The sequence below is a fragment of the Gossypium arboreum genome, chromosome 12, assembly GCF_025698485.1.
Source record: "Gossypium arboreum isolate Shixiya-1 chromosome 12, ASM2569848v2, whole genome shotgun sequence".
Taxonomy (NCBI): Eukaryota; Viridiplantae; Streptophyta; class Magnoliopsida; order Malvales; family Malvaceae; genus Gossypium; species Gossypium arboreum.
Genome location: NC_069081.1, coordinates 87,909,968 through 87,979,614, shown reverse-complemented (window position 1 = coordinate 87,979,614; position 69,647 = coordinate 87,909,968). Strand labels below are relative to the sequence as shown.

The 69,647-nt window shown below is 34.6% G+C and overlaps 2 protein-coding genes, 3 long non-coding RNA genes and 1 pseudogene across 6 annotated transcripts; 1 reads left to right on the top strand and 5 right to left on the bottom strand.

The window, feature by feature from the left end:
- Window positions 1-10,968: 10,968 nt before the first annotated feature.
- Window positions 10,969-20,060, top strand: LOC108479720 (protein transport protein SEC31 homolog B-like). The gene is made up of 22 exons (XM_017782468.2): window positions 10,969-11,803; window positions 13,029-13,083; window positions 13,200-13,322; window positions 13,538-13,634; window positions 13,714-13,750; window positions 13,867-13,972; window positions 14,053-14,110; window positions 14,333-14,430; window positions 14,574-14,693; window positions 15,000-15,042; window positions 15,406-15,524; window positions 15,625-15,752; window positions 15,867-16,425; window positions 16,572-16,664; window positions 16,766-16,951; window positions 17,032-17,245; window positions 17,387-17,469; window positions 17,592-17,750; window positions 18,466-18,594; window positions 18,681-18,963; window positions 19,272-19,510; window positions 19,615-20,060. The coding sequence occupies exons 1-22, from the start codon at window positions 11,487-11,489 to the stop codon at window positions 19,702-19,704; spliced, it is 3,336 nt and encodes a 1,111-aa protein (XP_017637957.1). The 5' UTR covers window positions 10,969-11,486; the 3' UTR covers window positions 19,705-20,060.
- A 1,106-nt stretch (window positions 20,061-21,166) lies between these two features.
- LOC128285123 (uncharacterized) lies at window positions 21,167-21,855 on the bottom strand. The gene is made up of 2 exons (XR_008275539.1): window positions 21,652-21,855; window positions 21,167-21,401 (listed from the first exon to the last, which is right to left on the bottom strand). It is a non-coding gene; the product is annotated as an uncharacterized LOC128285123 (long non-coding RNA).
- Window positions 21,856-22,763: 908 nt separating this feature from the next.
- Window positions 22,764-24,644, bottom strand: LOC108476998 (uncharacterized). 2 transcript variants are annotated; one of them, XR_008275538.1, is made up of 2 exons: window positions 24,365-24,644; window positions 22,764-24,220 (listed from the first exon to the last, which is right to left on the bottom strand). It is a non-coding gene; the product is annotated as an uncharacterized LOC108476998 (long non-coding RNA). The 2 variants fall into 2 exon arrangements; XR_001870179.2 differs by having other exon boundaries at window positions 23,921-24,232.
- Window positions 24,645-26,319: 1,675 nt separating this feature from the next.
- Window positions 26,320-31,939, bottom strand: LOC108477422 (pheophytinase, chloroplastic-like; annotated as a pseudogene).
- LOC108478081 (cation/H(+) antiporter 15-like) lies at window positions 31,897-35,682 on the bottom strand. Its single transcript, XM_017780511.2, has 3 exons — window positions 35,122-35,682; window positions 34,045-35,037; window positions 31,897-33,931 (listed from the first exon to the last, which is right to left on the bottom strand). The coding sequence occupies exons 1-3, from the start codon at window positions 35,365-35,367 to the stop codon at window positions 32,648-32,650; spliced, it is 2,523 nt and encodes an 840-aa protein (XP_017636000.2). The 5' UTR covers window positions 35,368-35,682; the 3' UTR covers window positions 31,897-32,647.
- A 7,721-nt stretch (window positions 35,683-43,403) lies between these two features.
- LOC128285176 (uncharacterized) lies at window positions 43,404-44,316 on the bottom strand. The gene is made up of 2 exons (XR_008275616.1): window positions 44,135-44,316; window positions 43,404-43,778 (listed from the first exon to the last, which is right to left on the bottom strand). It is a non-coding gene; the product is annotated as an uncharacterized LOC128285176 (long non-coding RNA).
- Between the last annotated feature and the right edge of the window lie 25,331 nt (window positions 44,317-69,647).

Genomic DNA, 69,647 nt, shown 5'->3' with positions numbered 1-69,647 from the left:
GTCGGTCCGGTGGCATATCGCTTGATTTTGCCCCGAACTCAAAAAGGTTCACGATGTCTTCCACGTGTCGATGCTTCGACGTTATAGATCCGATCCATCGCACGTAATTAGTCCATCAGAAATTGAAATTCAAGCTAATATGAGTTATGAGGAAGAACCAATTCGTATCCTATCACGAGAAGTGAAAGAGTTGCGAAACAAGCGGGTTCCGCTAGTGAAAGTGTTATGGCTCAAGCACGGGATAGAAGAAGCTACTTGGGAGACCGAGAACTCTATGAGAGAGCGATATTCGAACCTATTTACCGGTAAGCTTTTCGGGGACGAAAATCTCTTGAGTGGGGGAGAGTTGTGACACCCCGAATGTGACCCTAGTCGGAGAGTGGTTTCGGGACCACGAAACCGAAGTCACAAGAATAATTAAGTGTTATATTCCGTACTTATTGAATGTGGAATTGGTATGCGTAAATATTTCGTGTCTCGATTTTTATTAATTAGGTGCTAATTTATAAGAAAGGACTTAGTAGTAAACTTTGAAAGTACGATTGGGAAATATGTGATGACTAATTAAAGCATGCATGCAAAATAATGGACTTGCATGTCAAATTCTTTTACAAGTAATGGCCGGCCATGACAAAGAATATGGGTTAAACATGTCATGAAACATGTTTTGTTGGGCATTAGGGAGAAAATCATAAACAAATAAGCATGGGTGAGAAAAGAATGAAAAAAAATGTGTGAGAGAGTAGCATTCCCCCATTGCCGCAGCAACCAAGAGGAGAAAACAAAAAACTTGTTCATCCTTTCTCATCTTTTTAGCCGAAAATACTAAGAGGAAGAAGGGATTTTGCTTCATTTCCTTTGTTTAGAAGAGATCTAGAAGGTGATTTGGCTAAATTTGCATCAAGATTAAGGTATGTATGGGGTTGTGTTGGGAGTTTCATGCATGTTTTGGTTGCTAACTTGATGTGCATGTTAGCCATGGCTCAAATCTTTGGTATGCCATGGAAATGGTATTTGGCCAAAGTTGTTATAGTGATAAAGCCATTGCATGCTAAGTGTGAAGCTTGATGATGATGCATGCAATGATGGATTTTCTACTCATGAGTAAGATTTTGAGTTTTCTTTGTTTTATCATGATTAAAGTTGAAAAGGAGCATGATTGTCATACTTGGCCATGATGCATTCTTGAGCATGATTCATGCTTCTTGCATGTTAGTTAAAAGTTTGTGTTTTGGATGGCTATGGACACCTTGAAAATTCGCCATGCTCATATATGCATATATATGATTGCACATTTTGTTTGGTTATGAACTAAGTGATGAATATATTGATTTAAAGAAGAAAATGTGGAAGAATGCTTGTGAAATTGCAAGCACAATTCGCCTAGCACACATATAAGTGCTTGATGCTATATTATAAGTTTTGGGCCACAATGTGCAAGCATTAATTAGTAGATTGCATGCTGTTTTTGTGAGGTATTATGCAAATTTTGACCTCAACATGTACATGAATATTCGCCTTGGGTAGCCCATTGAAGGCCTTAGCATTTCCTTGATGTTCAAACAAATTGTATTGAATTGCTTGATGTAGTATAAAATGTGCATGACCATTGTGTATTCAAGCTAAAGAGTGGCCATATGACCATCTAAAATCCTTGTCATATTCGCCATAAGCAAGCACAATGAGGTTTTAATAAATTGAATTTGTTTGAATTAGCTCAAGAGCCAAGAGGGCCACAATTGGACAAGGGAAGGAAAAGGTGATCGAATAGCCGAAAAAGCCGCTCGACAACATCCGAGGTAAGTCCTCAAGAAGTGACCTTACTTGAATTATGTGAGATGAAATATGGATGTGTATGATTATTGATTAGGTGTGTATGAGTATTTGAATTCCACCCGGCTAAGTCCCGGCTAATATGCTAATGATATTAATTGTGTTTGAGCCTTAGTAACGAAAATGAAATATGTATGTCCAATGATTATTGATGTATGTGTGCATGAGAAATTGAATGATATCCGGCTAAGCCCAAGACAATTATGCTGGAAATTATATCCGGTTAAGACCAAGGCAATTGTGCTAGTGGCTACATCCGGCTAAGACCAAGGCATTCGTATGAAGTTATTCTATCCGGCTAAGACCAAGGCATTTGTGCACTTGATTATATCCGTTATATTCAAGAATCTTGGGCTGGAGGTGAGTGTTGGTTGCTGAAATGAATTTAATTAGTACACTCGGACAGCTCAAAGGATAAGGTACGTTATATGTGCATTGGAAAGTCGACGTGTTTGAGCAACATTCGCTCAATCGACTAATGAATTTCAGTTATTGAATTGATTGATGCTTTGCGAACTTATATAATGATGAAGTATGAAGTAAGAATGTGTATTAATGAAATGATGCATTTGGCTATGTGAATGTATTGCTGTAAATTATAGTTCATTATATTCCTTGAGACTTACTAAGCATAAAAATGCTTACCCCGCTGCTTTGGCTCTTAGTTTTCTAGATTTCGCCGAGGCAATCGGATTTGGGATCGTTGAAGTCAAGTCATCCACACTATCAAGCCTCCATTTTGGTATAAATTTTTGTTTGAACTTGAGATGGCATGTATAGGACTACCCCTTGTTTGTTAAATATGTTGTAATGTAAGTATGTACGGCCGTGCGTAAAATGGCTCAAAAGGGAAGTATGAACTTAGACTAATTGTGGGTTGTATGTATATATTTTGTGTCATGATGTGGCTATGGCTTGAAATGAGAATGTTGGTCATATGATCAGCCATTGGCACGGTTAAAATGATCATATATGAACCTATGTATGGTAAGGCTAGTTGAATCATGGAGACCACCAAATAGGTGAGTCCTATCTTAAAACAGATGCTGCCAGCTGCAGTGGCGTGAATGTGAAAAATCACCAAAATTCATAGGAATGGAATTAGATAGTGAATAAGCTATGTAAATGAACCTTGATGAGTCTATTTTCATATGGAAGAAATGAAACGGTCATAGGAGTTACAGGTTAAGAGATATTAAAGCTATTGTGAGACAGGGCCAGAATGGTTTCTGGGTTCCCTGTCGCAACTTTAAAAATTCACTATAAATTATCCAAAAGAATTAGGAGATATATCTTATATGTACAGATTCCATTTTGAGTCTAGTTTCATTAGAAACAAACGACACCAGAATTAAAGCCCTGTACAGAGAGATATTCAAGTTATACCGCGCGAAGGTCGGAGCAGTCGATCCCTGTAACAGGGGTAACTTTAACTAATAAACTGTACCAATTGGCCCGACCAAAATCCTAGAAATAAATCCATGGATGGATATATGAGTCTAAATTCAGGGAAAATTTACGAAACCAGTTTCCGAGTTTTGAAACTCGAGATATGATTTTTAAGGCGACAGTGACGCAGTTTTCCAGCCTGACTGGAAATGTCAAATTGGTGGGCAAAAACATGTGAACTTGGTTTGTTAACCCTCGGGTCCGACACCGGCGATGGTCTCGGGTTTTGGGGTGTTACAGATTAGGTTTTTAAATTAGATATTATTGCAATTTAATTACGTCGTGTTGTTGTTGTATTTACTTATGTATTTTAGTTTGAAATTTTTTAGTTAAGTAAGTTGCCATTATCTGTAAATCATATAAGTAAATTAAACTTGTGTCTGTATTTGTGTGGTAATACCTAAGATACAGATTTGGTTAATCAGATCGGATTGAGGGTATTACAAGACGAACCTAAACATGTCCTTAGTCTAAATGGAAATGAGCAAATTGGTTGAAAGACTAATTTGTCGTCTATCAAGTCCAATTTGGAAGATGCCTTGTCTAGGGCATCGAAGCGGATGACTCCTAGAAGATAGAGGCATAAATGTGATTGATTAGACTGACAATACATCGGATTCAACCTAAGAAAAATATATCCTAAATCTGTTTTATGGATTTATTCACTTGTGACGTTCAAAGTGTGGCATACCATAATCTTGAGTAGTTGATGGACTATGTATGCGTGACTCGAATACTTTAATGTAAGTAAAAACCTGAGTTCAAATAGATAAGGAACCAAAAGCTGGTGCGTTGGGTATACAACTTTTGTAGTATGTAGCATCATTCACAATGGTAGAATTCATAGCCCAAGACACGGGTAGACGATATACTCTCATTGACATTACATTATAGATGAAAGTAAATGTGGTCACGGATTGTTCATCTTTGTGATGAATAACTTGATTGTTATTTGATGGTAATTAACTTTTCATTAAGAAAAATGTAATGATTATCATGAGGTAAAATATGATCATATTAGGAGAATGAATTTATCCTAAAGAAATTAAAGATATCCTATGAGGGTAACACACTTATGACAAGGTAATTAGACGAACACTAAACGAATTGCTTTCGTAATGATATGCCATTAGTAAGAGCTCAGTCACAAAACTAGAGTGAAATAACTTCGTGACTAAATGAGTTTACAACTAATTGGAAAAAACTTGGAATTTAATTATAAATAATTTGAGCATTAATCACATATGTCCAATGTAACAACTTGATTTTGGGTCTAGTCGGAGCAGTAGTTTTAGGACCACAAATCCGACATAAAAAATTTATTTTTATTATATTTTTAAGGTCTAAAATTTTATGAAATGATTTCTTGAAAATCTTGTTCGAAAATTTTAACGTTTGGGCATTCAATTTAGTCAAAAGGACTAAATTATAAAAAGTGCAAAACTTGAGTTCTACATGCTAGAGTTGTCTAATTGCTATGTAATTTTAAATTGGAAGTCTTTAAATGGTAATTAAACCATTGGTTAAGTTTTTGGACAAAAATGGACATGGTTAAGTATGTTTCTAAAGTTTTTCATTAAGGGCATTTTAGTAATTTGGTAATTAAATGAACTAAAAAGCCCAATTAAAAAGCCAATTTTTGTTCATCTTCCTTCCATGGCCGAAATTCATAAGAGGAAACCATGACTAGGGTTTTTCAAGCTTCCAAGCTCGATTGTAAGTCCGTTCTAGCACCGTTTTTAGTGATTTTTATGTTTTTAAAATCCTCGTAACATGATCTATCTATTTCTACCACTAATTTAAGAAATAATCAAGGTCTAAAATTTTACCCATGATGGATATTTGTGTATTTTGATGTTTAATGGTAGGAAATGTATGTTTGGTGTACAATAAACAACTTTTACTAAGTGATTTTCGATGAAAATGCCTAAAATGACCTATTTGTAAAAAGTTGTAAAATGGGTATTAAAATGCGAATAAAAGAAAAATGTGGGCTGCTATAAGCATGTATAAGGTTCGGCTAGGCATGAGTATTGAATAAATTGAGTACATTTCATTTTAGGAGCCTAGGGACTAAAATGTAAAAATGTCAAACTTTAGGGGTAAAAATGTAATTTTTGCCATAATGTGATTTTGGGATGATTTGAATAGTATAATGATTAAATAAGTTAAATGTGATATTATAGATCAAGAAAAATGAAGTTCGAAATTAGAATGGAGGAAAAACGAGTATTTGACGGTTGGGTCCTTTTCGCCATTTTTATGTCGAGATAAGTTTGTATGTTTGATAAGCATTAAATTATATATGTATAAATGCTTAATTGATATGATTTTGGTAAATTTTATATTATTGAAATAAAATGTGAATGCTATTGAGTACGATACTACGGAGATAACCGACAGAGATTCGATACAACGAAAGTCCCAGTTGAACCTTAGGAATAGATAGGATACAAATGTCATGACGTTAGGGTTACTGAGATTACGTGTAAGACCACATCTGGGATATAGCATCGATATGAGACTTTCTGTAAGACCATAGCTGGGCTATTGGCATCGATACGAGATTACATGTAAGACCATATCTGGGATATGGCATTAGTACGGTATTGTGTGTACGAGATTCCCAAGTATCCTTTAGTATTTCAAGTGATTCAACAGGTAATTTAATGGGTATGTCAAAGAAGAGAAAGAGCATGTAAGTATTACGAATTTGTACAGGTATGTACATAAAGTTTATAAGCATTGATTTCATGATATTGTGAGTTCATGGTTTCCATAAGAATGTTTTTGTGAAAGACTTATGATTATTGATCTATACCTGTGATGTACGAAATGTATGGTAAATTCGGTTGACGATCGTGTAGTTAGATTTCGGGCTAAATTGAGTTATGATCTAGCATGTTTGATTCACACAAATTATGGTTTATCGGATATGAGAAAAAGGAAAGATTGGCATAATTGCCTATTAAAATGATTATGAGAAGATATGAGCTTTAAACAATTGAAAGATGTTAGAATATATGCTTGAAAAGTGAACACTCATAATTAATTTGCATGTTTATTATGAGGTTTGAAATAATTGGTTGATTGTGGTAAACGGTTATAATGGAGAGATTTCGGTTATTAAACTAATGTCAAGACATGTTAACTTATGCTTGCAAATTGATACAGCAAATAATGTGACTGAATAAGTTATAACTGTGAGTTTTAATGTAATTTATATTATCTTGTGTTTATATTATTGGATTTGGTAAATGATTGGTAAGAGTTGCTTATTATGTTCATACGGACTTACTAAGCTATATAGCTTACCCTCTTCTTTTCCCATGTTTTATAATGCCGTCAAGCTAGCTAGGGTTGGAGATCGTCGGAGATCCTATCACACTATCAAGCTATCATTTTGGGTATTGATGAATTCAAGTATTTTGAGTTTATGGCATGTATACGGACTTGGTCTTTTGGTCATATGTGTTGGCTTATAATGGTTCATGGTTCATTCTGTATATAGCCTTGGAAGTTGGTTAATGTTGGTTATGAGTATATTTATATTAATGTCATTTGTGAGTGCGGAAACTTGCATAATTTTATGTGGAAATGTTGATGTTTTAAGCATGATTAATAATGGCATGAGAAAGACAGGTTATTGTCTTAGTTGTGGTTTTTTGGTTGCTCTTGCATGCTTGAATTTGTGCCATGTGATATTGTGTAGATATGTGCAAGTCAGGGTGGCAAAATGGCTTGGTAAATAGCTTTGTTTTTGTCCACACGGGTAAACACACGGGCATGTGTCTAGGTGGTGTGTGACACACGGTCAGCCCTATGGGCGTGTGATTTGGCCGTGTTTCTCCTGCACCTAAATTTTTGCAAAACAGAATGCTCAGTATCGTGCACACAGGCATGAGACACGGTCGTGTGTCTCAGTCGTATGAAGGACACAGCCCCGGGACATTGGCATGTGCCCTGGCCATGTGATTTCAATTTGTCCTTGGGTGACAAACAGAGAGTTACACGGGTTCGAGACACGGGCGTGTGTGACTACATGAGCGTATGACCTCTGTTTAGGCAAAAATTTACCAAGTGTTGTAAAATTTTCTATGGTTCTCGGTTTAGTCCCGAACCACTTCTAAAGCACGTTTTAGGCCTCGTAGGCTTGTGTTAGGGACTTTATCCTCGATTTCAAAAAGTTTTAATTTGGACGAAAATTTATGACTCGAAAATGTATGTTTGCTTGTGTTTAAGTCCAGTAATGTCTCGCATCCTGTTTTGACATCGAATACGAGTAAGGGGTGTTACATCTAATCAGTCCCTCCGCTAGCTCGTTGGAACAAGAAATGAATTGCATGTTGAATTAAATGAACATAAATGGTAAATTTGGAGAAATGAGAAACATTTGGAAATGAATGTGGTTTTCTTACTAAATGAAAATGACCTAGAAAATTAATTTATGGTTTTTGGAATTATTAATTAATTATTTGAAGTTCAAAAATGTAATTAAATTAATTGGTCATTGTGAAATTCGTTGAGCGTAGAAATTAAATGTATTTTTCATAGATTCTTTTATGGTAAAGTTGTCATGATTTTAACGAAATTAGATTTGGTTGAGAAAATTATTTAATTTAAGTTAATTTAATCAATAATGTCCGTTTTGAGAAATAGAAAAACATGTACTCGTTCGGATTAAATTATAAAGTGTTGGGTTAAAAGTTCAGGAATAACAGTTTGAGATATTGTTATTCCATCCGAAAATAGTGAGAATTTAATTTTAAGTATAAAATTTATTTTCTAGGAATAATGGTTCTATTGATTTGTTCAAGCCCACACTTGAAGCAGTTCATAGTATGAGAATAGCAGAGAAGGTCATTCAGTTGAAAGTTAGGAATGACAATGATCCGTCTAACGCAAAACACGGGTACAATTTTGGAAAAAATTGTTTATTAATATAAATATCACAAACCAGCTCAGTTTTCAAAATCTTATTTTTCCGTTGTGCAAAAAAATTGTTTTCGAACCTAATATTTTCCAAAAATTTCTTAAGTTGCTCTTTTCTTGGGTCCAACCCTGTGGTGCGTCCTTCAATTATCTCGAGTATTTCCTTCACATCCCTTATGGATTTCTCAAGCTTGACCACTTTAATTTCTAAAGTTGATAGCATATCTCTTGATCTGCTAACTTTCCTGCCCCCACCACAGGTTTTCCTAGGCTCAATCTGCTCACTTACTCCTTTCGTCATCTCGATCGGTGCCTTTGAACCTTAGCTTTGATACCAACTGTCACAGGGCTAGAACTTTAGATTTGCAAATTGTGCGGCCTTAGGCGATTCCTTAACTTCAAGTCTACCTAAGTCAACTTTACTTTCGAAAGTGAGAATTCACAAAGGAAATAAAGCGAAAACGAACACAAAAAACAAAGGAGCACGAATTGAACAAAAAAGCCACAAAAAAGCAATGCACACAAGGTGTTTAAGTAAATGCTCTTAAATATATTTAATAACTATAAATGTGATGATTACAAATAAAGGGGAATGCCTCTATTTATATTTGAGCTCCCCAAGATCCAATAATACAATTTAAATTACATTGATGGTCAAGATTAAAGTCTATCTAGAAGATGAGAATCCTAAAAAATTTAAACTCTATACAATCTTATCCTTGAGGATTATGAATATTAACCATGGTAAAATATAAGTTACTTTACATATTCACCAGGCTAAGTAGATGGACTTTCAAGCTATTCAAGCAACGGGCCAATCCTGTTTGGCCAAATGAACCCTTGTAAACAATATGAATCATCCAAATGTACCTTAATCACAGGCTCTCTTATGCGACCTGTAACATAAGGGGTCCTGTTATATTTGGATTTACTCAACTTTAATAGTGTATGAAAAGATTCAAAATGAGTTAAAGACCCCTTTATGTGGTGAAGGTTAATTGAATTCTTCAACCAAAGGAGGGGGTTAACTTTAATTGATTTGTAATATGGTTAAGACAATTTTTGACATTATTGCTGCTACTACTGACAAGTTTGCATGGTTGAGGGAAACAAGTTTGCTACAAAGGAATCAATTGGATTTTGTTGTTATCTTTTTGTTTATTTATTTGTTTGTTTAGGTTGTTACTTTAAGCACTTATTGTTTTCCCATTGACTAGTTTTCTTTCTATTTGTGTTTATATTGTTACTGCTTTGGCTTATATGTATAATTGATAATCTTTTGGTTATTTGAAATAAAATCTTTTTGATTTTTTCTAGAAAAATCAATTTACTTATTAAAATTCATGTAAAAAATAAATAAAATTTAGTTAAAAGGATAAAATTAAAAATTTAAGATTCATTATGTTTTATGTTTAAATATCATCATATGTAATTTTATTACCTTATAAAAATATAAAAGCATAAAAACTATTTTTAAACTTATTTTATAAGATGAATGATTTTTAAATAAGTTTTCAACTCTTTAATGGCCAAGAGTTTAAAATATAAGTATAGATAAATATTTATCACACATGTTTGTCTCAAATAATAGTAAAAGAAAAAAAAAGGCCAAATGTTCAAATAAGGGTCAAATATTTCAAAATGGTTATATAAGGACTTAACCTTTACAAAAGTGCTCAAATAAAAGATTTTTATACACGTCAATATAGTTTGTAATAAAAATGATGAATGTTGTCTTTAGAATAAAATATATAATAATTGAATCATATATTGCTTGAAAAGAAAATCAAATAATAAAAACATTAATTGAAACCTAATATACAACATTTGAAAAACTTTTATTTGAACACTTTTGAAAATATTTGGACATTATTTGATAATTTTGAAATGTTTAACCTTCATTTGAGAACTTTTTTTTTTATTATAAATTCTGGGCCTTTATATAACTATTTTGAAAGAATAGTACTGACCCTTAAAATGTTATGTTAGCGTAATAAGGCTGTGTTTAGCAATGCTATGAAGAAACATTTTTAGCTTGAAAAATACTTTTGAAAGAAAAGTTGTGCTAAACAATTAACTTTTGACTTTTCAAAATCATTTTTAACTAAATGGAAAAATTAAAATTTTTAATTTTTCTTCGCCCAAAAGTACTTTTGAGTGCTGAATTATTTTTTCATCCCTTATCCTTTTCTCTTTTTTTTATTTGTTGCAGAGAAGGAAAAACTCATTATTTTGCAATATTATTTTTAAAATAATACAAATGTGTTAATATATAATTACAAATATTTAATGGGTATATTTAAATATTTAAAGTATAGTTTATATATTTTAATTAAATTTTATAAATAATTAATATTAATTGAGTAAAAATTTTAGAATTTATATTTCATATACTAAAATATTAACAACAAGTAATAATAAATTATTTTTATATTCATATTCAAATATCATAATTTAATTACTTTAAATATTATTTAAATTCATATTTATTATTTTATAATACATGTCTAAAATAGATATTTTATTTCTCAAAAGTACTTTTTGATAATAATACTAAATATTTAAATTTTAAATAAACTTTTAAAAATACTTTTCTATTGTATTATTTTTAAAGCATTTTCCAAAAACAATGTTAAATTAGCCGTAAAATTAAAAGCACTTTTAAATTTTCGTTGTCAATTGGATTGGACACTATCCATGGGTGCATTTGGATGATTTCATTAAGCCCACTTTTGTTGTGGTAGATTTATTGCCCAAATCAAATAAGGATGCGTTTCCCTCACATTAACGGTTTACAAAATGAAGGGTCTTTCTAAGTTGGTTGGTTCTTGGATCCACTTGTCATATTTTGATTCGATGTGCTGATAAAACTCCCAGTCTTTCTTCATTGAAAAACAAAACATAAAATAAAATTACTGGTTTACCACTCTCCTGTCTCCTCCTCCATCGCCAGCAGAAAAATAAGAGAGGAAGAAAAAAAAGCCCTCACTCCACTGTGTTTCGAACACAAAATCTTCCTCTGTTTGGCCCGTTGATCGAGGTCTTTCTTTTTGTTTCTTCCATTAATAATTTCCCGAAATTAGATCAAGCCTAATTGTCCAAATTATCACCATTTTAATCCAAACCAGATCTGTCGTTGGAGTTCTTCTGTATCAATTCATATATCCGCCGAAACTTACTATCACTCTTTGTTTGTTTTTCTACTAGAACCGACAGATAAACCAATAGGCATTTTTGGGATAAGGAAACGTAAAAAATTTGCCTTTAATCAAATGGCGTGTATAAAAGGGGTGAATAGGTCGGCGTCAGTGGCATTGGCTCCGGACGCGCCATATATGGCAGCGGGGACCATGGCTGGAGCAGTGGATCTATCATTCAGCTCATCGGCGAATCTAGAGATCTTTAAGCTTGATTTCCAGAATGACGATCGTGAGCTTACCGTCGTAGGTGAGTATCCCAGCTCAGAGCGCTTTAACCGCCTTGCTTGGGCCAAGAACGGATCCGCTTCCGATGAATTTTCACTCGGGCTCATTGCTGGTGGCCTCGTTGATGGCAACATCGATCTTTGGAATCCCTTAACCCTGATTGGGTAAATTGGATTTTTATAAGCTCTCTCTATAATATGCATCTAGTTTGCTTTATCTAATTCACCTTAATTTTCAGTTGAATTGGAAATGTGGTAAATTGCAAGGCATTTTTCTTAATCTTTAAGGTAAATGGGTATATTGCGGCTTTTAATTGTATATGATGTCTGTGTAAAAGGGTGACTGCCTTCTAGCAAGTTGCTATATACTATGGAGTTATTTATTGCGCATTGATACATTTTCTATCTCAGCTTTCTATACTTATTGGTACTTATTTACATTGAATTGCCTGGTTCTTTGGAGTGGATCAATTGGGTACCGAAGGGAATTTAGTGTTTCATATGGTCTATAAAAAGTGGTATTTAAGCTGTTGAGCTTGTTTAATTTAAGGCTAGAATTTTTATGATTTGATATAGTAATAATGTGCCCACAATTTATAAGCTTTAGATTATTTATTATAACATTATCTGATGAATGGTTGGATGGAATTAATTCTGGCTGAAATATTTTGAAATTCAGTTCCCAAGTAAATTTCTATTGCCTGGTTTGTGTTGAGCTGGAATAAGTTAAATGAATGTTAGTTTGCCGTGTCTGATCTTTGCACCGTCTTTGAGTAGTCAAGAGGAGTGGTTTGCATTTGGTCTGATTTGTCAATGGTACTATTTTGCTGTTAGGAATTAGTAGCGAGAGTGAATGAAACTTGGAGGTTCATTGTTCAGTATTTGAATCGTAAGTCAGGCTGGTTCTTTTGTGCCAGGTTATGACTGGATGATTTATAGATAAATAAAGAATATTGTTAAATCGCTGGAAATTTTTTGTCCCTGATCTTGCTGGTTACAATGTGTCATGTTGCATTTATCAAAAAATTAAACGAATATCTTCATCTTTTGGGATTTCTTTTTTCCTAAAATGGTTCTTGATTGGGACCCTTTGTTTGGGAAGAGTAACCTTTTGACTTCTTCATCTCCTCGCTTATGGTCTTTGTTTTCTAGATTATTGGATTTGATAACTTTCACGTTTCACTTTTAAGATTTTTTTGCTTTTATTTTTGTTAATAAGTACTAGTATTTTTTTGCTACTGTGGTTTCTTTAACAATTTTATCATGTCTTGGGACATTGATTTCATTATTAGCTTTGTTTTTTCACGGTTTGAAAACAATTGACATCATCTTAGATATTTTACTATATATGATAACGTTATAGTAATTTGTTCTTGCTTTCTTTCCCCAGCTCCGAGACAAGTGAACAAGCTCTGATTGGACATCTTTCAAGGCACAAAGGGCCTGTGAGTTTCCCTTTTCTCCAATAAATGTTTGATATCTTTTTACATATTTGATACTTCCATCAAGCATTTGAAGATTGCATAGTCTGTTTACTTCATTTTGTTTTGCCATATTTTAGGTTCGTGGTCTTGAGTTCAATGCCTTTGCTCCAAACTTACTAGCGTCTGGGGCAGATGATGGTGAAATCTGCATCTGGGATTTGGCAACACCTGCACAACCCTCTCATTTTCCGCCTCTTAGGGTATGCACCAATCATCCATAACTTTTTGAATTGGAAACAATGTCATAAGTCTATTGTGCTGCCAGTGTTCTACTAAATGCATTTTCCTTCCATGTATCTGCCTTATCATTAAAATGGGAAGCTTGCTTTTTCCATATATATATTTTTGTGGTTCATTTAGGAAACATTCTATAAAAAAAACCCGATTTTACACAGTTCTTGTGGTCATGGTGCAGGGTAGCGGTTCTGCTGTTCAAGGTGAAATTTCATTTCTCTCTTGGAATAGCAAGGTTCAACATATATTGGCATCAACTTCATATAATGGAACGACTGGTGAGGAAATGAACTTGTCTATTTGTCTTGTCATTTAAGTTTATCTGGGAAGGTAATATGTATGCTTTTATTTATCCAGTTGTTTGGGACTTGAAGAAGCAAAAACCAGTGATAAGGTAAATTCATGTTATCTACCTAGTGAATATTTTGTCAGCATGTTATCTGCATTATGACCTTGACACTTCATTTGATCTAATCTCTCTCTTTTTTTTTTTTTCTTTTTAATTGACAGCTTTGCAGATTCAGTTAGAAGAAGAAGTTCTGTTTTGCAGTGGCATCCTGATGTTGCCACTCAACTTATTGTTGCATCTGATGAAGATGGTTCCCCTGCACTTAGGGTAATGATCTTGTTAATAGGGCTTCTATTTAGGTTACTATATGTTCAGAATTTGTTGAGTTCTGGTAATTCTGTGAGCAGCTTTGGGACATGCGGAACATAATGTCACCAGTGAAGGAGTTTGTAGGGCACACAAAAGGTAACCATGCTTGATGTGTTGCTTAGGCTTGCAAATAATTACCTCTTTACTTTTGGGTCTCTTTCTTGGTATAGTTCTTCTGTTGTTTAATTTTTCTGATAGTTATCCCTCCCCTATTCATATATAGGTTTATGCATTATTTTTCTAGGTAGGTTTTTTTCGTATGTTAAATCACAGTTGTTTTATTTAAGCTCTTATATTTGACTGCATGTATTGTTGCAGGTGTAATTGCAATGGCATGGTGTCCCTCTGATAGCTCTTATTTGCTCACGTGTGCCAAAGATAATAGGACTATTTGTTGGGATACAGTTACTGGAGAGGTGGGGGAATGAGTTAATTATTGACTTGGTTCAGGTTTTTTTATTATTTTATTATTTATTATTTTTAATTTTTTTTGGCTATTCCTTATCAAAAAAAGTTATTTCTAGAATATGAGTTTTCTTTTAATTTTTTTTGGACATAGATTGTCTGTGAACTGCCTGCTGGTACGAACTGGAACTTTGATGTTCACTGGTATCCAAAGATACCTGGAGTGATATCAGCATCTTCCTTTGATGGCAAGATTGGAATGTACAAAATTGAGGTGCAACCTTGCTCTGTTTATCTTTCTTATCACTGTTAATGTTAAGAAATTTCTGAGAAATTTAACATTTATATGACCGATCAATTGCTTTCTGCCTATGATTATCATTTATTTGTTTATGGATGGGATTTTATGTATCTTTTTGAGAGAAGTGTTTATTTTGTAGTTTAGTCTGGCAAATGTTTGAAGCCTATTATTATTGCTTGTTTGTCTAAGAAAATGATACTTGTCAGATTTCCTCAGCTTTCCTCCTTGAACCTTAGGTTTAGCACTTCTTTTGGGTAATTTTTTACCTTTATTCTGCAGGGTTGCTGCATATATGGTGTTGGGGAGGGTGATTTTGGTGCAGGTAACTCCTGAAACATAATTATATATTCGAACACAGCGGTTGGTTTGGTTGCCTTCAATTTGCTTCTGGTAGAAGTAGATGTTCTCCATGTATTATTGTAGATTGGGTTGGATAGGCTTGGATTGAGCTTGGGCTATCTTTCCCCCCTCCTTTGTCATAATTTGAAGTTAGTAGTACTAAGCTTTGGCATTCAAGGAGATATGGTTTATGACTGCCAATATAAGTTGGGGAAGATAGACAGGCATGGACCAACTCTGCTTAAACAGTCTATACCATTTATCTCTGTTAAACCAAGATTCTGGGACAATATTTGTTCTCATTGGTACTACTTTTTCTAATTAGTTTTGATGTCCTTTTGTTTAGTGTCTTTGAGAGCTCCAAAATGGTATAAACGTCCTGTTGGGGCTTCTTTTGGTTTTGGAGGAAAAATGGTCTCTTTTTGCCCTCGGGCATCTGGTGTAGGTACTTCTGCATCATCAGAGGTAATATATCAGCAAGGTTATTTATTTTTTCTTCTCTTTTATTTAAATGCCACCAACATTCTTCTTATTGGGATCTTCTGGTCCTATGTATTATTTTTAGGTTTTCGTGCATTACTTAGTTACCGAAGAAAGCCTGGTCAGCCGTTCATCTGAATTTGAATCTGCGATACAGAATGGGGAGAGGTCTTCACTAAGGGTTTTATGCGAAAAGAAATCTCAAGAGTCTGAGTATGTTGTTTGAATTAAGAAATTGTAGTTACTTTCTTTCATTTCCTTCAAATAATTTGTTCTACTTCCTCCAATGAATACTTTTGATGGTTCTTTTGAAAAAATCATCTGCAGATCTCAGGATGATCGTGAAACATGGGGCTTCTTGAAGGTGATGTTTGAAGATGATGGAACAGCTAGGACAAAGTTGCTTATGCATCTTGGCTTTAGTCTACCTGCAGAAGAAAAAGATACTGTACAAGATGACCTCTCGCGGAGTCTGAATGATATTACACTTGAGGATAAAGTTGCAGAAAAAGTAGGCCATGAAGTTGAGAAAGAAGCTACTCTCTTTGCAGCTGATAATGGAGAAAATTTCTTCAATAATCTTCCAAGTCCCAAAACTGATACGCCTGTTTCTCCATCTGGTGATAATTTTGCCATTGAGAGTGGAGTTCCTAGCGAAGAGTTAATACCTCAAGAATCAGATGGACTGGAGGAAAGTGTAGATCAATCATTTAATGATGCTGTTCAACGCGCTTTGGTGGTGGGTGACTATAAAGGGGCTGTTGCTCAGTGCATTGCAGCAAATAAAATGTCTGATGCTTTAGTTATTGCTCATGTTGGTGGTGCTTCATTATGGGAGAGCACATGTGACCAGTATCTAAAGATTAGCCATTCACCATACCTGAAGGTGAATTAAGTTTATATACTTGCTTACTGAAGGATTTTATCACATATCTTGATAAAAAGGGAACTAAGATATGAACTATTTCTGCTGATTATATTCTATTAACTCCATGTTCTTCTTAGTGTATTGAATATTCTGTTTGTCTTTAGGTTATCTCTGCAATGGTGAACAATGACCTCATGAGCCTTGTCAAGACCAGACCTTTGAAATTCTGGAAAGAAACATTAGCTCTCTTCTGTACAGTAAGTTTCTATTTGTTAGTGGATGTGTAGTGGTGTAGCAACAAAATATTTAAGTTGTTTTTGCTATTATTATGGACTTATTTATCATATTTGATGAGCAGTTTGCCCAGAGAGAGGAGTGGACAGTACTTTGTGATTCGCTTGCTTCAAAACTAATTGCCTCTGGTAATACTCTGGCAGCAACTCTTTGTTATATATGCGCTGGAAACATTGATAAAACAGTAGAGATTTGGTCAAGGTGCCTGACGACTGAACATGATGGGAAATCTTACATTGATCTTCTCCAGGTTAGTTAGCAATTTGAAGAACCAATGCATTTCAAAATTAAGTTTGTCTAGTAATTTGACAGTAAATTTTTGTTTTCTAGGATATGATGGAAAAGACCATTGTCTTGGCTCTGGCAACTGGACATAAACAATTTAGTGCATCTCTATGCAAGCTTGTTGAGAAATATGCTGAAATTTTGGCTAGTCAGGGGCTTCTAATGGTAGCAATGGAGTACCTGAAACTCTTGGGGTCTTATGAGCTGTCACCCGAACTCGAGATCTTAAAAGATTGTATAGCACACTCTATGGAACCTGGTATGTTACTGCTATAGTGCTGGTACATTTGCATTTTTTATCTACCACTGCTAATTTATATTTATGCAAATAGTTCATATGAAAAAGGTCATGCTGGTAAGTAATATGTATTTATATTTATATGTACTTTTACTATTGCAGAGAAAGAAACTAAATCTGCTAGTTTTGGTAATTCTCATCCAACAAGTGGACCAGTCTTTGACCCTTCGCAACATTTATATCCGGTGCTTTTTCTTGTCCTTTTCTTTTATATAATGCGTCTTTGATATCTGTTTTGCTTCTAGATAATCTATTTTGGTGCTGTGAATGATTTTCCTATTTTTGTTTACTTTCTCTCATTGCTTAGGAGTCAGCCACATCGCAAATTCAGCCAAATGTTCCTACTACTTATGATGAAAGTTATCAGTGTTCTTTTCCATCATATGGAGGATATGCTCCTCCTGCCTCGTATCAAGCTCCTGCCAATATCTTTGTTCCAACCCCTGCTCCTCCTCATGCATCCCAGGTATGTTGTATTGAGTTTCTTTTTGGTGCATGGCATTCTATTTGATGGTAGACTTTAAGCAATTTCTAAGTTCTGATGATACTTTTCTTCTGATTTTATTTTTATCCTGATATATGTGTGATCTCAACACCTGTAGATATTTTGGTTCAAATGGATATTTTGGGTTGTTCTCTGTGTCATACCATCCAATTGTATGTTTCCTGAGGAAAAAGGGAATTTTGTTTAGAGATTTTTGGAGTCAAAGGTTGCATTTAACTAGGACACCATGGGATTGGTATGTCATGGAATATTGGGGGTTTTAGTTTTCAATTGGAATTCATTATCCTGACTGTTTTCAACTTACAAAGAGCCTTTAGTTGCTGCTTTCTGAAATTGGTTTTGACTAGTTTTCTCTGAGACCCACTAGGAGAGGAGAAAACTAGACAAAATGAAATCCGAACTAAGCCAGCTTCATCTGTTTGCTTGGATTTAATTTTATCCATACGTTGGTTTGATCAACGACCCAAGCAGCAGCACAAACAAATTTAGAAAAAAGATAAGACATTTGGTAGACGAAGCTCTCTGCTGTCCAAATGAGCACTCTGTTTTGACTTTCTAATTTCATATGTGCATGATGTTCTTTGCATTTATTATCTGCTTCATGCTTGACTAAATAGTTCTTTACATTTATATATCTGCTTCATGCTTGACTAAATAGTTTATGCTGTCCTTCCAGGCAAATTTCGCTCCTTCAACTGGCACCACTCAGCCTGCTGTTAGACCGTTTATTCCTTCTAATCCTCCTGTTCTACGAAATGCAGATCAATACCAGCAGCCAAGTACCTTGGCTTCTCAGTTATATCCTGTCTGTATAACTACATTTAGTTTCATGTTTAATACCAGTTATTTTTCTGAGACTGGTATAATGAATTATTTTTGCTTGCCTTCCAGGGTAGTGCCAACCCTACTTATCCTGCACCCCTTGCTTCTGGTTCACTTGCATCTGTCCCATCACAAATGGAATCAGTTCCTGGCCCCAAAATGCCCCAAGTTGTTGCTTCCCCCCCAGCATCTACAGGATTTATGCCAGTAACTAATACATCTGTTGTTCAAAGACCTGGGATGAGCCCAATGCAACCATCCAGTTCTACACAGCCAGCATTACTACAACCAGCTGCAGCACCTGCTGCTGCTCCACCAACCATGCAGACTGTTGATACGTCAAATGTCCCTGGTATTTGCTAGTTTTTTAGTTGCTAATGTTAATATCATACTTCATACATTTTTATTGGTTTATCAAATACTCTGCTAGTCATGTGATCCATCCACCACATTATATAGGTTATTGAAGACTGAGGATTTTACTATCCAAACAATTGAGTAATGATGACTTTACATAATTAACCTTCAGAAGAAGAATAACTAAGAAATATAATAAATATCAATTCATGGTTGGCAGCAACTTTTTGATGAAGATATATTCACACATATTTGTGCTGATACAAAGTGCTGTTGGTAATGACTACCTTGTTTGCTTTTCAGCACACCAGAGACCTGTAATCACAACCTTAACCAGACTTTTCAATGAAACATCTCAAGCACTGGGAGGCTTACGAGCAAACCCAGCTAAGAAGCGTGAAATGGAAGACAATTCAAGAAAAATCGGTGCCTTGTTTGCCAAACTCAACAGTGGAGACATTTCAAAAAATGCTTCCGATAAGCTTATTCAACTCTGCCAGGCTTTGGACAATGATGATTTTGATACAGCTGTACAAATCCAGGTATGGTTGGGAAAAGAATATTATGCTGATTTCCTCATGATTGTTGGCAATTAAAAGTGCTTCAAAATATATATATATATTTTTTTACCTCTTCCTTGGAATAGGTTCTTCTTACTACTAGTGAGTGGGATGAGTGCAACTTTTGGCTTGCAATCCTAAAGCGGATGATTAAGACAAGGCAGAATGTAAGGTAAGTTATAAAAAGGCAAAAAATCTCCAAGTATGGAATCCCGAGTCTGCTTATGTTTTCCTTTTCTGGTGACACACTGGAGAAACTGATGCACCCTTTGATGTACACAAGAATGGTTTCCTCCTGATTGATGCTGCAGGACTTCAGTTCTTTCGGTCCTTTTACATCCGTCCTGCTAAATATTGACTTGCCTGACACATTATTTTGGTAGTATTGAAATAGTTTTCAGGATACTGTTGATTATATTCATTAGCATTTTGGTAGTATTGAAAAGCAGAGTTTGCTTAGTTCAGTTTTCAGTTTTTTCCCCCTTTTTTTCGGAGCCAAAAATTCCATTTATGAGTGAATTGGATTTGACTTCCTGTTGTTGTTGCTATTTTTTTTTTTTTTTGGGGGTGGTGGTTTGGGGTGGGTGGGTGGTCTCTGCATGGCCATTAGTTGTACAACCTATATGCTCTTTTTCCTCTTTTTTTTTAATCATTAATACGCAAAACAGAGTTTTAATATCTTACAATTTCATTGAAAGTTTTTTTTTTTTTCGAAAATTTTAAGGGTAAATTTGGATCACTGTAATAGAATAAGACTGTAATTGAATAAAATTGTAATTGAATAGAGTTGTAATGTAATAGAGCTGTAATCAGTAATTCAATTATTTGATTGAATGGAATAGAATAGAACTGTAATAGTATTCTTGTGTTTGGTTGAATAGAATGATGTTGTAAAAGAATAAGAAAAAAACAAATGATCGTAATACCTTTAATGTAATTTTTTTATAAGTAGATGATTATTGTTATTGTTATTAAATTTTAATAAGATTATTATTAAAATAATTTAATAAAATAATAAATAATTTAACTATATTTTAACATAATTATTATTAAATATAATTTAATAAAATAATATATAATTTAATAAAATTATTAATAAAATTATTATTATATGAATTAAAAATCATAATATATAATACTATAAAATAATATATAATCTACTTTATTATTTTTAAACTGCACTACATATTTAATGTGCTAAAATATCATTATCGAAACAAATAATTTAATTATTCTACATTATAAAAAATATTAAAATATACATATATTATATGAAACATTTTAATTTACCTTTTCAAAATTCGATCTTTAATTTACCTTTAATTTGATCTTTAAAAGTTGATTGTTGACTAATTTTTATATCTATCAAAATTATATTATTTTTGTCTTAATTTTATAATAACATTATATTTATAAAATATAATTATTGTTTTATTATTGTATATAAAAATAAAACTATTATAAGTAATAGAAAAGAGGTATTAAGTTATTATTATAAAAGTTAAATACATCCATTTTCTTTTTCCTTCCAAAAAAAAAGTGATGGTGCCATTGCCTTTTTGTCAAGTTTTACGAGGAATTTTCCACGTTATATGAACCACTACTATTTATGATGTTTTTTTTATAGAGTGAGTAAGATTTTTCTTTATTGAAATTTTCTTGTCATTCACGTGCTTTTCCTACATTACATTACATTATAAAGTGAGTAAGATTGGGGAAAACACTGCCTAGATATATCTCTTGGATTGGGAAATAATTGGAAATACATCTCCATAACAAATTAGCCTCTCAGCGTTACCAATTGCCTGTTAAATTTAGTCGTGATTGGATGAGTAGATATCCAACTTCAGTAGGTCTGGACTAATATCATCACCTGATCATGATAGCAAAAAGGAATCGAGCCTATAAAAAATTTGAAAATAATTATTTAACAAAGTGGCAAACATCTAAAATGAATTTAAATAACTAAGATGCATCATCAAACTGCAGGTCAAAACCTACAGCTAAAAATGCAAAAAAATATAACACAAACAATATTTTGCAAGAGAACAAAAAAGATACATGACAAATGCACTTAAATGGGGGCATGCATACCCATGTCACGCCACTGCATGAAAACTTACCTAAACAATGCCCAGAACATCAATAAGCCTACACCTTGCAGAGGAAACAACAAATGCAAGGAAAGATTATAGCTCTACAATGGAATTTTATCCACCAATGAAGATGGTTATTTCAAGCAAACAAATGGCTCTTGAGTTTTAATTGATTTGTGCATTCATGAAGCTAAGAAGAAGAGCACATATGAATTTCTCGATGGACATCTCCCCTGCAAAGAGATCACAATGAGTTACATATCAAGAAACTACCATTATAGAGAAATGCCAGTACAGAGATCATAAGCAACCTCTAACACCCAATAATACTCAAAATGAAATATTTTATATCAAGTGTATGCCTCATCAAATGTATGCCTCACTAGCTTTGCTGGTGAAGAATTGAATAAATATATAATCTTGGGGAAAAAAAAGTAGTCTGGAAAAGAGACTCTCGCCAGATTACTTTTGCAGTAAAACCTGTTTTAGCATTTACTAAATCCAACCGGAGATTTTCATAATATTTTTACCTTATTAATACGCATAGAAATGAGCTGCTTAAGACTGCAAAATTTATGTTAGAGAAAGTGAATAAACCGACAGCTGACTTTGTCAATACTGTATGAACATAGATCTCATAAGATGATGACTGTTTAGATCTAATAAAAACTGGAAGACTTTGAACTTTTGTTTTTATTAAAACATGGTATTATACTTGTGCTGGAAAGGCTACACTCTGGCATTTGGCAATCCCTTCCTTTGTCTTTATTTTATTTTTTTATAACTCATAATAATAATCTACTTAGAATTCAGACTGACTTTGCATCACTGGTTTTAGGCATCGTTTACCCTATATCAAATCAACAAATTAAGCTATTACTACCATTTTCAAGGAACCAGCTTAACTAATCTCAAAGGTTCTAACAAACTCAATTTACAGAAGCTGCAAATAACAAGTATAGCTTAAATTAAGTTGTCCTACTATTTTCCAATTTGATAACTGCAAAAACATGATTTCTGCTAAGAGTAATCAACAGACAGTATAGAAAATAAAGAAAAGATCCGGTTGTAAAGTAATCCTTTATGTTGAAAGATCAAAAACAGATAATCCAGAAATGGACAAGAATGAAAGGACGTGCCTGGGCTTGGAAATGCCGGTTTTGTTACCGATTTAATACGCATAGAAATGAGCTGCTTAAGACTGCAAAATTTAGGTTAGAGAAAATGAATAAACCGACAGCTGACTTTGTCAATACAGAATAAACTCAATTTCATTTGTTTAATCTTTTTTTCCAATAACACAAATTTGAAATTAAACTAATAAGATGACATAATAAAAAATCTTTCTAAAAAAAGTGCTCTATAGATCTACTTATCAGTAATCATGCAGCAAATGGCTATCAAATCAAAGCTTGTTATTTTGTTTTTCTGTATATAAACAAATTAAGCATGCTTCCACATTTTCGTTTTGTTCCCATAGATTTTTTTGGCTAGGTAGATAAAAGAAATAGCTTTTCTTTCTTTTTGGCCTAGGGATAATGAAACAAGTTATGGAGGCTTAGAATTAAACCCAGGGGTAAAATGTCTAAATATAAAAGAAACTGGAAATTAAACAAAAGAGTACTTTTACTACTATATGAGTGAATTATTACTAAGATGCATAACAAAATCAATGTGAAATCTAATATAAAAGTTTATGCAAAATATATTTTTAATTTTATTCATGCTACTTGAGTCCATAACTAGTATCTATATTTCCTTTTTCTCTTTTATCACCTAAGGTTTTTGTTTTTTATCTATGGATTTTCTGTAACCAAGATCCATGGTTATTTAAGAGAAGATGATATGAAAGGTTATATAGTCCACCAACAACAATAAGAAGTTTTGGAAGAGAATATGTCTAAATTGACTTGTGCATCTGGTGAAGCCAGTGTTTCTTCAGCTGCTGGTGGAACCGACTATTCTCAACAGTACTTTAGTAACCCACCAGCTCAAGCTCAACCAGTTAAGAGAAAGAGGAACCAACCAGGCAATCTATGTTTGTTTGGGTTCAAACTTCACAACCCTTATCTTAAAACACCGTTACTTTTATTACTTTTATTTTTTTATTTGTTTTCTTAACTAAGACTTTTGTTTTGAATCAGACCCAGATGCAGAAGTGATAGCTTTGTCACCTAAAACACTAATGGCTAGAAATAGATTTGTGTGTGAGATCTGCAACAAAGGGTTTCAAAGAGACCAAAACCTTCAGCTTCAAATTAAGCTATTACTACCAAAATCAGCAAATCAACAAAAATGAAAATAACAAGGAACCAGCTTAACTAATCTCAAAGGTTCTAACAAACCCAATTTACAGAAGCTGCAAATAACAAACCCAATTTACAGAAGCTGCAAAACATGATTTCTGCTAAGAGTAAGCAACAAACAGTATAGAAAATAAAGAAAAGAGCCGGTTGTAAAGTAATCATTTATGTTGAAAGATCAAAAACAGATAATCCAGAAATGGACAAGAATGAAGGGACGCGCCTGGGCTTGGAAACGCCGATTTTTTACCAGTTTTAGTGAGAACGTCGAGATACTCTGCTTCTTCAAGGCTCTGCCATTGTTTCTTTTGAAGAATCAGTAAGAAACACACCCGTTTAACCATAAAACAAAAATGAAAAGGCAAAAGACAAAGTTCAAGTTAAGATGATGAAGGAAGATGATGTGAAGGAAGTAGAAGCAAAAATGTTTCCCTGACCTTGGATGAAGGGGAGGAATGCCGGAGTCGAAGACTACGGGAAATGGTTGCCGATTGAGAGTGTTTTTGAGGTGAAATTTTGGTAAGGGTAAAAGAGGATTATTTAAGTAATGAATAGAAATCCTCAAAAATCTCTGCTTGGCATAATCATTACCTTCAACTAAACATGCTGTAAGTATTTCTATAGTGTCATTCCTTTTTTTGAGCTGTATTTAAGTACTCTCTTATGCATTTTCTTTTGTGGCATTTGTCTTTAAGCCTTAGAGTGCTTGCTCGTGGGAAAGACAAAAATTATGTTGCATTTTTATTGGAGTGTTCAAATGGTTAACCAATTTAATCGAATTAAATTAGTATTAATAGAATTGATCGAATTTTTTAATTTTTTAATTGTTAACCGAATAAAAATTATTTCAAAAAAATTTAACCGAACTGAAATAATTCGATTAATTCGATCGGTTAACTGAATTAATTGAAATTTATATGTTTTGTGTTTTCTTTGTTAAAACAAGTATAAAGCATATAAAAGAAAATTTAAAATGTTCATTTGATCGAACTAATCGAATTAACTGAACTAGTAATAGTCTAATACAAATAATATATAATATTATTTATTAAGTTTAGTTAATTATTTGATTTCGAACTGAATTAACCGTTAACCGATATTTTAACAAATTTTTAACTAACCTCCTATTGAACTAGATTAGTTCATGACCGATTAATCGAATTAGATTGATTTAGTCGGTTAATTTAATTTTAACTGAAGTTTGAATACCCTTACATATTAAATCCATTTATCACCTACAAATGGTATTCAAACTAAATAAACATGCACTGGTATAAGTAATAATTTTGCTTTTCTGCTTTAAGACAAATACACACTATTCTTACGTTATTATTATTATTATTATTATTATTATTATTATTATTATTATTATTTATGACCTCTTTTTAACCTGGTAGGTTCTTTACTTTTGGTAGTTGGTTTCTCCCGGACTATTTGCCCCCATTTGTAGAGAAAGAGTGTTGAAAAGGTATAAAAAAGAGGAGGAAATAATGGGAAAGTTCAACCTAAAACTTTATACTATTTTTGGCCATTTAATTTTTTGCTAGGAACCAAACGGCCAAAGCCTTTGGCCAGAGAACTCATTGGTGGCAGCTTCTTTTGGATCTTAATGAAGGGATAACATTAGCAACACACGTGTTTATCTTCTCAAGTACGTCATCTTCCGAAAGCCTTTGCTGCAATTCTTTTCCGATTGCCATGAAACTTGAAGTAAACCGTGATTTGTTATATTTTCAAGCCCGTGCACACACACACAGGGAACCCAAAATCCGTATACAGGGTTCATTTGGAACCCATCATATATGAAATCATACATACAACCACGTTAGAATGTATATGAAATTTACATGATCTCATGGATAAAAGTAAAAGAGAGAGAAACAGAATGTACTAGTCTGTTATTACTATTTGGTTTCCAACTTGGCAAAGCGAGATGTAAAGTAGGATTACAACCTGTTCCAAAGTGAGAAGCTAGATCCCATAAATTGCACAATCACAAATTTGTTTGATCCTTGCCTCACAAATTCCAAGTCTATAACGCCCCAGACCCGAGACCGTCGCCAGAGTCGAGCACGAGGTGTTAACGGACTTAATTCATTAATTAAACAGCTCAAATAATTTATTTTAGAACTTCTAGACAAGCTGACTAACTGCGTCACAGTCGCTTAAAAATTTATATCTCGAGTTACGAAACTCAAAATCCAATTCAGTAAATTTTTCCTGAAACTAGACTCATATATCTATCAACTAAATTTTTTCTAGAATTTTTGGTCGGGCCAACTAGTACAGTTTATTAGTTAAAGTCTCCCCTGTTTCAGGGTTCGACTACTCTAAATCTATTTCTACCATTTTTAGTGATTTTTCAAATTCACGTCATTATTGCTGTCCGATATTGTTTTAAAGCTAATTTCACCTTTTTCATAATTTCCATGGAATAACTAGCATTTAGACATACATAACACCAAACATGTCCTTGATTAGCCATTCTAACAGCTAATCATTATCAAGCATTTACATACCATTTATCAACCATATCATAAGATCATACACACAAAATGGCTAGATGCTATACATGCCATACTCAAAATGAAACGACTAGCTATACCAAAATAATCCTCGTGATAGTGTGCCCGGACCTCCGACGTACTTTATGATCCCCGAGTTAGCTTGACAAAACTATAAAAAGAAGGAAAATAAAGGGGGTAAGCATTAAGCTTAGTAAGTTTGCATGCAAATAAATAACAACATTCATAAGAATTATCTTACTACTTGGCATGATACTACTTAATGCAACTTCATTAATTGTCATAGATATATTTTAAACTTCTTCACTTACTCACTTACTTAAATACTTACTTAATCAAATTTATTAATGCATTTTACTTACTTTTTTCCTTATCAAGCATACATGAACATTATGTACTTGCCTTTGCTCTTTTAGCATGAACTTGTCTACCTTTTTAGTATATAACTCGTCTTACCTTATCTTACCTTGATATTCTTTTTAAATTTTCCCGTTGAACCACTTGGAATACTAAGGATATGCGGGTACCTTACCATTGCCATGACTTGTCATGGTCTTACGTGGTATCCTTTTGAAACTTACCATTGCCATGTCTTGACATGGTCTTACATGGTATCCTTGCCTTATGAACTCACCAATGCCATGCCTTGGCACGGTCTTACATGAGACCTTTGCCTTATAGTAACTTATCAATGCCATGTCTTGACATGGTCTTACATGATTTCCTTGCCTTAGAAACCTTACCAATTGTCATGCCTTGAGATGGTCTTACATGGTACCATTAAACCCTAATATCATGATATTTGTATCCTACACATTCCTAAGGTTCAATCGAGACTTTCTGAAATTACTTCTCCATCAATTCAGCTTGAGTCTTCTTTGAATAATTTCATAAAATAAATATACACATGCTGGAAATTAACAAAATTAATAGAAAATAATATAATATTGCATTTATTTACCGCAAACTTACCTCGAAACAAAATATGATCATCTATATCGATTTAATCCACTATCTTTTTCCTTCCTTGGTCTAACTCCGGATTTTGTTCTTCTTGATCTATAATAAAAAAATTAGCTTATTTAATACTCACATTTATTAAAATAGTCCTTGACCCAAACTTTGGCAAAATTACATTTTTGCCCCTAAACTTTTACATATTTACACTTTTTCCCCAAGGCTCGGAATTTAAACTTCATCCTATTTTCTTATGTTTTATGACATGCTGATCATTTTTCCCTTCTATGACAACATCAAATTCTCACTCTAACATGTACTTATGACTATTAGGTATTTTTACTGATTAAGCCCTTTTACTCGTTTTCACTTAAAACTGAGTAGCACAAGTTGTCTAACATAATTTAAAACCTCATATTCTATCATAAAACACCAAAATACACAAATTTCACCTATGGGTATTTTTCCAAATATGAACCCTAGGTTGAATTATTGTTAGAATAAGCTTAATCAAGTTACCGAGACTCCAAAAACATAAAGAACATTAAAAACGGGGCTTGAAATCACTTACTATGGAGCTTGGAAGCTTGGAACAAACCCTAGATATGGAGAAACCTTGAAATTTCGGCCTAATGAAGAAGATGAACAAAAATTGGCTTTTAATTTTGTTTTTAATTCATTTTAATAACTAAATGACCAAAATGCCCTTAATTAAAAACTATGGTGTTTTATCTTCCTTTAGGTATTATTGTCCAAACCAGTATAATGGTCTAATTACTATACAAGGACCTCCACTTTAAAAACCCATTACTCACAAGTACTTAATACCTTTGTGAACTAGAACACACATTTTACAACTTTTGCAATATAGTCCTAAATATCAAATTGGACCCTCTATCGATAAAATTTCTAAACGAAATTTTCACACAATCATGCAATCATGCCATAGACCTTAAAATGATAATAAAATAAATTTTTCTACCTCGAATTTGTGGTCACGAAACTACTATTCCGATTAGGCCCTATTTCGGGATGTTACAAAGTCCTTGGCAATGCTACTCTGAATATTTTCAGATTACATGTCATCTTGCAAGGGTAATGCAGCTGAACCCTGAGATTCCAAGCTTTTGATCCATCCACGTAGCAAATAATTTACCACCTGTATTAACCAAAATGGCACAACATAACAAGCGTTGAGATTCCATTTGCTCTATCCAACAACTAAGTATCAATCACCACCTTATAACCTATGGACTACGGCTGAAAGAAAAGAATGCTACAGGATTCTATTATTAGGGATTAGATGTGAAAAGCAGGTCGTGAACCAGTGACAATATACCTCAGGAACTTCATCATGAGGGCAATGCCCTGCTGGGCTGATCTCATAGTACGGAGCTTCAGGAACATGCTTTTTCACCTCAAGACCCCACACAGGCTTCACCCGGGGGTCTTCTTTTCCATACATGAGACATATAGGCACACTGTTCATATCACACCTAAAAGTAACAAGATACTCTAAGCTCATCATTTGAAGCTGATAGCTACCTTTTTGACATAGAATACAAATGATTTCTCCATACAAGAGTTCAAAGCTACTCATATCACATACCTTGATAAAGCCTCCTTGAAGGAAAGCTCTGCTTGAGGAGCAAACATGATTGAAGCAAATGATGCAGCAGCAGCAGGATGCTGTGTTGTCTCAAGAATACAATGAAACACGTTGTCAACATTGAAAGAATGATCTGCATATACCTGTCTAAGTACATCTGCTATACATTCAGGGTCACTTATCCTTTGCCAGCTGAAATCAAAAAGTGGGAGAAGAAGCCCAGTAAGAGCAATAAGAGATTCGAAGTAAGTAAAGTGCAGCAACTTGCTCCTAAACTGGAGTACTAAAAGATATCAAATACAACCTTTCTGAGACTCCCATAAATTTTCTCTCAAAATGAAGGAAACAACTGCAAAATAACTTCACCTCTTTTCCAAGTGAAAACCTCAATAACATAACCAAACCAGGATCTTCCACTTTAGGGAAGTTATACTTCTCTGCTTATCTAAACTTATATACAATCGAACTCTATACAAGTATTATAAAATCTTAGGAACATGGTTTGGGTTTTGGGGGTGGGGGTGGGGGTGGGGGGGTGGGGAGCTCCATCTATGGGGTTTAAAATGAACTTGCTAGGTTTAAACTATGATGGAATGGTGGTTACATGATGAGGGCTCCATAAAATCTAATACCAAAGAATGAGGAACTTACACAAATTCCGTCAGCTTTCTGATATTTTCTGGTAGAGGAAATGTTCCAGACCATGAAAATATCCTTGCTAGTCTAGGAGATTTTATTGGATTAGGTAGAAATCCCCAAAAAGGAGTTGCATTAAGTAGTGTAACACCTTTCACTAATTTAGGATTACGTGCTGCAAAGTATAGAGCAACAAATCCTCCTAGTGAGTTCCCTACGAGGTAAACTGGTTCACCTATGACCTGTGAGAGAGAAGCTAAGGTCAATATTGCAGCTTTTATTTTATATCAATGCATTCGTTTATTTGAACGAGAAAGTTACTTGATTACTAAATCAAAATCCTAAAGCCACTTTAGCTAGAATGCGAGAATTTATCCCTAGACTAATCTTTTTGTTTAAGGTGAGATGTTCAAGTGCCATTGCAGATTGCTCACAATCTCAGATATAAATACGAGGATGTGGATCTCTTCCTGCAACTAATGTGCTCGTGGATTAATAGTATTTTTCACAACCATCAATCAGTTCTCTTGAAAGTGAAAAAGTAGAAAAAGACTTGAATGGCCATGCAATGCAATAATTAGCACACTCACAAACTAAAACAGCCTTACGATAAAACGATATTTTTGTAAACATGAACTGAAGGACGACTTCCCCTTAAACTGGTGTGAAGAGACTCTGGTAATCTTGATTAAAGAATCTGCTATACAGAGTTGAGAGAAGCTAAACTAATGTGTAGAAGAAATTCACTTCTGTATTTGGACCTTAAACTTGCCTTTGTACACTTAGAATATAGTATTTATAGAGAGCTTAGAGATAATTGCTCTATAACAAACTTGCTAACAGTCTTGACTAAACACTAACTGCTTGAATAACAACTTTAGCTAGCTAATACTCATACCCTTAACATGGTGTAACCTTGAGAAAATGCACAAACAAAAAGGCAAGGCAATAAGCAAATGTAGCATGAAGTCTCAAATGCACCAGTACTATGATCTAAATAAAGATGTATGCAACAAAGATATATAATCGGTATGCTTGACAAGCTATGCGTTACAAAAAAAGAGCGGGTTAAAGTTAAAGTGCAAGTCTATTAGTACCTCTCCTACGAAATAGAGAACTTGATCCTGCCATAAGTCCATAGAGTAAACCAGATCAGTAGCCCATGGTTCAGTTTTATCCCCAAACCCCCACACAAGATCCTCCTAGGAGGATGTGGGATTCTCAGTAGGCAATGACATGCCTTGCCCAAGAAAATCAATTGCCCATACCCGATAATCACGACCCAAATCCTTGAGCTGCTTTTCATAATGAAAAGAACCAACACCAAAACCAGGAAGAAAGAGTAAGGGCGGAGAATTCACATTTTGAGAACCGGATATCTCATAATGCACATTAAATTTTGGTTTCCACTCCCAGAAGCAACTACTGATTGGAGCACCACATTCACCATTGGACTCATCAAGCAGCCCTGGAATCAAAACACTGGTTACTGAATCCCCAGTTTCTGACATGCTTCCAACTTCATCTTCACTACCAATCACGTAGCCATTAGAATCCCCACCGAACCCTTCAACAAGCTTGAATGGCCTTGTAACTTTCCCATTCAGCAAAGGGTGATCTTTATTAGATAATGCCCGTGACTCAGTTCTGTAATGAACCTTGCTACACAAAATTCTTCGTTTTCTACTCAAAGGGTTTTTTACTTGCTGTCTACTTGATCTTTTCTTTACTAATAATCTCCTGTTTAAATTACAGCATGGAGGTGAATGCTGCGAGACTACTTCCATGCTTAGAAAATTTGCTCTCTGATTATCAGCAAAAGGAAACATCTTAGCAAAAGCTTCACTTTGCCTACAGTTTAATTACAAATAAAGAAGAAGAAAAAGCGGATAAAGAAACTTTCTAGCTAGAGCCTGTTTACTAAATTGATTGATCGTTTCAATCAAGGATTTGCAACAAATTATTTCATCAATGAAAAACCATAATAATAGCAATAATCCAAAACTGTCTAGCAGTCTATTTTTCTTTTTCAAGTACGAGCTAAATTCATGCAAGAAATGAATAGAGCCATAAACAATGGAAGAAAATTGATGAATCAGCAAAAACACAAGATTGGTTTATAATAAAAAATGGTAGTGGGGGATATTTTTACCTTCAATTCTTAAATACAAAGTGTCATTGAGGTTTGCAGCGTTCTTTGGTTGAAAGTATTTGGGCGAATTCAGGAGATTCCAGCACAATCTTAAGAGAAGAAGCGAAAGTTTGATGCTTCAAAGCTTCGTCTTCTTATAAAATGCCAATAATATACAAAAAATAAAAGAAAAGCTACGAATACTGCAACTGCTTCACTTTCACCGCTCGTTCATGAGAAATTTAACATGGAATTGGCTGCAAAAGAGACACCTCTTTATTTGTAGTAAAAAGATGATACAATCGGCCGCAGAGCAACCTACCCGGAAAAGATAATTATCCATACGCAAACAGCACTGACCAAACTCCAAACCAAAATGCCCACCATTAAAATATCAATCATGTTTTCAACACCGTGTTTTTGTTTGGTCTTGAGTTCTTTTGTCTTCACTCTTAAGCTGTCGGTAATGAATTAATGATGCATGCCACTGCCACATCTTATACATTTATCAACAATTTTTTCTAATAAAAGAAAACCAACTATTTATTTATAACCCAAGTTTTTCCAGGACCTATATATATATATATATACACATATGAAGGGGTGGGAAATTAGGGAAATGTATATATCAGGGTTTCCTATTCAAAACAGCTAGGGAGTACAAGAGCAAGAAACAAAGAAAGAAATCAGAAATGTTTAGTTTCATCTTTGGTATGAAGTATTAAATGCAAAAGCAATAATGTATGAAGTATCCACCATTGAAACTTTGTGAAGCATGAATTCTCATTTTCATGTAATCAGCAGCAAAAGGAAGAAGATAATGGGTAGTGAGTGGAGTGTCATTCCATCATATGACTTTTGATCAAAAACCATCAACCGACTTTCTGTGATTCACGAAAGCTGTTACCCCCTTATTTCCAAAAACATCCTTGGTGGAGTTGGAGGTGAACTTCTTGGATCCAGATGATACAGGATGAGATTGCTGCACTACCAAAACAGAGGCTGGAGTTTCCAAATTCATTGAAATTAATGTCTCGCCCATAACTCCCAATTCAGGGAATTCACTCCAGGTTGATAGCCCTGCTGTCAATTGGGATGTGTAACCATGTCCTCTTCCTACTACGTATAAATCGAAATCGTAGAACTCACTACTTATGGCCGATACAATCTGGTCCCCACTATTAACCTGTATTTCAACGTAAGCTATAGATTGATCATGCATTGTCTTGAACCTGAACTGGTTTATGTAATCATCATCAAGCTGCTTCTGCGTCTCTCTCTCAAACATAGCTGTGAAAATATCTGGCTCCTCCTCATTGTCTCCTGAGTTCTCCATAAACTCCGAACCTTCTTTTCCTGGAACGAATCGGATTACGGAAAGCGTTACGCTTGGAGTGCCTGCCATTCTCCACGCATAAGCTAATGCTTCACGATCATCAGTTCCCTCAACGAACAACATGGCAATTCGACATTCCTGCTGCGTGCCTTTTTGTGATTCCGCGAAACTCGTTAGACCACGATCCACAAGCAAACCAATGGAACAGGGTGAAGTGGCCAACAAATTTTGGTTCACTAGCTTGTGCTGAACATTTTCTTCCGTCCATCCACCAACTGGATCGGATCGCCTGTGAAATGGGATCAAAATGATATTGGCGATCTTGTCTAGTGCAAAATGGTTGACATCCTCGTGCATGGTGGTGTAAGGGGACACTGCTGTTAGTGGCTTAACAGTGGCCCCATGGTTGTTGTCCACAAAGGATTCAAAGGCACTCACTATTTGCTCCGCCTCAGCTTTTTCTCGGCTGCAAGTGTGTCCCGTATCAGCCGTCTTATCCTTATCATGGAAAATCAGCATTGCAGAAGCCCGCCCTGCCAGCTCAACCAAATGAACAGCAAACACTATAATCGGGGATTTTCTTGTAGCATTTGAAATCTCCAAGAGGGTAATCATGGCCGACAAATTTCTGGTGGAATGAACGCATGCAAGGATTCGAATTGGTGCTTCTGTTTTACATTTCTCTAAGTGCCTATCCATGTACTTTAAATGCCTTTCAGACTTGTGAGTGTAACTCACAATCGGGCCAATAATGGCGGTCATAAACGCTATGGCAACCACGATCCAAGAGAATGTTTGTTGGTCAAAACCCTGAAATAATATTATATATATATATATATAGAGAGAGAGAGAGAGATGGATCCTATAAGTAAACTAATGACTGTGTTAGATGATAAAAGAAAAAGAGGAAAAATTATAACCACCTTCATGTTTCGTCCTTCATTAAGAATAATGAGGGCAAGAACACCTTTGGTGTTCATGAGGACACCAAGGGCCAAGCCATCCCGCACAGGGCACTTCAAGTAGAGGCAGACAAGAAGAGCACTTATAATCTTGGCAGAGGAAGCCAGAAGTACAACTGCGATGACCAGTCCAACAGAATAGTCAGCAAAAATGTACTGGATATTGGTTCTGGTGCCGGTAATCAAGAATATAGGGGGCAGCAGAATCCCCACTACGAACTCTTCAACTTTGTCCATGATGGTCGTCCCTAGCTCTCCTCCGGGTATCATCAGTCCAAACATAAAAGCTCCAAAAATGGAGTGCGCCCCACATAATTCTGTCACAAATCCTGACAGGAACACCAATGATAGAATGAAATATATGTGCTTATCCGAAGTTGTTGCTTCTTTGCTGGTTGCTGATATATATCTCAGTATCTTACGGATTAACGGACGCAACGAAAACCAGAAGATTGTCATGCCCACCAACACTGGAATCGCCACATACAACTCCTTTTCCCCGTTGATTAAACTTACAGCTACCACCAGAAGACACCAACATGAGAGATCATTGACAACGGCTGCTGTCAAGGCAGTTTTACCAAGATCCGTATACATGAGCTTCAGGTCTGAAAGCATTCGAGCTAGGTCGGGAAAGCTTGTTAGGGTAAGGGCAATGGACCAGAAGTATGCCCCCATCTCTGGTGCGCGTACGGTTTGTCGTTGCAGCGCCATGGAATGTAATCCCACTCCTGCAGCCAGGGGCAAAAGCATACCAGAAATGGCAACGCTCAAGGCCGGTTTTCCCATTTTTTGAATTGGGGTCAAGTCCATCTCCAGCCCCACGAGGAACATATAGAATGTTACCCCAAGGTTGGCCATTGTCTCCAGAAACATGCTCCCTTCAAAAGGAGTAAGATCATTAGCTACCCTGCCCGATATTCCCAGCGCACCCGGGCCTAGCAGAACCCCCGCCTACATGCATGCATGAACCAAGTAATTAGCTATTTCTTAATTTAATCACAAAACAAAATATCCAAAATATATACATATACATACAAGAAGCTGAGAAAGAAAGCGAGGTTGGCGAAGAGGCCTGAGGACGATCATAAAAACACGACCAATGGCTATGGCCACACTTAATTGCAGCAAAAAGATAGGAAGCGTTTTCATCATGGGGTTCACGGATTGCCAGTAATTGTTCACAATAGGCTTGGTTTCATTATAACATATCGTAAATTCATTTCTCATGCCATAGATTATCTTATACTTTCCTTTGGTATAGAATTCTTGGCTATGGCTCATTTGGTTTTTTCTTCTCTCTATCCCTCACCCCCAACAACCTATGATCTTTTTGCTTCAATTAATCTAATGCATACACCAACATTGGTGTCTATTTATTTTGTCTGGAAATTAGCAACTTCCAACTATGTTCTTCTCCTTGTTATTTTAAGTTGTTGCTATACCTGAAACTCAACTTTTGTCTTAATTTATCCATTTGTTAGCGGCTTTCTTCCCTTTCAGTTCATCATCCAATTTTCGGCCTCCAGAACACCGTCCCCGCTGCGACATGATAATTTTAGACTACATGATTTTTAATTTCTTATTTTAAAACATTTCTACGCTGTTTTTATATTTATTTTGTTTTCCTATTATATAGTTAATTTCAGTTAATAATAGGGGCTAGAATTAAAATCAACTATTAATTTAAATAAAATTTTGGAAACATGTATGAAATTATTTTTATCTATCCAATCTAATTTTTACTACTCAATTTTAATATATTTATTGAATCCACAAGTTTTCAATTTCAACCAATTCAATCTGACTTATATCTCATTTTGCAAAAAAGAAAAGAAAAGAAAAAATATTCCTACAGTTTGAAAAATGTCCATTTATCATTAATATTTATTCACTTTATTAATTGTTTTTTTCCACATGGACATGTGTTAGCGGGACAGAAGGTGTTGGCCTCCCTTTTGACTTCACCCGAGGAGATGTCTTGGTTGACTATCCATTTTGACCAGAGGAGCGACACCTTTTCGTTTTCAAGGCCATTCGCTAGATAAGCATTCTTGACAAGCCCAACTGCTCTTAGATAATGAGATGAGCACTCACTTTTAACGCACCCGCTTTTATGTATGAACACTCTTCAAGTGTGAACACGTTCTCAATGCAACAATGGGCTCATTTGGACATAACAATCTCGTACTAATTAAGTGCATAATGTAATGAGTCTTATAGTGCACGTCTTTCACGTTATGCATTATGACAGCTTTCCTTATAATAACTTGCCATGTCACGCTAGAAGACAAGAGGACCTCTCCTATAAATACCACTTCAACGATGAAGAAGGGATAAACTTTTCAACCCTAAATATACTTTGAGCAAATCCTCTTCTCTCTCAGTCAGCCTATCTTATTGTTTCTTTTCCACTCTTCGCCTCATTAGGTGAATTGACTTCCACAGAACTACTACTAACTCCTCGTTACCTCCTCTCTTTTTGTATTTAATATCAACAATTGGTGCGGTGAACGATCTACTGTAATTTGATACATCAAATTAGGTTTTCCATTACACTAGATGAGCTTATTCTCAAGCAATTTAGGTGTATTTTCTTTAATTTTCAAATTTTAGCTTTTGTTACTAATAAATGATTTTTGTTAGTCTTATGCCCTTTTGAGACCCAAATTAGCCAAAGGGCGCCATGGGGGACCTAACGATGTGACTGAGTTGGTGTAGGAAGTCGATAATGGCCGGAGCTTGAAATCTTCATTCAAAGTGGGTATCACGATATTAAGGCCATGAAAGTCGTGATACCGTTGAAAGTGCTGAAGTGAAGAAAATTGAGACCAACTTTAGTGATATCGCGACATCAAGGATGGATATTGTGACATAGAGCCCTAAATACCCCCTAGTTCGATATTGTCTTGGGTATCGCGACACCGAAGCCTGGGTGTCACAATACCACTACTTGATGGGGAGAAAATTTACTACAAGGGTAGTTTTTTTCCAACACCAACACCAATCAAAATACAACGTCCAGGAGTAATTTGGTAAAAAATTTTGGATTGTAATAAGATGTTAAAAGCCACTTTTGGATGAGGAACTAGGAGGCTGTTCACTTTTACTGTATTATTATCTTTTTAGCTTTCTATTTAGCTTATTATTCCTTTATAAGGTTTAGTTTTAAGTTTTTTCTGGTTTTAACGTTAGTTTGTTAGTTTTCACTATAACTTGGTTTTATTTGCATTTTAGTACTTCAACTCTCTTTGTATTTTCAGTTTAATCCTTAGTCATTAATATAACTCAACTCCATTTTCTTTTCTTCGATAAAAAATTGAACTTTAGTTTGTTTTTAACCACCATTGTTGCCTCATTCATCTTCTTCAAGCAACAATCAAGAAAATTTTAAGATTTCTTTAACCTTTTTTTATGCTTATTTTAATGTATGATTTGAATGTTTATTGGGTTTTTTTTTTTGTATAGAAATGATGCTAGTAACTAAGTTTATGGTGGTTTGTTGATTGAAATGTTGCTTGGTTTGTTTTTGGTACATGGACTAAATTGAACAAATTTCAAAAATTAGAATTGATGCCTCTAAGGGAACATATAGATAGGTGAGACCTAAAGGAGATCCTATTGAGTACCAATTTCTTTATCCCGAGTTAGTTTGGTGAGGCCGAGAGATAAATGGGACTAACTTGTCTAATTTTGTAAAATGGTGGTTGAGAGGTAAAAATGAGCCAAGTAGAAATTTAAGCCTTTTAGATCCCTAATCCAAAGACTAATCAATAATATGGAAGCCAGCCGACCACTTGTGTTTCTTGAATTGTTAAATGTGTAATTTTTCTTGTTTTACAATTTGGTCATTCTTAGTGTTAGGTAGTTGATTTGTGTAATTTACCATTGGTTACGAATTACCGTAATATGGTACTTAACGAGTAGTTAGCTAGACTTCTTATTTACATGCTTGTCGCTTAGGAATCACTTTGTCCTCGAACTCCCTTGGATTTGATCATTGGAAAACTCGAGTGTCCGTTGTAACATTAAAAAAATATTACAATTCGACCTATCACATTTACAGTATACCACCATATTATAATTTTTTTATGTTGATTCTCAGACGGTGTATGCATGCTAGGGCACGGTCAGTAAGCATGGACTGAACAATGTCTTAGACCTGAAAAGATGCTACTCTCAACTCCTCTAACCCCACCAACTCCACCAACTCTACCAATTCCTTTTAAGGGAACGACAAAGGCCTTGCCAACACTGAGCTCCCTTCAAACCAAACTCTTTCTCCTAGCACTTAGATGATGACCCACCCAGTTGTTACTCCTCTTAAGGTTTTTCCTTAGCTCATGGCTTCCCTCAACATCCCTTTCTCCACTCATTTAATTGATTTTGCTATTGCCGCAGTTGTGCCACTGATTGCCCTAGACACTCAAATCTTGCATGGAACTTCTCTTCGAGATCTTAGAGACCAAGTCTTGAGCTAATATATTTCCAGTCTAGATACTTTCCAATCTCACCACACTGTGTCTATTGTACGCCCAAATTAGACATCCTAGCAAAAACAAATATATGCCTCTCAACAGCAAGTCAATGAGATGCAAGAGAAGATGTGTCTTATGGAAAACCAACTCTTGGCCCAACAACACCTATTTTAGGAATAGCAAGAGTGTCAATGCTTGTTGGGCCTGTAGAATGCCTACAACGATTAAATGATAGCAGAGTTGTGTGCAGCTAAAAACACTGCCAATGAGACCAGCTTGTTTGATCCTATCCACTAGAAGATTTTACTCAATTAGTTGTCTATAGAAATCAAAAGGATAGTAATACTAATTAGATTATGGAAGATGTTCGACCAGTTATCCATTCAGACTAAGGAGTACTGACATGCTGTAATTTGATACATCAAATTAGGCTCTCTATTACACTTGAGGAGCTTATTCTCATGCAATTTAGGTGTCTTTTTTTTTTTTACTTTTGTCGATTTTTAGTTTTTGTTGTTAATAAATGGCTTTTGTTAGTTTTATGTCCTTTTGAGATCCAAATTGGCCAGATGGCGCCATAGGGACCTAAATATATGATTGAGTTGGTGTAGGAAGTCGATAATGGCCCGAACTCGAAGAAATTATCATTTAGAGGGGCGTATAGTGACATTGAGGCCATGAAAGTCGTGATAACCCTAACATTGTTGAAGTGAAGAAGATTGAGGCAAACTCCAATGATATCGCAATACCAAGGATAGGTATCATGACACTGTGACCCCCAAGACTCCCAATTTCAATACTATTTTAGGTATTGTGATATCGCTGCCTGACGAGAAGAAAATTGACTGCAGGGGTAGTTTTTGTCCAACACCAACACCAATCAAAATACAATGTCTAAGGAAATTTTGGTCTAAAATTTTTGGTTGTAATTAGATGTTAAAAGCCACTTTTGGCTGAGAACTAAAGTGGTTGTTTACTTTTTACTTTTCCTTTCATCTTTTTAGCTTTCTAGTTGTCTTCTAAGGTTTAGTTTAAGATTTTTTTTTAGGGTTTAGTTTAAGCTTTTTTTTGGTTTTGATGTTAGTTAGTTAGCTTTTACTGTAGCTTGGTTTTATTTGCACTTTAGCACTCCAAATCTACTTGTATTTTCAGTTTAATCCGTAGCCATTAATATAGCTCAGCTCAGCTCCATTTCATTTTCTTAGATGAAAATCTGAACTTTAGAGTTATTTTTCACCCACATTTGTTGCCATCTTCATCTTCTCCAGACAACCATCAAGAAATCACTAAGATTTTTTTAAACCTTACTTTTGTGCTTAATCTAATGTATGGTTTGAATGCTTATTGGGTTTTTATTTGTATTGGAATGATGGGAGTAGCTAAATTTATGGTGGTTGGTTGATGGTTGTTTGGTTGGTTTTTGGTTCAATGATTAAATTCTAAAAACTAGACTAAATTGAATAAACTTCAAAACTTATAATTGATGCCTTTAAAGGAATATATAGATAGGTGAGATTGAGAGATCTTTTTGAACATCGATTAGTTTAGTCCGAGTTAGTTTAGTGAGATTGAGAGATAAAATGGACTAAATCTTCTAATTTGGTAAAATGGTGACTGAAAGGTGAAATTGAGCTAATTAAAAGTTTAAGCCTCTTAGATCCCTAATCCAAAGACTAATTAACAACATGGAAGTTAATTAATTGTGTAATTTTTCTTGTTTTATAATTTGGTTCTACATAGTGTTGGGTAACCGATTAGTATAAATTACCCTTGACTATGAATTGTCGTAATATGATACTTAGCTAATAGTTAGCGAGACTTTCCATTTGCATGCTTATTGTATAGGAATCACTTTGTCCTTGAACTCTCTTGGCTTTGATCCTTTGAATGCTTGAGTGTTCTATTGTAACATTAAAAATATTACAACTTGACCTGTCACACTTGTAGTATACCACCCTATTATTGACTATTTTGTATTGATTTTCAGCCTCGATACATGCACGCCGGGGCGTGGTCAAGTCCGCAGCAAAGTAACCTCTATTGAAAAACAGATAGTAGCTTTCAAGTTGAAGTTGCTGCAAAAGGTCAAGGGTTCTAAGTCTTATAAAGCTTTATAGATTTATGCCAATGAACCTTTGACCCCGTCAGTTTTGGTTCATAACCTTTGGCCACCTTTAAATTCCCTAAGTTATCTTACAGTGGAATAGATGACTTGAAGGACCATTTTGTCCACTACAACAAACATATGAACACACTTGGGGCCTATGATGAAGTTAAAAGCAAAGCCTTCTCTATGACTCTCTCCAACATTGCCTAAAAATGGTATTTTTCGCTCTCACCAGTGCTCATCCATAGTTTCGATTAGTTAGCCTATTATTCATGAACATATTTTTGGCTAACAAGACCCCTCTGTTATAACACCTCTTACCTGGAATGAATCGATACGTCCCGAGCAAGAGATATCACATTTGGACTCAAAAGGTAACTTAATTTGAGCATCAATTTCAAGACTTCAAATTTACATAAATATACTCATTTGGACTTATTGAAGTCATTTCTAAGATTACTTTAAAGTTTGGTTACAAATAGGTGTCGTTCGGGGCTTATTCGAATCAAAACAAGGTAAATAAGATCTATGTCGTGACACTGCAAAATGGGTGTCGCAATACTAAAAGTAGTATGCTCAATATTGTAACACTAAACTCAGATGTCGTGACATTGGCTTCGGATGTCACAACACTAAAGATTGAATTTTGCGACATTGGAGACATATTACCTAAAACACCTAAAACTAAATATAAACAACCTTCAAACATTCTGTATCATATAACATTCAAAAACATCATTTAACTCATAAGTATATCCATATAAGGGAGATCATTCCAAAGTACAAAATAAGATTAAAAATGCATAACATAGTTTTACAACAACAGAACTAATTTACAACAAAAATTTATATGATTCTAACCCTCTATACATGCCACTATATAACTAAAAATCTAAGTTCACAAACTTCTTTGGTGATGTAATGAGGATGAGGTTGGCCACTTCAAATGAGACTTCTCTCAATCTTTTCCTACGTGTTAAAAACACGTGTTATGATTGTGAAAGCTTAGTAAGTACTATTTTAGCAAGTGAATGAATAAATATTTTTATAATGACCTCAATAATTAGCCATGGATAATATACACAATAAAAATAAGGTTAATCTACACAATTCCACTTACCATACTTTCGTCATTCATACATTTTTCATGTATCTCTCAATTCCGCCAATTATAGACTCGAGTGAACCAAAAGGGTCAATGAACTGAAGTCATAAATACATGAGCACGCTAAAACAAAAGCACTAAAGTGCTAAGTTTAGGAGCACCGGGTGCTAAATTTCACTAGTGCACTAATGTATTCCTAATGGCATGCCATCTATATCCCTCAAGTTCAATACTTTTCTACAAGTGCTTTAAAATTATTACAAATTCAATATTCATCACAAGCACAATCGAGTTTCATACTTTCATATTCATACATAATTTTTCAACACTTACAATTTAGTTCTTTTTTCTTCACATAAATTCACATCAACATTAATCACATTTGTTTACCATTTCAATGGATTATTCACATGCTTATTAAGTTACAAGTAATAACATATAAATGAAAACTTAATTAAGTAGGAAATAAGTCTAAAGTACTTTCAAATTTTAACCAACTATACTTTCTTGAAACTTTGTCCACTTGTTTTCCTTTGTCTACACCTCTTCCTTCTTATTCCTTGGCTTTCTTTTTATTCTGTATCAATATCATAAAACATAAGAAACCAAGATACTTATCTCACAACATTTCCATAAATAATTGTAATAAACATGTTACTAAGTACTAAATAATGAAAATGTTAACTTAAAACCTTAGTTTCTCACTTCATCTAAATTTTCTCTCTTCACGCATGAACCCACCACTTTTATTAAAAAATCAAAGCTTACTATGTTGTGGGTAACTTGATTTAGCCAAGGTTTTTAATGGAGATTTGGTGATTTTTAGATTGAAATGGACTAAAGGTGATGGAGGATAAAATTGAAGAGAAAATACAGTTCTCTTCTCCCAAAAATGATGATAATGTAAGAGAGAAAAGAATGATAAAGAACTTTATCCATCTTTTACTTAAAATAATAATAATAATAATAATAATAATAATAATAATAATAATAATAATAATAATAATAATAAATTAATATAATATAATGTCATAATAATGTAAAATAAAATCTATCTATCATCTTTATTCACTAACTCTTGGTAAAATAGCTCTCTATGTCCTCACATATTTCACCATTAATTCAATTTAATCATTTTTACTTTTAATTACTCACTTTGACCCCAACACTTTGTAAAACCTTATAATTTATTCTATATCTCAATTAATATCTCTCAATACATAAGTATTTTAAATTTTTACAGTCTTCTACTACATTCTCTACTAACGCATATAAATCATATTTATTTATTCTAAAAATTCAACTCATAATTATTCAAAATTATACTACTACGACCAAGGGTTTTTCGATGATGTTACATTTGTAGTCCCCATCATATCTTATGGCCATCCGACAGCGTGAGAATAACTCCCTTTGTGACTTTATGAAGAGATTTAATGTAACAACGATGATCATGAACGGTGTGTCTGATGACTTATGTAATGCTTGTATTTAAGTATTAATAGATATTTATTATTTATAAAAGGTATTTATTAATTAAATAATTATATTATAAGATTTTTATGTGAAAAATAAATAAAAAGTTTGTATTAGCCCAAATTTGACCGGGCCGAAGATAGAATAAAAAGGGTTAAATAAATAAGTATTTATCTATTTTAAAATTCCATATACAGAGTCCAAAAGAATTAAACCCCAGCAGCCCAAAATACACTCGTAGCCCAAATTAAACCAAACCAGGTTACACCTAAGCCTAAATAACAGACCCTAGACTAAAGTGGCCCCAAAGGCCCAAAACAGTAAAAACAGACAAGGAAACCCTAGGGTTTCCTGAGAACACAGCGCCGCAAGGAGTTTCTAGAAGTTTTGGGCACTCCAAACGATGTGACCTTTCATCTCACAGATTCAACAGCCCGATCGTCGCCACCAAGCACGCTGTAATTTCTCATCTCTGTCACCACTAGACTTCAGGCCTCCATCAACGCTAGCAACCTTCCATCACCGAGATCTTCGGGGTATTTGCAAGATAAGGAAAGAAATCAAAGAAAAAGGCAGCAGATATACTAGAGCAGGAAATGGAAAGAAATCTTCTGATTTCTTTCCAAAATAGGCAGTAGTCTGAGGCTATAAAGCCTTTCGCAAAATTTGTAAATGAAAAGAAAAAGAAAAACAAAAATACAGAAAAAAGATTTTACTAGCAGTTGTATCCATTTAGAGCAGAAGAAATAAAAAAACAGTTTTTTTTTCGTTTCTTACGGTAATCAAATCATTTTTTTATTCTTTTCTTTTTCATCTATTTGTTTTCTGACCTGTATACATTGATTTGAGAAATAATATAAGAAAATAAAAGAAAAGGGAGGCTACCTGACGATTGGCGAAGGAAGGGAATGGTTTTTCAAACCCTAGACACCGTGCGCGGTGGTCCTTAGGGCGGCGCGTGAAGCCTACGACCAGGGCGAGGCCTACAGAGGCCAGAGCCCGGAGCTTCTCTCCTTTCTCTCTCTCTTTCAGAGAAAATTTTAGGTTTTTTTTTTATTAAAAAATCGGGTTTCAAATGAGTTTAAGGCTGAGAAGTTGGCTTATATAGCCTTAACGAAGCGACATCGTTTCATAACCCCAGGATCCGCGCGTTGACCCAATTACCCGGGGAGGATCCGTGCGTTTTTTAGGATTGGGTTAATTACCTAATTGATCCTTCCACCCTTTTTGTGTTTACAATTAAGTTTTATTTTATTTATGATTTAACCCTAATATTTTGTCTCAATTGTGATTTAATCCCTAAAGTAGCTGCTTTAAGTCTCAGTTTAAAACGCAGTCGTTTTGGGAATAGGGAAATTTTCCCAATGAGTCCCTTTTGTTTTGCGCTCATTTTAATTAGGACCTAAATTCATTTCTATTTCTTTTGAATTACAAGAATTTTCTTTGAATTTTAAATTTAGCCCAATAGATTTATTTTCATTTTATTTTATATTTAAATATTTCATATATTGTAATTTGCTTTTGTTTTTTACCCTATTTTTATATTATATATTGAAAAATTATTTTATTATATATATTAATATTATTTATTATCTATTTTTTTCCGCAAATTATTATTATTTTACATCATTATTTTTTATAATTATTCTATTTTTACTTGTATTATATATTTATTAACTATTTATATATATTGTTTTTACATATATACTTTTATTATTTTATATTATATCTATTATATTTCTTATTTCCTATATATTTAAACTATATTTTATTATATAACGTTTATTATATTTTTATTTTTATTCTATATTACTTACTGCTTTTTGTTATGTATATCATATATTATCTATTATATTATTTATGTTTATATTATTCATTATATTATTTATAATTTTAAAATTTGTAAATTAAATTATTTTTTAAAACTCATATTGTATTCATTTTAAATTATTTATTATGTATTATTTTATATATTTTTATATTATGTGTTACTTTATAAGTTCTCTCACATACTTTTAAACCAATATATCTTATATATAATTATTACCCTTTTATAAATATTTTGTTAATATGTATATTGTATAATCAAATACTATTGTAAAATTATTATTAAATATCATATTTTTTATTATATATATATTTTGTTAACAATTATTCACCTTATATTGTATTTTATATATATTAATTCTTTTATGTATTTTTATATTATCATGTGTTATATGTTATTTTATATTTGATATTACAGTTCATGAACATGTACATTGATATTGTATTACTCTTTTTATATATCCTACATTGTCTATGTATTACTTTGTATGTTTGTATGTTTTGTTTATTCATTCTCAATACATGCTATATATATCTTTGTATGTATATTGTTAATATTTGCCATGTATATATGATTTTTATATGTATGTATCTAATGCAAGACCTTTATATTATCGCCATCATTTTGTTTAAATGCATGTATTATTTACCTACTACAATAATATGTTACTATGCATGATTTATAATACAATACAATTCCCCACGCATCATTTTAAGGCCCCAAAGTTTTCAAAAAATATAAAGGCAATGCTTGGTGTTTGGAAATTTCGAGAAAGTAGTGCCCTAACTTATTGGGTTGCAACTTTTCTCGTTAAGTTCGAATAATCAAGTACCCTTCTTAGTTTTTAAATGTTTGCAAAACGTGAGCAACTGTCTTGAATTGCAAAGCAATATGTCCTAACTTATTGGATGTAGCGTTTTGTTGTTTCGAGATAGGGATTTCTAAAAAGCTAACTTAGTGTCAATACTTTGATACGAGTGAACTCTAATTTACAAAAAATCAAAATATTCTAAAAGGGATGGCATCTTAAAATTTTTGAATCTCCGACATTAAAGACACTTGATAATCAATTAGGTACCAATTTTTGGGCGTTACGAGGGTGCTAACCCTTCCTTGTACGTAACCGGCTCCTGAACCCGTTTTCTGATTTCGTAGACCAAAACTAATGATTTTAAAACAAAATGTTTTAAAGGTGATCCAATCGCACCTAAAAAGATTGGTGGCGACTCCTGTTTTCATTTTTAAAGTTGATTCCCATTTTCCAAAACTCGATTTAAAAATGGTTTCGACAGCTTGGCGACTCTATTGGGGACTAATAAGAGAGTCAAGCCGTGTAATTGATTATCTCTTGTCGGAAATTAAAAATTTTAAAATTTAATTCTCTTTGCATTACATGTGTTTGTATTATTGCATGTGTTGCTATATCCTAATACACATTGCATTTGCATGACCGTTGTGGTCACACCCTTAAGTAGGAGTGAGAAGCTATGCCTTCGTGAGGTTTTCGCCTCCGTGCAGGATAGTGGATCACTTTCGGGATTCATCCGTACCTATGGTTTCGTGAGATTTTCATCTCCGTGTAGCCATAGGGAAATGTATTCCCCTGGACCGAACTCGATTCAAATGAGCCTATAATGGGTGAGAATCGAGGAATCTGCTGGTTCGGGTACCTCAAACTTTAGAACCAACGTCATATCGAAAGACCGTATGAGCCCAACTTAGTTAGGTTTAAACTTTAGATATTACCATTATAAGTTATCGTTGAAATTTATTGATATCATGTGATACTGACTATCTCTTTTCTTTTGTTTGCATGTCATTTTGCATTTACAAAGATATCGATTCACGATCAATTTCTAAGTTAGGAAGTTTTATTATGGAGAACGGACTTCTTGATAGAGTGGAAGGCAACGCCAACGTCCATAGATGGTCTGAGCAAACTCAACTAGAAAAGGGAGATAGTATAGCTGAGGGATACGTGTCGGAGTTGTTAGATTACACTCGTATTAGTGTCATGCAGAATAATCTCCAGGAGCTTAAGGAAATTTGGGATCAGTGGGGCAAAGAGACCAAGCAGTTATTCTACGGTAATTACGGAGACTTACCGTACTTGCTTGATGTTCAGATAGACGAGCACTTATTCCGAGCCTTTGCTCAATTTTAGAACCCAGCGTACAGTTGCTTCACTTTTGGGGAAGTAGATATGGTACCTACTGTGGAGGAGTAAATTGCCTTGCTTCGTTGTCCCAGGTTTCAGAATGATAGGATCTATTCTCGAGCTGCTTGTGTCCCTACTTTTTGGAAGAAATTGATGATTATTACGGGGATGAGCGAGCAGTGGGCCACGGCCTGAATTAAGGAAAAGGGTGAGTGCAAGTGCATTTCGTGGGACGCTTTGAAAGATTTGATTCTGACACACCCTGATGAGACGAAGAAGGTGGATGTTTTTGCCTTAAGTTTGTATGGATTGATGGTTTTCCCTAGGGCTTTGGGATACGTGGATGAGGTAGCCACGAAACTTTTTCATCGACTCAGTAAAAAGGTCACTTCTGTTCCTACAATTTTGGCGGAAACATTCAGGTCTTTAGGTGCATGTAGGAGGGCTGGTGCTGGCAGGTTTATAGGGTGTGCTCGGTTACTTCTGGCATGGTTCTACAGTCATTTTTGGTTGATAGATAGGGTGGTTTGTCGGGTCTTCTTCGAGGATTATTCACCGTTGAAAGACATAGCAGCTTCAACTAAGAGAGTTGATGTTCCAGAAGAGAATTGGATTGCGCTACTTCAGAACCTTCAGTCAAAAGATGTCGAGTAGAGGGCTCCGTGGATGATTCCTGGTGAGGTTCTTTACCGATGCGGCAGTTTTGATTGGGTCCCCCTATTAGGAATTTGGGGTGCCATTGGTTATGCCCCTTTGCTCGTCTTGAAGCAAAGATGGATTGAGACAGATTGTACCCGATGACTCGGGGTTGGCTCAAAGTGTAACACCCTTACCCGTATCCGAGGCCGGGCTAAGGTACAGGCGCTACTGAAAAAACATACAAACATTAAACTAAAATACGAGCCATAAAATTTTATTCATATTTCAAAGCGTTCATTCTCTTACACATAGTCCCTTATTTGAGTCTACGGAGCCCAAAACATACTTTAGAAAGGGTTTGGGACTAAACCGAAAACTTACAAAAATCTTGGAAATTTCATGCTTTAAGGCTCCACACGCCGTGTCCCAAAGTCAGTGTTCCATACACTACCGAGACACATGGTCGTGTCTCTCTGTGTGGAATATACCTAGGCTATTTTCCAAGCTTTGGTCAACCTTGATCTCTTACACACTTATACAAAATCAAAAGCATATAACATGGTATTCATTTAATGATTAAACATCCTCAATTAAACCACAAATATAGCATTTGTATGTCATCATACATGTGTCCCTCATACTCATTTTACCTTGTTTATTATAGTACCACTTATACATTTATACCAAGATTATCATCTTACCAAATATCTCCAGCTTAATCATCAAGCATTCATATTTAAAGCTAGATCATATCTTTATAAAATACCACGATTCAAATGTGCAGAATAACATGTTTGCCTGAAACATTTCAATTCAATTTCATACCCAACAAGCATTACATTGAGACTAGTCATATATATATATATATACGTGTCATGATACATAACATTCTCTTTTTGTTTTCTTATAAACACATATCATTTATTTCATTATATCAATATTTCATATACCATAGTTTCCATGTATTCCACATATATTTATTTTCCTCCTCCTCCTCTCCATTCCACATCCTTAATGTATATAGCATTCTTGTAAGTACGATTTCACAATTTACTAATAAATGTTCACATCAAACTGTCCACACGAGTCATAGTCACTTAATTATTTATAATTTGAGCTACAAAGCTCCAAATTAAGATCCGTAAATTTCCCCTGAAATTAGACTCACATATTGTTCCACCATAAAATTTTCATAATTTTTGGTTTAGCCAATTAGTACAGTTTATTCAATAAAATTTCCCCTGTTTCACTTTCTGACAGTTCTGACCTCTCTTCACTAAAAAATAATTATCTCACAGTACAAAACTCGGATAATGTTCTTGTTGATTTATCTTGAAAATAGACTTATTATGGATTTTAAAAATATAATTTTTAGCCTCTAATTATTTTTCTCCAAATTTTTGTGATTTTCCAAAGTCAGAACAGGGGATCACGTAATCATTCTGAATCAGTCTCACGAAAACATAAATATCTAGAAATATAGAACTCCTTTTCTTTCTATGTTTCTTTTATATGAAAATAGACTCATTAAGCTTTAATTTTATATCTCATTCAGTCTCTGATTCAATTTATACTATTTTTGGTGATTTTTCAAAATCACGTCACTGCTACTGTCCAAAACAGTTTTATTGCTAATTCACTCTTTCACACTTTCTTTGTATTAACCTCATTTTAACATACATATCACAAATCATTTTCACCACATTTCATACATCACAAGTATAGGCCCATGATCACAAGGTCACCATAAAATCATCCTCATGTATAACTTACTTGTTTATAACCTTACCACATCCTCGGTCACTTAATGAACACATCATTCACATAACCAAGTTCCTGCACATATTCATCACAAAACTCACAAAGCAATACATAGAGAGTCTCCCGTTGAACACTTCGGATCAATCCTCGATACTTGGTGGTTTCAGCACATAGCTCCACCCATCATATAGTTCGGCTCTCTTGTACACATGGTGAACACTTAGTACCGCCCATGTGACCTAGCCAGTTTATCTCGTAGCTCTCTTGTCTACATGGTGTCCTTCACTTGGAACCACGCATGCAACCTAGCTACATATATCCCGTAGCTCTCTTGTCTACATGGTGTACACATAGTATCACCCATGCGACCTAGCTACATCATAATGTCTTGTAGCTCTCTTGTACACATGATGTGCACTCAAGACTATACATGTGACCTAGCTACATACCATCTCAGATCATCCAATCTTTCCAGAAGGTTCAACCGGATTTCTCTCTTTTCCAACAATTTCACCAATCAAGTAATTATCCACAAAATATTTCTAATATTTTTATAAAATATCATAATATACGTAATAGTGATGTATTGCTTACATATAAACTTACATATCATTTAATTCAACATAATAACATTAAATTACACATTGTCTTATTAAAATCACATGAACTTACAATTTCCCATAATATCCATAATCATAGAAATCACATTTATGTATGATAATTCAATGTACTTCATGTACCATAGACATATTTTTAAATCAATTCATAAACTTGGCACCATAATCATTTAATTTAACATAATTCAATTAATTCACTAAATTTAACTTTCAAATATAAATTACAAGATTATTGTTGTATTATTATCATACCAACTTACATACTTTCAACACCTCGGAGATCATAGTAAATATATCAATTTTACATTGAAACATGCATAAATTAATGCTTATTATACATATGAACTTACCTTGATATTAAAACGGCCATTTTACCAACTTTCCCAATTTTCGATTTTTCTATCATTCTAGGTTCAAATCTCGTTTTTGGGATCTAAAACATCATATTTTACTTATTTAATTAATGTACTATTCAAAACAGTCCTTAACTCAAACTTTGGAAAAATTACAATTTTGCCCCTAAACTTTTGCATATTTACACTTTTGCCCCTAGGCTCGGGAATTAAACTTCATCCCTTATTCTTATGTTTTATGACATGATGATCACTTTTCCCTTCTATGGCAACATCAAATTCTCACTCTAACATATACTTATGACTATTAGGTATTTTTACCGATTAAGCCCTTTTGCTCGTTTTCACTTAAAACCGAGTAGCACAAGTTGTCTAACATAATTTAAAACCTCATATTGTATCATAAAACACCAGAATACACAAATTTTACCTATGAGTTTTTCCAAATATGAACCCTAGGTTGAATTATTGTTAGCATAAGCTAAATCAAGTTACCAGGACTCTAAAAACGTAAAGAACTTGAAAAACGAGGTTAGAACAGACTTACAATTGAGCTTGGGAAGCTTGAAAACCCTAGCCATGGAGTCTCCATTGGTATACACGTCCATGGTGAAGAAGATGAGCAAAATTGGCTTTTAATTTTGTATTTTAATTCATTTTACCCCTAAATGACCAAAATACCCTTACTACTAAACTTTCCAAAAATTCCATCCATGTCCAATTTTTGTCCATAACTTAGAAATTGGTAAAATTGCTATTTAAGACCTCCTAATTAATATTTCAAATCAATTTCATACTAGAAACTTTTAGAATGCAAGTTTTGCAACTTATTCAATTTAGTCCCTAACTTCGAATTAAGCACTTTATGCATAGAATTTCTTTACGAAATTTTCACACAATCATGAAATCATATCATAAATCTCAAAATAATCATAAAATAATTATTTATATCTCATATTTTGTGGTCCCAAAACTTCTGTTCCAGCTAGACCCAATTTTGGGCTATTACACAAAGTGAGTTCGTATATAGAGGAGCCGATTACAAGAGGAAGGTTAGTGAAGTTTCTAGTGCTTGGAAAAAGACTTGTCGGTTGAAAGGAGTAGCTATTAGTCCTGCAACCACACCGGAATACATTGAATGAAGAGGCAGAAGGGTTAACGATAATATCCCTAAGCCAAGTGTGGAAGGAGCTCGACCGATGGAAGAATATTTGCAAGTAAGGCCCTCAGAGTCAGAAATTATGAAGCAGGAGTTCGAGAGAAAGAACTTAGAGCTTGAGAAAAGGATAGCAAAGCTTGAAGAAAAAAAGATGTACTTGAGTTTGGACGTCGATGTTCAAAAGATGGAGCTCGAGAAAGAGAAAAAAGAAAAGAAGAAGATTGAGGAAAATCAAGATGATCTAAAGGAGCATTACAAAAGGGTACAAGTATCCCTGAGGAGAGCGAGAGTAGGAGGATCTTCGGATCAGTTGCAAAAAGAGGTCTAAGAGGAAAAAGCTAAAGCCGAGTATTGGGAGAGGAAGTTCCAAGAGATGCAGTCGCAGAATTTGGCATTAGAGGAAGAAAATAGAGGATTGAAGACTAAGGTAACTGAGCTTGTAAGATCCCTACGTTGGCACCAAAACCATAATTCTGCGGTCGAGTTAAAGGAGCTAAAAAGCAAGGTTGAGGTTTTAGAAGTGGCATTGCATGATGGTGAACTCCAAGTTAAGCAGCTCGAGGCGCAAGAAGATTATCTGAAGGGAGAGCTTCGTCAGGCTAGAGGACAGGTTAGAGAAAGAGATCATGTCATTGGTGAAGCCATAGCCCAGATTCGAGAGGTTGGTGAATATGTGCAAGACTTGGCAATTCGAGCTGATGTATTGAGTCTGATGTATTCATCATCGTCGGATATAGGATGAGAGTTAGCCCTTTTATTAGATAGAGTTAAAGCTTTGGGCCTTAGGGCGAAAGCGTATTTGTAATCCTCTTATATGTAAAGATATTCTTTTTCTAAATAAAATTTTCTAAATGAAGTTGAACTAGAATCGATATTCTTTTTTGCATTCATGCATTTGCATCTCATAGCATTTCATCACATCATTTGCATTCAAAGTTATAGAAAGACCCTGATTAGTTAAAGTTTACTTCCAAAGGTAGAAAAGAAAATCTGGAAATCATGCATCCTTACGACACTCATACTAAGACTAAGAGTATGGATCAAAGGTTCGAGCAATTACAAAAAGATATGCAAGATCAAATGCAGGAGCATTTGGCCAAAATGCAGAATAAAATGAGGGAACAGATGCTAGAGGCTTAGAGAAACATGATGGCTGAAATGGCTCAGCTGCTGAGAGCCACTGATAAAGGAAAAGCTCCCATAGCAATCACTGAAGAGGAGAATAAAGGTCCTACTCCAGGTTTTACTCTACCTCATGTGCCACTGCAAATCGAGGCACCTCCTAGAAGGCCATCTATCATCGTAAGGCCTCAACATAGGCCAGTTGATGCTGGAATCCCCGTAAATTTCCCATCTGGTTTGGGAAATAATTTGGGTGATAGCTCGGTCAACCCTATCACTCCTGATCTAGACTTGATGGAGAAGGAAAGAATGACAACTGAATCCGCGAAACAATTGGAAGATCGTTGTAGATGGTTAGAGGAGAAGTTTAGGGTTTTGGAAGGCGCAGGCAATCATCATGGGATTGATGCCAAAGACTTAGGTTTGGTTCCAGATTTGGTGCTTCCTCATAAATTTAAGATACCAGAATTTGAAAAGTACAATGGGACTACTTGTCCAGAGGCACATATAACAATGTTTTGTAGGAGGATGATTTGATATGTGAACAATGATCAACTATTGATCCATTATTTTCAGGACAGCCTAGTGGGAGCAGCGGCTAGGTGGTACAATCAGTTGAGCCGTGCAATAATTGGTTCATGGAGAGATCTTGCACAGGCTTTCATGCAACAGTATAACCATGTGATTGATATGACACCAGATAGGATCACACTTCAAAACATGGATAAAAAGCCTAATGAAAATTTTAGGCAATATGCACAATGATGGAGGGAGGTGGCAATGCAAGTACAACCACTATTGTTGGAAAAGGAGACCACCATGTTATTTATTAATACTTTGAAGGCACCATTCATCACACACATGATTGGAAGTACCACGAAAAGTTTTGCGGATATAGTTATGGCGGGTGAGATGATTGAAAATGCCGTGAGGGGCGGTAAAATTGAGGGGGAAGTGGCTATAAGATCAGCCCCAAGGAGAAAAGACAATGAGGTGAATAACATGAACAGTTTCAACTCCAGGGCAATCATATTTGAACAACCTAAAGCAGCTACGGGTGAGCAACAAAGTACTCAAAGACAGGAATCGGGTACAAGACAGAATTCAGAGAGGATGCAATTCACTTCTATCCCTGTGGCATATCATGAGCTTTATCAAAGCTTATACGATGCACATGCCATTGCTCCGTTTCACTTAAAACCACTGCAGACACCGTACCCCAAATGGTATGATGCAAATGCTAAATGCGAATATCACACGGGAATATCGGGCATTCAATTGAAAACTGCACTGGGTTCAAGAAGGTCGTGGAGAGGCTCATCAAAATGGAGGTGGTGAAATTCGATAGTACCCCTAATACCGAAAATCCGTTACCAGATCATGGCAATCAAAGAGTGAATACCATCGATGAAATAAAGAAAGGAAAAGTGAATGAAGATATTGCTGGGGTGAAGACACCTATGAAAGTAATATGGGAGGAGATGGTGAAAAGAGGTATGCTAACCTCTAGAAGAGGAAGAGAAGGAATGGAGAACTATTATGAATTCCATGGAAAGGTGGGTCATATGATCCAAAATTGCCAAGAGTTCAAGGCCATGGTACAAGGCCTTATGGTTAACAAAGAACTACAAGTTTCTGAGGGTAGTTCTTGTGAAGGACAAATATGTGTGCTGGAGAATGAACGACAAGAAACCCACCGATCGAGGATTATTATTTCCTTACCAGGAAATAATGAAGTGGAGGCGCAAATTGGGCCTAGGGTTGTCATTCATAGACCCAATCCTTTCCCTTATAAGGATGACAAGAGGGTGCCATGGAGTTATGATTGCAGTATAACAATACCTGAAGGGGAGAGTATAGCCAGTGCATCTAGAGGTGTGCAAAATGAAGGTTCCTATACGCGGAGTGGGAAACGTTATGACGAGGGGAATATCAGAATGGAGCCCACAAAAACGAAAGATGTCGAGGTTGAAAGGGAGAAAGAGACCAAAGTACCCATCAATGAGCTGATAAAGGAAGAAGAAGCTAAGGAGTTTCTAAAGTTCCTGAAACATAGCGAGTATAGCATGGTCGAGTAGTTGTGCAAGCAGCCGGCACGTATATCAGTGTTAGCCCTACTCCTGAGTTCTAAGGTGCATCGGGATACATTGTTAAAGGTGCTTAACGAAACATATGTCACCCATGACATATCCATTAATAAGTTGGATCGGTTAGTAAACAACATCAGTGCTGACAATTTCATCTATTTCAATGATGATGAAATTCCACCCGGGGGCATAGGGTCAACCAAGGCCTTGCATATCACTACTCGGTGCAAGGGATACATGCTTCCAAGTGTACTTGTTGATAATAAGTCTACTTTGAACGTCCTTATATTATCCATATTAAACAGATTACCCATTGACAGTTCGTATATGAAGACATCACGTTTGATGGAACTGAAAGAAAAGTGATGGGACCAATTGACATCCCTCTGGAGATTGGACCAAATACATATGAAGTTGATTTCTTGGTGATGGATATCAAGCCCTCCTACAATTGTTTATTGGGGAGACCATGGAAACACTCGGCAGGAGCGGTGCCCTCTTCATTGCACCAAAAATTAAAGTTAGTGACAGATGGACGCCTAATAACCATCAACGTGGATGAGGATATCATAGCAGCAGTCACCAGCAAGGCCCTTTATGTTGAGGCCAATGAAGAGGCTATCGAGTGTTCTTTCCGCTCTTTAGAAATCATTAATGCCACCTTCATTTCGGAAGGAAGTGTGATGCCGGCACCCAAAATGTCTAAAGCCACGAGGATGGCCCTACAAATGATGATAGGGAGGGGAGCATTGCCAAGAAAAGGGCTAGGAAGACAGTTGTAAGGAGGGGTTCAAATCCCAAAATTAAGTGAGACGAAGGATCGTTTTGGTTTGGGTTTCAAGCCAGACCATAAACACATGAGGCAAGAAATGGAGAAGCGCTAAGCAAGAAGAAAAGCGCGTTTGAATGGAAGAGAAGTGGAATGGGAACCGATGACATTCCCACCTATATCCAAATCCTTTAAGTCAGGAGGATTGCTGGTAGAAGAAAGTCATCAAGTTAATGCTGTACACAATGAGGGATCGGGGTAAGAAAACCTCGAGGGCATTCGCCCTTACGAATCGGGGAGCTCTCTGAACAATTGGACTGTTGAAGACCTTCCTGTAGTCTTTAGGAATTTTTCAGAGTAATTCTTGAAACATGTCTGTTACTCTAGGGCCTAGGAGTAATAAAATTACATATGTGAAATAGGCTTATGTTCATCTATAATTATTTAAATAAAACATAACTTTTATCAATTTAAACGAGTATTGTTTCACTTTTATTGACCAATATTCCTTTAAATTCTGGAAATTCTTAGCACATAAACAATCATTCTTTGATTCATTCATTCTTTGTATATTCTTTCATACCCCCACAGGTCCTTAGATATCAATGATATGAGCGCTGATACTGCAGCTCCTAATTTCTCTGGCGAGCAAGACATGTGTTTAGAGAAACTTCAGGATTTTGAAGATAGTGATGTATCTCTCGATCTATTAAGAATGGTAAAGCAAGAGGAGAAACAAATCATGCCACATGAGAAAGAGGCAATAGAGAATATAGCCCTAGAGGAAGGGAAGGAGTTGAAAATTGAAACCCTAATTAGCGAGGACACAAGGCATGGTCTGGTTGAGTTGCTTCAAGAGTTCAAGGATATCTTCGCCTGGTCGTATCAGGATATGCCCGGATTGAGTACCAACATTGTAGTGCATTGTCTTCCGATAAGACAGGATTGTAAGCTAGTCTAACAGAAGTTGCAAAGAATGAGGCCAGATATCGTTCTGAAAATAAAGGATGAGGTCAAGAAGCAGTTCGCAGGATTCTTGCAAGAAGTGAAGTACTCTGAATGGGTAGCTAACGTTGTGCCTGTTCTTAAAAAGGATGGGAAGGTACGAATGTGTGTTGACTACAGAGACCTGAACAAAGCAAGCCCAAAGGATAATTTTCCTTTACCACACATTGACACTTTGGTGTATAACACAGCGGGATATTCATTGTTTTCCTTCATGGATGGTTTCTCAGGATACAATCAGATAAAGATGCATCCAGAGGACATGGATAAAACCACCTTCATAACCTTATGGGGCACCTTTTGCTACAAAGTAATACCGTTTGGACTAAAGAATGCAAGGGCAACATACCAACGGGCCATGGTAAACTTATTCCATGACATGATGCATAAGGATATTGAGGTATGCGTTGATGATATGATTGCCAAGTCGCATACAGAAAAAGAGCACATTGAGGTCTTGAGAAGATTGTTCTTGAGATTGAGAAAATTTCAGTTGAAGCTCAACCCAGCAAAGTGTACCTTTGGAGCCAGATCGGGAAAGTTATTAGGCTTCGTGGTCAGTGAAAAGGGAATTGAAGTCGACTCAGACAAGGTCAGAGCCGTACGAGAGTTACCTCCACCACGTACTCAGAAGGAAGTTCGAGGATTCCTAAGAAGATTGAATTACATCGCTCGATTTATTTCACAACTGACCGAGAAATGCGATCCTATCTTTCGTCTCCTCAGAAAACACAATCAAGGTACTTGGGATGAGGAGTGCCAGAATGCTTTTGAAAAAGTCAAGCAGTATTTGTTGAATGCTCCGATATTATCTCCACAAAGCCCAGATAAATCATTGATACTGTACTTGTCAGTGTTCAGTAATTCCATGGGATGTGTGCTTGGCCAGCATGACGAGTCAGGGAAGAAGGAGAAGGCGATTTATTATCTCAGTAAGAAATTCACTGACTGTGAGATGAGATATCCACCGATTGAAAAGTTGTGTTGTGCGCTGATTTAGACAACTCGAAGATTAAGACAACTCGAAGATTAAGACAGTACATGCTATACCATACCACTTGGCTCATCTTAAAGCTTGACCCATTGAAATACATGATGGAGTCAACGGCTTTAAATAGGAGAATGGCAAGATGGCAAATTTTTCTTTCAGAGTTCGATATAGTCTACATAAGTCAGAAGGCTATAAAAGGAAGTGCGGTGGCAGATTTCTTGGCCAGTAGGTCTCTAGAGGATTATGAGCCATTGAACTTTGATTTTCCAAATGAGGAGTTAATGTGAATAGCGATGACTGAAAATTCTTCTTGGAAACTCAACTTTGATGGGGCTTCTAATGTAGTCGGAAATGGAATTGGGGTAGTCTTGGTATCTCTGGATGGTGATCATTATCCTTTTACGTGCAAGTTGGACTTTGATTGCACGAACAATATGGCTGAATATGAAGCATGCATTATGGGACTTCAAGCAGCTATAGAGCGAGGTATAAAAACCTTAGAAGTATATGGAGATTCGGCGTTGGTTGTTTATCAGCTTAGAGGCGAATGGGAGACAAAGGACCCTAAATTGATTAGTTATCGAAAGGTAGTTTTGGGGTTACTTGAGGAGTTTGATAGCATCACCTTCAATTATCTCCCACGAGATGAAAATCAGATGGCAGATGCTTTAGCAACCTTGGCCTCAATGATCATGGTGAATAAAGAAGAAGAAATGAAGCCAATTCAAATGAGCATTTACGAGGCTCCAGCTCATTGTTGTAACATTAAGAGGGAAGGAAATGACAATAACCCCTGGTATCAAGATATATTGCGATATGTGAGAGATCATAAATACCCTGAACAGGCCAGTGAAAATGACAAACGAACTTTGAGGAGGTTAGCTTGCGACTATGTTTTAGATGGAGATATCCTGTACAAAAGACGAAAAGACCAAGTACTTTTGAGATGTGTCGATGCTGTGGAAGCTAAGCTAATTTTAGAAGAAGTTCATGAAGGTGTATGCGGGACGCATGCAAATGGGTTCACGATGGCAAGGCAAATCATGAGGTTTGGCTATTATTGGGCTACTATGGAAGGGGACTGTATCAACTACACCAAGAAATGCCATAAGTGCCAGATTTATGGGGATAAAATTCATGTACCACCTTTACCTTTACATGTTATGACTTCTCCATGGCCCTTTTCCATGTGGGGCATGGATGTCATTGGACCAATATCACCGAAAGCTTTGAATGGACATCGGTTTATCTTTGTAGTAATTGACTACTTCATAAAATGGGTAGAGGCTGCTTCTTATGCGAATGTTACTAAGTCAGCTGTGAGTCAATTCTTGAAGAAGGAGATCATTTGTCGATATGGAATACCTGAGAAGATCATATCTGACAATGCATTGAACTTAAATAACAAAACGATAGCGGAGGTTTGCGACCAGTTCAAGATCAAGAATCAGAATTCTTCTCCTTATCATCCAAAAATGAATGGGGCAGTGGAAGTTGCCAACAAGAATATTAAGAAAATAGTGGGGAAGATGACTGAGACCTATAGAGATTGGCATGAGAAGTTGCCATTTGCACTCCTAGCCTATCGAACATCTGTCAGAACCTCTACTTGGGTAACTCAATTCTCGTTAGTTTATGGGATGGAAGCAGTATTACCTATTGAAGTATAAATACCTTCTTTTCAAATTTTGACGGAGGTAAAGTTAGATGAAGCTGAGTGGGTTCAATCCTGGTATGACCAGTTGAACTTGATTGAGGAAAAGAGGCTAAAAGCCATTCGACATGGTTAGATGTATTAGAAGCGAATAATGCGAGCTTATGACAAGAAAGTTCAACCAAGAGAATTCATGAGGGAGACCTTGTACTGAAAAAGATCCTTCCTATTCAAAAGGATTTTAGAGGAAAATGGATGCCGAATTGGGAAGGGCCGTATGTCGTGAAGAAAGCTTTCTCCGGTGGTGCATTGATCTTAGCAGAAATGGATGGGAAAAAGTTTACCCAATCCAGTGAACTCGGACTCAGTTAAATAATACTTTGTCTAAAGAAGAAGAGAATCTAAGGTGAAAACCCGCAAAGGGCGCCTTGAGATGAAAAAAAAAAAACAGAGAGGCCAAGGTGAAAACCCGCAAAGGGCACCTTGTGACCAAAGGGGTTTTGAGTTGAAAACCCGAAAGGGCAGCTCAAATTTTGAAGAGTACATAATGATTTCTGCTACAAAGAGCGAAGGATGCTGCAAACTGAGGCATCAACAGAGTACTTGGGATCTTTTAAACACATTTTGAACTCAAGAAAGACTTCATGGAGCTGGTGTATAGGCACTCAAGCGGCAATATTTAGAGGATCTAACTTCTATCTTGTTTGCTATCTTTAGATTCTATTTCTTCTAGAAGATAGGCTAGCAGATTAATTCCCTTTTGTATCTTTTGATAATTCATTCAAATTTAATTATTCTTAAAAATTTATTCATCATTCACTATTCTTTAAGTATGTTGCATTGAAATAATGATAGATGAACTAATATGGTCACAAATAAAGTTTTGCGCATTACTCTAAAATTTCTAGATAACACAAGAAACTAAAACAGGACATTTGTTCGAGAAATTCACGTAAGTAAGGGATGAAAGAACTCGAGGAATTCCTTTCTTCTTATCCAAAAGGAAAATAGACAAAGCCAATAATTCAGTTCTTACAAACATCCTCAGTGGATCGTATAATTGGAAGACGGCTTACAGGCTGAGCATGAATGAAACTTTGAGAAAAGAAAAGACAAACGAAGGAATGAATGATGACGTCTAGGATAGGGGTCATATTCACAACATTTTGCATCATAACATGTTTAATTAGGAACATTCGAATCACTTCGAGCATAGCATCCTAAATTATCAGGCATAATCATTTTACAGGTTATCGAAGGCAGCGCGCTTTAAACCCCAAAACAGTAGGGTAATAGGTCGCAGCATAGCAGATCTGACCTTCATCGGGGCAGATCCAAGATGACAGATCTTATCTCTCTGAATTCGGCAGGGAGCAGATCGGAGATATAGCTGATTTGGCTTTCACGTGTTTATGATGAAGCAAATCTAAGATGATTTGTTGCCTCTTTATTGTCAGAGAACAAATCGAAGTCTGGAATTTCCACTTTAATGGAAGGTAGACACATAGCAGATCTCACCTTCAGGTGTTTACGCTGAAGCAGATCCAAGATGACAGATCTTATCTCTCTGTATTCGGCAGGGAGCAGATCGAAGATATAGCTGATTTGGCTTTCACGTGTTTACGATGAAGCAAATCTAAGATGATTTGTCGCCTCTGTATTGTCAGAGAACAAATCGAAGTCTGGCATTTCCACTTTGATGGAAGGCAGACACATAGTAGATCTCACCTTTAGATGTTTACGCTGAAGCAGATCCAAGATGACAGATCTTATCTCTCTGTATTCAGCAGGGAGCAGATCGAAGATATAGCTGATTTGGCTTTCACGTGTTTACGGTGAAGCAAATCTAAGATGATTTGTCGCCTCTATATTGTCAGAGAACAAATCGAAGTCTGGCATTTCCACTTTGATGGAAGGCAGACACATAGCAGATCTCACTTTCAGATGTTTATGCTGAAGCAGATCCAAGATGACAGATCTTATCTCTCTGTATTCGGTGGGGAGCAGATCGAAGATATAGCTGATTTGGCTTTCACGTGTTTACGATGAAGCAAATCTAAGATAATTTTTCGTCTCTGTATTGTCAGAGAACAAATCAAAGTCTGGCATCTCTACTTCAATAGAGTGCAGATACATAGTAGATCTGACCTTCAGACGATTAGACTGAAACAAGATCCAAGAGGATTTGGCATCCTTGTGCTTACAAGGAGCAAATCAAAGACATAGCTGATTTAGCTTTCACGTGCTTACGATGAAGCAAATCTAAGATGATTTGTCATCTCTGTATTGTTAGAAAACAAATCGAAGAAGCAGATTTGGCGTCTCTGTGTTCAGCGGAGAGCCGATCAAAGATACCAACATGATAGTCAAGAAGATTAAATACCATGATTTGACCGGTCAAATTTGATCTTTTAAATCTTTGCTCGATTCCCGTTACACAGCAATGAGCAAAGAGGGGCAGCTGTATTAGCCCAAATTTGACCGGGCCGAAGATAGAATAAAAAGGGTTAAATAAATAAGTATTTATCTATTTTAAAAGTCCATATACAGAGTCCAAAAAAATTAAACCCCAGCAGCCTAAAATACACCCGTAGCCCAAATAAACCAAATCAGGTTACACCCAAGCCTAAATAACAGACCCTATACTAAAGTGGCCCAAAAAGCCCAACGGTAAAAACAGACAAGGAAACCCTAGGGTTTTCTGAGAACACAGCGCCGCAAGGAGTTTCTAGAAGTTTTGGGCACTCCAAACGACGTGACCTTTCATCTCACAGATTCAAAGGCCCGATCGTCGCCACCAAGCACGCCGTAATTTCTCGTCTCTGTCACCACTAGACTTCAGGCCTCCATCAACGCTAGCAACCTTCCATCACCGAGATCTTCGGGGTATCTACAAGAAAAGGAAAGAAATCAAAGCAAAAGGCAGCAGATATACTAGAACAGGAAATGGAAAGAAATCTTCTGATTTCTTTCCAAAATAGGCAGTAGTCTGAGGCTATAAAGCCTTTCGCAAAATCTGTCAATGAAAAGAAAAAGAAAAACAAAAATACAGAAAAAAGATTTTACTAGCAGTTGTATCCATTTAGAGCAGAAGAAATACAAAAGCAGTTTTTTTTTCGTTTCTTACGGTAATCAAATCATTTTTTTATTCTTTTCTTTTTCTTCTATTTGTTTTCTGACCTGTATACATTGATTTGAGAAATAATATAAGGAAATAAAAGAAAAGGGATGCTACCTGACGATTGGCGAAGGAAAGGAATGGTTTTTCGAACCCTAGACACCATGCGCGGTGGTCTTTAGGGCGGCACGTGAAGCCTACGACCGGGGCGAGGCCTACAGAGGCCAAAGCCCAGAGCTTCTCTCCTGTCTCTCTCTCTTTCAGAGAAAATTTTAGGTTTTTTTTTAAAAAAATCGGGTTTCAAATGAGTTTAAGGGTGAGAAGTTGGCTTATATAGCCTTAACGAAGCAACATCGTTTCATAACCCCAGGATCTGCGCGTTGACTCGATTACCCAGGGAGCATCTGCGCGTTTTTTAGGATTGGGTTAATTACCCAATTGATCCTTCCAGCCTTTTTGTGTTTACAATTAAGTTTTATTTTATTTATGATTTAACCCTAATATTTTGTCTCAATTGTGATTTAATCCCTAAAGTAGCTGCTTTAAGTCCCGTTTAAAACGCAATCGTTTTGGGAATAGGAAATTTTCCCAATGAGTCCCTTTTGTTTTTGCTTTCGTTTTAATTAGGACCTAAATTCAGTTCTATTTCTTTTGAATTACTTGATAATTTTCTTTGAATTTTAAATTTAGCCCAATAGATTTATTTTCATTTTATTTTATATTTAAATATTTCATATATTGTAATTTGCTTTTTTTACCCTATTTTTATATTATATATTGAAAAATTATTTTATTATATATATTAATATTATTTATTATCTATTGTTTTTTCCATAAATTATTATTATTTTACATCATTATTTTTTATAATTATTCTATTTTTACTTGTATTATATATTTATTAACTATTTATATATATTGTTTTTACATATATACTTTTATTATTTTATATTATATCTATTATATTTCTTATTTCCTATATATTTAAACTATATTTTATTATATAACGTTTATTATATTTTTATTTTTATTCTATATTACTTACTTTTTTGTTATGTATATCATATATTATCTATTATATTATTTATGTTTATATTATTCATTATATTATTTATAATTTTAAAATTTGTAAATTAAATTATTTTTTAAAACTCATATTGTATTCATTTTAAATTATTTATTATGTATTATTTTATATATTTTTATATTATGTGTTACTTTATAAGTTCTCTCACATACTTTTAAACCAATATATCTTATATATAATTATTACCCTTTTATAAATATTTTGTTAATATGTATATTGTATAATCAAATACTATTGTAAAATTATTATTAAATATCATATTTTTATTATATATATATTTTGTTAACAATTATTCACCTTATATTGTATTTTATATATATTAATTCTTTTATGTATTTTTATATTATCATGTGTTATATGTTATTTTATATTTGATATTACAGTTCATGAACATGTACATTGATATTGTATTACTCTTTTTATATATCCTACATTGTCTATGTATTACTTTGTATGTTTGTATGTTTTGTTTATTCATTCTCAATACATGCTATATATATCTTTGTATGTATATTGTTAATATTTGCCATGTATATATGATTTTTATATGTATGTATCTAATGCAAGACCTTTATATTATCGCCATCATTTTGTTTAAATGCATGTATTATTTACCTACTACAATAATATGTTACTATGCATGATTTATAATACAATACAATTCCCCACGCATCATTTTAAGGCCCCAAAGTTTTCAAAAATATAAAGGCAATGCTTGGTGTTTGGAAATTTCGAAAGTAGTGCCCTAACTTATTGGGTTGCAACTTTTCTCGTTAAGTTCGAATAATCAAGTACCCTTCTTAGTTTTTAAATGTTTGCAAAACGTGAGCAACTGTCTTGAATTGCAAAGCAATATGTCCTAACTTATTGGATGTAGCGTTTTGTTGTTTCGAGATAGGGATTTCTAAAAAGCTAACTTAGTGTCAATACTTTGATACGAGTGAACTCTAATTTACAAAAAATCAAAATATTCTAAAAGGGATGGCATCTTAAAATTTTTGAATCTCCGACATTAAAGACACTTGATAATCAATTAGGTACCAATTTTTGGGCGTTACGAGGGTGCTAACCCTTCCTTGTAACGTAATCGCTCCCGAACCCGCTTTTCGATTTCAGAGACCAAAACTAATGATTTTAAAACAAAATGTTTTAAAGGTGATCCAATCGCACCTAAAAAGATTGGTGGCGACTCCTGTTTTCGTTTTTAAAGTCGATTCCCATTTTCCAAAACTCGATTTAAAAATGGTTTCGACAAAGTTAACAAATGTATGGTATGTATAGTGACATGTGTAATATTAGTATATGTACATCTGTAAAATACATGTATATTTACCTATTATATAAGTATATTATTAAGTTATTATATATATATATATATATATATATATATATATATATAACAAAACAAAGTAAAAGAAAAGAAAAAGAATAGAAAGAAAGCAGAGAAGAAATGAAGCAGGGGAGAAAGAAGGAGAAAAAGAAAGGAAAGAAAGGATAGAAAGGAAAAAGGGGAAATAGGGATTTTGAAACTTGGAAGTATTTTGCCCTTTTTACTTATTTTGATGTTTTAGAAGCCTTGGAACAAGGTTTTGATGAAATTAAGTGGAACAAGGTTTTGATGAAATTAAGTTAAAATTTTGAAAGTTATTAGATTTCTAGATATTGTTTATGTTAAATAAAATGATAAATTAAGAGCTAAATTGATAGAAATTCAAGTTAGAAATGAAATAAGGATTGAATTGTAAAATAATTCATAAGTTTTATGTTGTAGGGGTTAATTTGAGGAAATTTCAAAATTAATGAAATAAGCTGAAATTTTAATAGTTAAATTTGAGTTTGGATGGAATTTGAATAGAAATGGAGAATGAATTAAGTTAGTAAAGTGAATGAATTAGTTAGGACCTAATTGGAAATAAGGTGTAAATTGAATAGAAATTCAATTAATTGTTATAATGAGTGCTGAAAGTTAATGGTATAATTATTTTAATTTCCGTAGCTAATGTTGTCTTGGGAAATCTCGGCTAAGTAAAGACAAGACAAAGACAACGGGAGTTAGGTTGGAAACTACGGTTTGTATTTCTATAAACTGAACTTTATAGTTAATTGTTATGTTAAAATTTGAATTTCTTGAGAATGGAAATGCTAAGGTAAGAATTATAATATTTTATAATTTATTGAATTTGATTATTAATTGTTGCATCATGATTGATATGTGACAAATAATTAAAGTATGAAATATTTGAATGTGTGATTATTGGAAAATGAATTAAAATGTATGTTGTATTAAAATTGAATTACATGTGAATTGATAAAGAAAGGTATTGAAATGGAGTGAAATTAAATTACGAATGAAATTGAAAATTTGAAAGTTTACTGACTACCCTATTAACAGTGTCGGGCTAGTCGGATATAATTGGCATGCCATAGGATTGGAAGTGTTCAGGGATATTCCGATTGTGTGTCGATGAGACACTATATGTGTCGACTACTGTGACTATTCCGTTCCGGATTTGTTCCGAAGAGGTACTCCGTACCTGACTGTTACTGTTACTGTTACTGTTTCGGATAAGTGTATATATTTTTATTAATACACTTGTACCCAATCATTATCACACATTTGTCTTATTTTTATTTATTTATCATATAATATCAATTTAATAATAATAAATACATTAATATTTACTTAAATAATAAGCAAATACATACATGTATTACAAATGTGTGTATTATATTTATTACACTCAGTATTTTATTTTTGCCATACACTTGGCACTCTTTTGGCTTATTTACTTATTTAGTCCTTTCAATTTTCTTTATTCTATAATTAAACTTTCACACTTCATTCAATTTAATCCTTTTATGCAATTTTCCTCAATTTAAGCTAATTCACTTAATTAAACTCTAATTAACCACTCGATTAACTTCGTAAATATTTTTAATAAATATTTACAAATCCATTTTTTAGAAATGAAGGCCTGAAAATACACTTTTCCAGTAACGGTAAAATTTGGTTCATTACAACTTAACCTCATTCTTAAGTGATTATTCATTGTTAATTGTGAATTTTATGCTCCTACTCCTTTAAATTCATGTTTTAATGCTCAATAAAGCATTTGGGAGCAAAAGGAACAAAAAACGAGTAAAAATAGGAGTATCGAACCAAGCTACAGGAGCCGATGGTTAGAGAATACAAACCACCAATTCCATATCTGAAAAAGTTGAAGAAAGACTGCATGAATGAACAATATGGTAAATTTCTTGAACTTTTATAAAAATTGCATATTAACTTACCTTTTGTTGAAACCCTTTCACGAATGCCCAAATATACAAAATCTTTAAAAAAGTTGTTAAAAAATAAAAAGAAGTTAGACGAACTGCCCACTATGGAGCTCAATAAGGATTACTTGGCCATTCTCAAGAATAAATTACCCACTAAGCTTAAAGATCTAGTGAGTTTTACTATCCCTTGTTTTATTGGTAGCTTAAATGTAGAAAAATGGCTGATTTGGGTGCTAATATAAATCTAATGCATTATAAAATGTTCAAACAACTTGGTCTCGGGGAACCAAAACCTATTAGGATGAGTACTCGGTTAGCTGAGTGATCAATTAAGTATCCTAGGGGTATTATGGAGGATATAATTGTTAAAGTAGATAAATTCATATTCCCTGTTGATTTCATTATATTGGACATGGATGAGGATATTGAGGTACCCATAATCTTAGGTCAACCTTTTTTAGTCACTAGAATTGTTAGTGATGTGGGTAATAGTCAACTTGTGTTGAGGGTAGGTGATGAGGAGGTTACTCTTCAAGCACATAATGCTGTGAGAGTTTATAGTGAGCGAGAGATACTTATCATTTTGTTGATGTTAGTAATCATGCGACTCAGCATTCTTTGTAGGAAATCAATCATGAAGATGTGTTAGAATTGCATCCTTTTCAATGTGATGGAAATCAAGGGACAAGTGAAGAGAGAACGGTGCAGCTCGATGAATTAGATGAATGGTGAACAAAGGCTGATGAGAACCTGAGAACGTTTAAAGAAGTAATAAAGCAACATCATGGTGTGCATGTAAAGAGGATAAACCAATTCAAAGTTGGAGACAAAGTACCACTGGACAATCTAAATCCACGAATGTTCCCTAAAAAGCTTAAGTCGAGGTGGTCGAATCCATTTGTGGTACGAAAAGTATTTCCATACGGAACGACTGAGGTAACACACCCTTATTACGGCACATTCAAGGTAAACAATAATCGTCTTAAACTTTATTTTTATGGTGATATTGATATTGAGAGAGAGGAGCTCCGACTCCAAAATTTGACTTAACCGTAAGTTTGAAAAGGGAAGTCGAGCTTAGACTTTAAATAAGCGCTTCTCGGGAGGAAACCCAAGTTTTTATTATTATTTTATTTTCATTTAATTTTATTGCATGCTTAGTTTCTTATTTACCTAAATTTTGTTTTTATTAATTAAAAAAACCAAAAAAATAAAAATAAAATAAAAAAGTGTCACACGGTTTATGGTAGACCACATGGCCGTGTGGCCCACACACCCTTTGACACGTCTGTTGGAGAAGCGAGCGATTAACCTCTCATGGCCTGGTGACACAACTGTGTGGATCACACGGCCTAGACACACAGGCGTGTCATGGACCCTGTGAATATTGGAGCTAATATTTCAATTTTCTTTTAACACACACATTCTGATTGGATTCACACTGCTTGGTGACATGATCGTGTGGCGCACATTGCTTAGAGACACGGGTGTGTCCCAAGCCGGTGAACATTGGAGTAATTTTTAAAATTTTTTAATAGGTCACACGGCCTCATAGAGATACACAGTCGTGTGGCCTATATGGCCTAGCACATGGCCATGTACCTCTTGTTTAAAGCTAGTTTTTTTTTGTTTCCTTCCTACCCCATTTCACCAAACCTAAACCCTAACCGCCGCTTTATCTTCATGCTATCATGCACCCAAAAGTCACTCGAACTATATTTTATTTTTATTGATATTATTTTATTTTATTTTTCAGACTTATATGTTTTAATTTATTTTATTAGGCACTTTATTGTTATTACTTTTTCGGTTGTTTTTCTATTATGTTGTTTGTCTATCTTATTTATTTTTTCTATTGTCTTATTAGTGTGCTCGAAAACATGTACCTCATTTAGAATCTCCTAGGATTCCAGATTTAACTATTCCGATGAAATCATCCAAATTTAAGGTAGTTTCAATTCTCTTCCTCATTTATGATATTTTGCTTATTGTGTTTATATTTGTTTGTACATTGAGGGCAATGTACATCTTAAGTGCGGGGAGGATTTTATATGTTTATGCGATATAGTCCTTGAATTATTGTTTCTATTTAAGTAATTTTCTCAAACCTAACATTGTAGTTAAATTGTTTTTTAATTTGGAGTTTTTATTAATTTTGTATGGGATTAATTTGTGGATTTTTATGCATTTTTTTTATTTATACTTAAAGACATGATAGAGTCAAGCATGATACGTTGTTTTTCAAAAACTATGATTTTAGGTTGTCTCCCTGAACTGAAACATTATCTTGAAAATTTAAATTTACAAGTTTAACATCAAAACCATAATTTTTTGTGAGCTTTTAAGCCTATAGAGCATGCATTTTATTTCGTGCTCATTTTATTTGTGACTGTGTAACATCTCGAATTAGGGCCTAGTCGGAACAGTGGTTTCGGGACCACAAATTCAACACAATAAAATTTGTTTTTATTATATTTTTATGGTCTACAATTTCATGGGATGATTTCGTGAAAATTCCGTCGAAAATTTTGACGTTTGGGCACTCAATTTGGTCAAAAGGACTAAATTGTAAAAAGTTCAAAAGTTGAATTCTACATGTTAGAGGTGTCTAATTTTTATGAAATTTTAAATTGGAGGCCCTTAAATGGTAATTAGACCATTGGATAATTTGTTGGACAAAAATAGACATGAAATGGGTGAAATAGAATATTTTTAAGTTAGGGGTATTTTGGTAATCTAGTAATTAAAATGAATTAAAAACAAAATTAAAA

Bases quoted from the DNA above. Each gene is read 5' to 3' on its own strand.
- LOC108478081 (XM_017780511.2), bottom strand. From the start codon at position 35,367: ATGAGCCATAGCCAAGAATTCTATACCAAAGGAAAGTATAAGATAATC. The intron at 35,038-35,121 runs GTATGTATATGT...GCATGCATGTAG, and splicing joins GCTTTCTTTCTCAGCTTCTT to GCGGGGGTTCTGCTAGGCCC. The intron at 33,932-34,044 runs GTGGTTATAATT...ATATTATTTCAG, and splicing joins ATGAAGGACGAAACATGAAG to GGTTTTGACCAACAAACATT.
- LOC108479720 (XM_017782468.2), top strand. From the start codon at position 11,487: ATGGCGTGTATAAAAGGGGTGAATAGGTCGGCGTCAGTGGCATTGGCT. The intron at 13,084-13,199 runs GTGAGTTTCCCT...GCCATATTTTAG, and splicing joins TTTCAAGGCACAAAGGGCCT to GTTCGTGGTCTTGAGTTCAA. The intron at 14,431-14,573 runs GTGGGGGAATGA...TTTTGGACATAG, and splicing joins GGGATACAGTTACTGGAGAG to ATTGTCTGTGAACTGCCTGC.